General features: G+C 41.4%; 2 protein-coding genes, 1 non-coding gene and 1 pseudogene across 3 annotated transcripts; 2 read left to right on the top strand and 2 right to left on the bottom strand.

Annotated features, from left to right (window-relative positions):
* Positions 1-2886: 2886 nt before the first annotated feature.
* Positions 2887-4383, bottom strand: LOC142836535 (sentrin-specific protease 2 pseudogene; annotated as a pseudogene).
* Positions 4384-29092: 24709 nt separating this feature from the next.
* Ttc14 (tetratricopeptide repeat domain 14) lies at positions 29093-38640 on the top strand. Its single transcript, XM_075950847.1, has 12 exons — positions 29093-29509; positions 29993-30117; positions 30221-30420; positions 31559-31643; positions 31758-31887; positions 32087-32242; positions 32560-32631; positions 33037-33156; positions 33257-33379; positions 35265-35382; positions 36305-36414; positions 37184-38640. The coding sequence occupies exons 1-12, from the start codon at positions 29352-29354 to the stop codon at positions 38097-38099; spliced, it is 2313 nt and encodes a 770-aa protein (XP_075806962.1). The 5' UTR covers positions 29093-29351; the 3' UTR covers positions 38100-38640.
* On the top strand, positions 30951-31057 carry LOC142836675 (U6 spliceosomal RNA). Its single transcript, XR_012908142.1, has one exon. It is a non-coding gene; the product is annotated as a U6 spliceosomal RNA (small nuclear RNA).
* A 2886-nt stretch (positions 38641-41526) lies between the features above and the next one.
* Positions 41527-71312, bottom strand: Ccdc39 (coiled-coil domain 39 molecular ruler complex subunit). The gene is made up of 20 exons (XM_075950846.1): positions 71099-71312; positions 68196-68315; positions 67640-67786; positions 67095-67253; positions 65640-65732; positions 65423-65551; positions 60634-60825; positions 58050-58153; positions 56957-57089; positions 54578-54772; positions 53671-53835; positions 51925-52062; positions 50342-50550; positions 47606-47729; positions 45000-45159; positions 44537-44643; positions 43758-43898; positions 43466-43642; positions 43300-43373; positions 41527-42397 (listed from the first exon to the last, which is right to left on the bottom strand). The coding sequence occupies exons 1-20, from the start codon at positions 71186-71188 to the stop codon at positions 42244-42246; spliced, it is 2811 nt and encodes a 936-aa protein (XP_075806961.1). The 5' UTR covers positions 71189-71312; the 3' UTR covers positions 41527-42243.
* Between the last annotated feature and the right edge of the window lie 777 nt (positions 71313-72089).

Raw genomic sequence — 72089 nt, 5'->3', positions numbered from 1 at the left:
CAGCCATGAGGCTGGAAAGCTAAGGAATGGGCTGGATCCAGCCGTCAAAGCCACGGCTTTAGTCCTACTGAGATTGCTTGGTAAATTAAAGACTCAGGTGGTCAGAAAAACAGAGAGAGATACAGTAAAGAGAGATTCAAAGACAAAGAAAATTTCTAAATGGTTTACTGTGTGTTAAAAATTGGAGTTCTTAAAAAAAAAGGAAGAGAGTTGTTGTGTGTGGTAGTACACACCTTTAATCCCTTTAATCCTAACACTTGGAAGGCAGAGGGAGATTGACCTCTGTGACTTCAAGGCGTGGTAGCACACGCCTTTAATCCCAGTGCCTAAAAGGCAGAGACAAACAGATCTCTGTGAGTTCAAGGTGTAGTAGCTAACACCTTTAATCCCAATGCCTGGGAGGCAGAGACAGGCAGATCTCTGAGAGTTCAAGGACAGCCTGGTCTACAGAGTTATTCTAGGTCAAAGATACAGAGAACCTGTCTCAAAAAGAAAAAAGTTAAAAGTAAAAATAAACGAAATAGAGGTTAAAACAAAGCTGTACAAAGATGGAAAATAGACAGAGAATTTTGATACTGTATGCTATTATGCTCTCTTTGAATTGTTTGAATGCTGAGGAAGGAGCAACAGCTGCTAAAAGATATTTGTTTATAAATGCTGCTGAACTAATCCAACATAGATATTTTGATGCCTTGACTTTGAAATTTGGATCTAAGGACATTATGCTTTGGAAAGGAGTTTCTTATTTTGTTTTCACAGAGGATGAGACCCTGTTCATTTCTTCTATTTTGATTTGGTATGATAGACCACGACCTCCCGAAAGGTTCCTGTGAATGCCCTCAAAAAATTACTTCACTCAACTGCCAACTGAGATAAACCTGGCACAAAGGTTACATCATAAATGATCTGATTAACAGTGCCCCCATTCAGCGGGAAGCAGTTTGGAGAGAAAACACTGCGACCATGTTCCCAAATATAGTTTATAAATGTTCTTTTACATTTAAAGGGGGATATGATATAGATATGAATAATTTGCATTAGTATAGATTTTGCTTTATTTGTATTGATTTAAGGTCAATTTTGTTATATGTAGAAGTGTTTCTAATTTTGATTAGGGTATTGTGATTGTGTAGTTCATTTAAATATGTGCTGTATAATTAAGAAATATAGGTTGTTAATGGATAATCATCGATAATAGTAAAGCTTGTAGTCATGTTAGTTAGATTTTCTAGATATATAGAGATATATTTTAGACAGGGCAAATGAACACTTACTAGAAGAGTAAGGAGTTACTTGTTCTTCCTGTGCTAGCATGCCATTATAAAAACAACTTAAAGAAAGCCTATTTTGGTTTATGGTTCTAGAAAGACAGCTCCCATCATGACAGGGACGTCATGGCAACAGACAGGGGAAGGCTGAGAGCAGGAGCAAGAAAACAGTTGACCACATTCTCATTCATACCCTGGGATCAGAGAGAGATAACTGGAAAGTGGGGAGACAATACCCACTCAAAACCCTCACCCACAAGTGACATATATTTTCCAACAAGGTTCTACCTTATATATTCTGTGAAGTAGACAGAACTCTTAAAATCTGCTGACATATATACCCATATTTATGAGTTTACATTTGAGGGAAATTCTTTAGGATGAAAGAAAAACATTCAGAATGGCAATTTATAGTATACTTCTTATTTTATTTTATTTTTAACAACTTTAAACTTTATTACATAAAATTGCATAAACACAACTGTAACATAACAAACAGAAAAGTTAAACACAAGTTTATCACACATAAAATGGATGATTGTATCATTGGCAATATCGAAGCTAACCATGAAATCCTCACTTCCACAGTGGGAATGGGATATAGCAATATTAATCTAACAAATTACATAAAAAGCATAACTTTAAATCAAATAAACTTTTTAAATAATTCAATATAGACCTAGCAAAGCTAAGGTTTGGATTTAATGAGCCTGAGATAAAAAATGGATATTTACCATTACAGTCATTTCCAATCAACTTCTAAAACTAAGGTGGGTCTCCCTCATTCTGTGAAAGACTGTGTCTTTAAATTCTTGTCTTTACAGTCCTGGACAGGAGGCAGCAGATTTGCCACATCCTATGCCCCACATGGGTCAACATGAGTTCTGGAATGGCAGCAAGTAGATAGGCCACATCCTATGGTCACACAGGTCTACATGATTCCAGACAGGCAGCCAGTAGCTTGGCTATATCCATGGTCACATGTGTCTACAATCCAGGGACATCCAGTGGAGTATGGTGGGTCAGAAAAGAATCAGTCTGTTCAATTCATTTTCCTTTCTTGTGCTATTTTCAAACTTTAAAAATACATAAAAACACACACCAGCTTCATTATAACAGATCCAACTCCAGCATTAGAAATGCTCGTCAGCACTGCCTGCCTCCTCTTGATGTCTCTCCTGGTCTTCAGCGGGAATAACACTGTAATGGGCATTCCTTTCAGAGATAAACAGTTCACACAAGGAATAGAGTTGATAGTTATAGCATATTGGAAAATGACAACTTTCAAAGATTGCAAATGAGTTAATGAAAACAAACAATTATGGGGGAGGCAAGAAAACAAAAAAAACAATTCATAAACTAAATCCAGCATTCAAACAGTATTTTTGGACACGTGTTCTTAATGAGGGTTGAACAGCAGTTCCTAAGCTTGCAGTGGTTACATGCATCCTACAGGTGGCACTGGGCAGGACTCCCCAAGCTAGGACTTCATTGAAGAGAGTGGGCTTTATCGTGTTGGACAGCTCAGTATCTGTTTTCAATATTTTCCATCTTGAATGAGTTATAGAGAAGCATCGATGGAAAAGTGCAGGGTTCCATAGCAACTGGGAGGATGTTGTTACAGTAAGTGACGGTGCAGGATCTCCCATACCATTCTCTTCCTAAAGAGGGGCATGTGATGCTGAGAAAAGGTGACAGGTTGGTCTCTAGAAATGTAATCTGCATATTTACAGGTAAACACGCCACAGTCACTCCCATTCAGCTGTTGAGGAATTTCTGCTGATGTCATGTTGTATTGCTTCCACTCCAAAGGGTTTAGCTCCATGTTCCTTCGAGTCTTGCTCTCATTTTGTAAATACTGGAAGATTGTTTCACAGATACTCTGCCCTGTGTGTCCCATTGAGTCATAATATATAATACTGTGTTTCCTTAGGTCGATTTCTATTAGACTCCAATGTACCTTCTGGTGAATAGGCACTAAAATGATTTCCTTTTCAAATAGATTCATTCCTCTAGTCCATCTTTTAACAGCACTGTAGCCGCCATATTTTAGCTTAGGGTAGAAAAAAGTGCTAAACACATGAAGAGCAGGGTAGCCTTCACTGTCATTTCGTTGAACCAGAAGATTCATGTAAAAATTAATTACCTCATCATTAAGCCACTCACCAGTCTCTAGTGTCTGGATATCTCCTCTAGTAATTTTCAATTTGAATGCACTACTTAAGATTTCCTCTTGGGGCCCTGGACCTAGTGCCTTCTTGATTTCTCTTTCCATATCCTCGGTAACATCAAGGACTTCGTCTGTTCCTTTGCCCTTTCCTTGGCCTGCAACAGGCTTTTTCTCTGTACTAAATATGGGCATCTTGTTGGGGAGTAACCTGCCACTATGCGGGATTTGAACCTGTGTTCCTTGCAAGTCAGACTTCAAGTGGTGTCTCCTTCTTTCTTCAAGGGTTGCTCCCTCTTTCTTCTGTGAATCAGAAGATTCCTTGGTAGACATCTTTACTCTTGTGTCTAGTGACAGACATTCTCTTGTGGCAACAGATTGTTTAGGATCACACTGAGTTGGACTGGATCCATGACTCTGCTCTTCCCCACAACCTTTGATGTTCACAGTATTCACGAGGGTTGTGTGAGCCCTGTGTGGGTCAGAGTTCATGTCACTATTGTGTTGAAGGCACTGCCGTAACTTTCGGTACTTTTCCCTTTGATGGTCTTGGGCAAATTCTTCCATGACACAATAGGGCCGCTTATGACCCTTACCACCATCAGCAGACTTTCTCTCAGTTACACCCTGCTCCCGTGGACCTTTGGCCCACTCTAGGGGCTTTAGCTGTTTTGGACTCTCTTCCCGGGGTTTCTGTGGCTGCTCTTTTACTGGCTTTTGGCTTTGAAGCCATAGATCTCGCTGTTCCTGAGCTATCCTCTCCCGAGCCTTGCTGGGCTCTTCAAACTCCCAATCTGTTCTACCCTCATCCTGGCGTTTCAGTTTTCCACCATGTCTCAAGGCTTCAGACTCCGTCTCCGTGCCTCCTTCATCCTGCTGTTTCCTTTTTCGACATTGCGTAGAAGCTTCAGGCTTCGTCTCCATCCCACACGGTCTTGGTTGCCACATAGAATCTCTGCCTGGATTGCCTGTGTTGGGTGCCGGACCCCGATGTCCAGAGAACCACTTACTCCAGTAAATGTAAAATCCACAAGTTGGTTCAAAATCAGAAACCTATCCGGTCACAGGATGAAGAGCTCAGAATAGCTTTTCTTGATGAAGAGAGTTGAATGGGGCATCGGGGTCAGTCAAAGTATGAAGCCAATTGAGTGGGCAGAGTCAGGAATTGATCGGTGAATAATCAAGTGTAGTGGCGTAACCAACCGGCAAATAGGATTAATCAGGCTAGCTTTAATATCAGCTTTATTAAGGGGAAGAAGGGGAGAGCTTACAAAACCAGGGTTCCAGCGACGACGACCAGGAAATAAAAAAAAGGACCGGCGAGGCTCAAGTGGGCCAGATTTATACTTAAGCATTAGCCTGAGGCGAACACGCCCCCTTGGGCTGGGCTTCCCCTACCACTGTGGGAAACACCCACCCCACCACCCCACCCCACCCCCCACCCCCCGTGGAGTTCTATGACTATTTTCTTTGAAAAGTCCCTCTAGGGCACAGTAAGTGGCTAAAGACCCAGGATACCTGTCACAGCCACCCTCGTCCCGCAAGGATGATGCGACCACCGGAGCTCTTCTCACTGCAGTTTATTCCAGGACTTTTTACACTTCTCTCTCTCTTACCCTCTCTCCTTGACCTCTCTCTTTTCTCTCTCCTTGACCTCTCTCCCTCCTCTCTCTCTTCTCTCCCTCCTTTTTTCCTCTCTCCTTGACCTCTCTTTTCTCTCCTTCCTCTATCTCTCTCCCTCTCTCCTCCAGGCAAACCTCTCCCAGCCCTTAAGTAGGCATGGACTGCCAACCCCGAACTGCCAGGTGGGCACTGCCCATAGGTTCATGCATATGCAGGCAGCTGATAATCATTGTGTGATCATAGCATAGGTCAGGCCTTAGCCATCTCAGGAGTTGATTATACATCTCCATCAGGTGCGATACCACGCAGCTCGCTACAGATACCAAAATCAGACACACTGTTCTAGTCACTGTAAGACACCAGGTCTTAACCACACAGCTAACACGTGGGAGGCAAGCCTCACAAGTGATACCTGAGTCGGAGGTTGCCCTAGCCACAGCATTCAAGGTTCTGTATCTGCTTGTGATGTGACCAGTAAGAATGTAACTCAACGTTCTTTGAGGAGGGGGTGGCCCTGCTCACCCCCATCTGGGTTCAGGAGCTGGAAGACAGGATTGTAGGGTTGTGAACTAATCACACACATCTCAGTTTCCCTCAGCAAAGCACAAGGTTACGCAGATCCTCTCAGCATAACCAAGTTCATCTTGATTAGTACATTTATCTTCTGGAAAATTGTCCATCAGAGTCAATAACAGAAAAAATATTTAATTGCCCTTGAAAATGGCTCCTCACATTACAAAGGATAAATAGAATTTTACATTTTACATTTATAAAACCCAAGAGGTGGTGTGGAACAATGGTCTGTATTCTGTCAATTACATTTTAAATAAACGCTGATTGGCTAGTAGCCAGGCATGGAGTATAGGAAGGACAACCAGACAGGAAGTAGAGGTGGGTCAATGACAACAGGAGAATTATCGGAAGAAGAAATCCCATTCCTTTGCAATCCTGGCCCAGCCACAAAAGAAGCAAGATGTGACTGCCTTGCTGAACAAGGTACCAAACCACGTGGCTGACACAGACAAGAATAATGTGATGGAGGAGAGTCATCTGTTTTGTGTTGATTTCATTGGTTAATAAAGAAACTGCCTTGATCCTTTTGATAGGATAGCAGCTTAGATATCCGTTCTGGTTCCATTTGGCAGTCCATATAATGAAATGTCTGTCTGTACTTAGCTCCTTTACAGTCAAAAATTTTAAAGAAAACACAATGTACATAGTCCAGACTCTGTGAATTTTTCATTTTTACGTGGCTTATTTTTCTTTATTTCTTTTAATCTCTTAACAATCTGTACTCTGTCTCTTTAAAGACTTTACTTTTTTTAAGCCATTAACTTTATTCTCTATATTCTTTTTCTTCTCTCTCCCAAGCCTACGTACAGTGTGACTCATTTAGTGGTCTGAATCTGTCCTATTGTGAATCTGCAATTTTTTACTATCCAGGAGCACTTTTGATTTGCGCCTTTAAATCACTAGGCACTTAAGAATCTAAGCTGTGACATTCCTAGGTTAACTTTTTGCTTTTTGAGCGTATATCTTTGACCTGTAGACCAGGCTGTCTTTGAACTCTCAGAGATCTGCCTGTCTCTGCCTCGCAGGCATTGGGATTAAAGGTGTTTGCTACTACAGCTTGAACTCACAGAGATCTGTTTGTCTCTGCCTTTTAGGCACTGGGATTAAAGGCGTGTGCTACCACACCTTGAAGTCACAGAGGTCAATCTCCCTCTGCCTTCCAAGTGTTGGGATTAAAGGGATTAAAGGTGTGTACTACCACACACAACTCTCATTTTTTACTTTTAAGAACTTAACTTTTAGTTTGCATATATTTTTAACACGCTGTAAATCATTTAAAAATTTTCTTTGTCTTTGAATCTCTCTTTTTACTGTATATCTCTCTTTTTCTGACCACATGAGTCTTTAATTTACCAAGCAATCTCAGTAGGACTAAAGGCGTGGCTTTGCTGGCTAGATGTAGGCCATTCCTTAGCTTTCTGCCATTCCAACCTTCTGGCTGAGGTACCGACCAGAGCCGCATTCAGTGCCACAAGTCTACAGTGTTTCAAGGTCCCTGCCAGCAAGCGAGCTACAACAGACAACACTCAAGTCCTCTCTCGGTAGCCAGCCCTCCTGCCTCAAACAGTCAGAGTTTGCCCTGGCAGGATGGCCCAGAAAGCTGGCATTTTTAAATGGTGCAGCTTTTTTCCTGCTACGGCTGAAAACCGAAAAGCATGTGTTCAGCTTTTCATCAACACTGTTTAAGTGTTTTGTGGCAGGACCTCTTAATGAGCTGCAGGGTTTTGCAGCTGAAGCTGAGTCAGGAAGCCTCTCTTATATGAGAGCGCTTGCTTGCCTCTAGCAAGCAGAGCAGACCCAAGAAATTTCCATAAGAAACATGCTTTACTCTATTCTTTTCCAAGCTTTCTCAGGCTTTCTGTGGACTCAGTTAGCCACACGTCTGGGTGCCATTTGTAGTAATATGGGCGGCGGGGCTGCGTCCCCAACACCCCAGCCGCCTGCTCGGCTAGCTTATGCCCCGAAATAATTACACGGACACTGTATTCTTTTAATCACTGCTCGGCCCTTTAGCTCTAGCCCTTACTGGCTAATTCTGATATCCTGATCAACCCGTCTCTAATAATCTGTGAGCACCGGTCTTACCGGGAAGATTCTAGCCTAAGTCCATCCTGGGTCGGAGCTGGGACATGGCGTCTCTCTGAGGCATCTGCTCCGGAGAGGAGAGCTGTGGAGTCTGAGCTCACTTCCTCTTCCTCCCAGCGTTCTGTTCTGTTTACTCCACCTACCTATGTCCTAACCAATAAAATGGGCCAAGGCAGTTCCTTTATTAGCCAATGACCTTCCTCCATCACTCCTGAGTTGTTTGCTTTCCAGCTCGAGGAGCTTCCCTTCAGAGTGGAATGTTTCAAACTTGGAGGAAACTGTTGCATGCACAATGGGTACCAACTCACCAGGGACCAGTACATTACCATGAGAGAGTAAATAAAATGTCAGCATTGTCAGTGGGATTCATTGAGGAAAAGATACTTTCTGCCTTGGTCACAGTCCTAGCAAAGGAGTCAAGACACATTTTGTTTGTTGCTCACACTGCAATGTAATCACTGAACAAACCATTCCAGTATATTTACACCACTGTTCTACTGGAAGGGGAAAAAGTACTTTTTTCTGTAAAAGGTTTGAATTTCTTATGATATTACCCCAGGTGTAATTTTATTCTTATCAAGCTTCTTTCTCTTCTTTCTAATTACACCTCGGAGGAATTCGCTTACAATAAAAGAGAAAAGTAGTTCAAATCCCCACATTGATCTTTACATCCCTGAATAACCAGATGACGGGATTGCCTTTGTGAAGGTGAACATTATTTGTAGAGGATAAATTCACTGTGCTAGGCTTGTACAAACAGGTATTTTTAGCTTGTGTAAGCTACGAGGAAGTTGCTCCTAACTTGATTGTACAATGTCGGTTTGCCCAATATGAACCAATTCCTGGTGCAATTGGGTATAGCAAGCTTTCTCATTGAGACCATCAGTCTTCAAATAATAGCACAGAATTATTAATTATAAAAGCTTGAGCTTAGCCTAGTCTATTTTCTAACTAGCTCTTAAAACTTAATTAATCTGTTTCTATTAATCTACATTCTATTGTATGGCTTGGTTATCTTTCCTCCATCCCCCACGTCTGACCTGTTCTGCTTCCCATTGGCATCTCCCGAGTGCCCAGATCCATCCCTCTCACTTCCTCACTCTCTGTGCCTGGAATCCTGCCTGTCCTCTCCTGCCTAGACATTGGTCATTCAGACCTTTATTACACCAATCACAGCAATGCATTTCACACAGTGTACAAATATCCAACAACATTTCCCCCTCCCTTTATCTAAATAAAAAGGAAAAGTTTTAACTCTAACGTAGTAAAACTATATACAAGAACAATTATCAGATAAAAATTAGATTCACAATGTTCAGTCATCTAATATTTGCCAAATTTGGAAAAAGTACTATATTATCTATCTCATCCTGGTGAGTCCAAAGGTTTATACCTAAACAAAGTTGTATTACCATCCCAAACTCATCTTTGTAGACCTTAAGAATTCTTTTAAATGAACATTTTAAGCTTTTATGTTTGTCAGACTTATAAACTTTACATCTCTTAGGTAGCTTCTTTTCTGAATTTGGTAACAAGGAGAACTGTAACTATAATTATCTAGTTTTCAACCCCATCAAAAACCAGAGAAGGATATAATATTACCTTAGTAAACGGGAACTGCAGAGCACACAGCTTCCAAAACAATAGAAATGACAAAGACAATTGCTGCCTGGACAGTCACCTAAGGTTCATCCACAATGGTGGAGCATCCATCTTCAGTCTTCAGGCCTTCTTAGACTCTTATGTAAAAGCAGGAATTTTGAAGAATTTCCTACCCTTGTTTTGGCAAAGTTCGGCAGTTACTTTCATTTTCTGCCTGTCCACTTTGGACAGCATACTGTCAGCAGATGAGGTAAGGGAACATTCTTGCCCAGTGGCTAGCTTTGCCACATGGAAAGCAAACTCCATGTGGAGGTTCAATGATACTCATCATCCTTTTTTGAAGTAAATAGGTGCTGCCAGGAGCAGACTTGTCTCACTGTCATGGAAAGTCTTCTGCAAGTAAACATCTTAAATGCTGTATTCTGTAGATCTCTGAAGTGTTTGGAGACCATTTATCTATCTAAACTATATGTTTGACCTTGAAAACATACCTAACATGACTATAAGTTTGTTTTAGAAGACTACTAACCTGCATTTCTTAATTATTTTTAAATAGTTTATAATAATAGCTTTTAAGGACTAGAAATCTAAATTACATGTGGGGGAAGCCCAGCCCAAGGGGGCGTGTTCGCCTAGGGCTAATGTTTACATATAAATCTATCAGGAGTGAGCCCCACCGGTCCCTTCTTGTATTTCCTGCCCATCACTGGATCTCTGGTGTTGTAAGCTATCCCTTCATTAAATTTTGCTGTTTCATATTAAGCTAGCCTGGTTATTACGCCGCATCAATTTGGCGCTCTAACGTGTGGCTTTTTGCCTCCACCCCTGCGCAGCCCGGGGCACAGGCTTGAATTTAGATTGAGAGAGCTGCCCTATCTCGAGGCTCACTGCCTGGGTCCTAACTTCCAGGCACTTACAAGCAAGTTTCACAGCATGCTCCTGGCCCAGTAGCCAGGCACCCCGCTGTTTAATACACAGCTGCAGCTCGGAGGCTCAAGCGCTGTGCCTGATTTTCACAGCACTTGCAACAGAGTGCAGGATACACATAACTCAGGCCCGAGCGTGCTAACCCCTGCCCACCTATCTCGGCTGAGTTTGCAGTACAGCCACGGCTCAGGATCCAGTACAGTCTGATTTTACCCAGTGCACTTGCGAACAAGTTAGCAAAAGGAATTCAGGAAGGGCGACTCAGCCCCGCAGGCCACACTCAGCCCCTGCCTAGCCTGTGTGGCCCTACCCCGCCCGCCAGACTTGCTCACGCCTACCAACGTGGTGCAAGCGCCTTTGTATTCAGGGGCCCTCCCTGAGCACCTAGCAGCAAAAATAGTGTGGCCAGTGCACAACGCCACTCCGCGCACGTGACTACTCTGCGTCCCCCCCCCCTCCGTGGGTGGCTGAGTCCAGCCTTGGCTCTGCCTGGTTTCCTGGCCCTCCCCCCTGCTGTTTACAGTTAACTTTCAGTTTTGAGTATTTGTTTCAGACCGGCTCTGACTTCCCAGCCATGTGAATTCAGGTGCACCCCGTCACCTACTGGCAGGCCACGGTCATTACAGGTAAAAATTTCTTTTAAGCAATCAATCAATAAATAAATAAGGAAAATGTCTGATAATGTCACCGTTGAAGGCCTCTATAGCCTATTTAATTACACCATGGCTGAGATATTTTAGGATACAAATGAGGTTTCCCTTGGTTGGATATCTTTAGGGCTTGGATTTATTCTCATTTTTGCTTTTTGCTTTATAATATGGTTAGACAATAGACAAATGATAAAGTCCTTACAGGATGAATTCAGGATTCTTAAGGCAAAGGTTGAACGCTTAAAAACAATTGAGACTGACAACAATCTCCTCAAGAATCAGTTTGAAGTTCTCCAGGAAGAGAATAGATCTTTGTCTAACATGACTTGGTCAACTGAGCAAAATTTAGAAAAGGTACAGTCTGATATTAAGGAAAAATTCGTTACTATGGAAGAGGGAACAGCTGATTTGGATCGTAAACTTCAGTTCCTTTCTGTAGGAACTGAAACATTAACTGAGAGAATCAAAACTGCTGAATGTGACAATCAGATTTTATCTAAAGGATATGACAGATTGGCTGACAGATTATCAATACAAGAAGGCACAATTCATGCCATGAAAATTTTATCCAAAGATGAGATATTATCTATTATGGACAAACTTCATACTTTAGAATCCTCAATGAAGGCTTTGGAACATATTTCTGGACAGGAGATTCAGGCCTTGCAGAAGGCAATGGTGAATAGATTTGAAAAGATTGAAGAAATTATAATTTCTGATGAAGAGGAGCAAATGGTAGAAAGACAAATTTTAACTCCATCAGTGAGTAAAACTCTCCGGAATAATTCCCACAAAGCTCTACCTAAAACTCTACCTGCCTTTCCAGTAATAACAACAGAGAAAGTGATTGGTTCCAGAAACCGTAGGGTCATCAAGGAAGATACATGGGAGCCCGTCCGTATAAATGATCTGAAAAAAAAATAAACAGGCTGTTATGAATTTTGGGATGCATGCCTCCTTTGTTAAAGAGATGCTAAAATCATGGTCTGTAAACAACAAGGCCATGCCCTACGACTGGATTCAAATGGTTTCTGCGGTCCTAGAGAGTGGACCGCAATTGAATTAGAAATGCTTATTCAGGCAAGAGGCTAGACTTTTAGAACAGCAGGAAAGAGCGAAGGGAATTGAGATTTCCCTAGATCAAATTCTAGGTGAAGGGCTCTTTTCTGACCCTCAGGAACAAGCTAATTATGATGAATACACCCTATCCATATGTACTACAGCAGTCTTAAGGGCTTGGGACAGGGTTCAAGATCCAGGACAGAGAATGGAATCCAGCACATCAATTTCAGGAAGGACAAGGTCCTCCCCACTATATAAAGACTGTGCTGGGTATCCCTTTAAAGAGAATGGACTCCAAAAAGCCAGTTCAAGCAGTAAGGATAAATCCTGATCCCACTGGCAGTGGCTACACAAATTGTCCCAGCCATTTAACTGTCACCCACATTCAGAGGGCTTAGTTTAGTCCTATGTTGGTTTCCCCACTGTTTGAAGTCAGTGAGTTCCCATTAGCTCAGGTAAGCTGTATAAGTGGATATACCCATTATATTCTTGACCTCTTTGCTCATATTATCACTCCTCCCACTCTTCGACCGGACTTTGGGAGCTCAGCACAGTGCTTCACTGTGGATCTGTACATCTGCTTCCATCAGTTGCTGGATGAAGGTTCTATGATGACAAATAAGATTGTGAAGAGATCATGGATGTTTTGTGTTAAGAATTTGTTGGATTTAACATTTTTTTTGAGTGATGAATCTATTTCCTCTGTCATGTCTTCAACACCTGAAATTCTCTCTTCCATCTCTTGTATTCTGTTGATTATGCTTGTATCTGTAGTTCCTGTTCACTTACCCAGATTTTCCATTTCCAGAATTTCCTCAGTTTGTTTTCTTTATTGCCTCTATTTCAGTTTTGAAGTCTTGAATTGTTTGAACTCTTTGCTTTACTTGTTTGATTGGTTTTTATTTGTTTTCCTGGATTTCTTTATGAGATTTATTGATTTCTTCCAATGTTTTGTCTTTTCCTCCATTTTTTAGGGAATTTTTCATTTCCTCTTTAAGGGTCTCTATCATCTTCATAAGGTTATACTTAAGGTTGTTTTCTTCTGCTTCTTCTGGGTTAGGCTGCTCAGGTTTTCCCGTTGTATGATTACTGGGTTCTGGTGATGCCATGTTGCTTTTTAGATTGTTGAATGTTTTCTTGCATTGGCGCCTGCCCTTCTGTTCCTCCAAGTGGTGCAGGCAATGTCTTCACCTCTTGATGCAATCCTTGCAGTTGTCTATGTCTTAGGGATCCTCTCTTGGACCTACCATTGCAGTTGCTGTCTGTGTCTTAGGGAGCCATTCTTGGACCATTCTGTGGAGCCACTGTCTCTGTCTCAGGAAGCCACTGAGGTCATGGGGAATGGGGTGGAGTGGGACTAGTAGATTAGTGGGTCTTGATTGACAGGGGTGGGAAGTTGGGATGGTGGATCATCTTACCTGTAAGAGGCTTGCGTGCTGGCCAGCTAATGAAGCTGAGGCAGGTAGGGGAGGGGCCTAGAGTTTTAATCCAGGGCCTAGAACAGATGGAGAGCTGTTCAATCCCCTCTTAGACCACTATGTGCAGTCAATCTGTGCTTCAGAGATCTTCTGAAGTCACGGGGGATGGGTGGGTTTGGAGGCAGAGTGGGACTTGTAGGCTGCAGGGCCTGATTGATGAGGGGAAAGGAGTGGCGCAGCCTACCTGACTAGCTAGTGAAGCTGAGGCAGGGGAGGGAGGGCACCAAGGTTTTGCCCAATGGTCTAGGGCCTAGAGCTGGGCTGTCCAGCTGTGAAGTCATCTACTCTCCACTTGGTCCATTCTGTGCAGTCACAGTCTGTGTGCCAGAGATCCTCTGAGGTTGTGGCAGATAGTTGGGTATGGGTGAAGAGTGGGACTTGTAGGTTCCAGGGTCTGACCAATGTAGGTTGGAGCAGCCTACCTGCAGGAAGCTTGCCTGCTGGTTCCCTTTCCTAAATTTCCTTTTACATTGCAACCACAGTTCTCTCCCATCCTTCCTCCTACTCCCTTGCCTCCCGCCAGACCATCCCCCAACCACTCCTCCCAATGGGTAAGGGCTCCCATGGGGAATCAACAAAGCCTGGTACATTAAGTTGGGGCAGAATCAAGCCCCTCCCCCTGCATTAAAGCTGAGAATGATATCCCACCATAAGGAATGTATTCCAAATAGCTAGCTGATGCACCAGGGATAGGTCCTGGTCTTACTGCCAGAGGCCTTTCAGCCAAGCTTGACCATTGTCTCCCACATATGGAGGGCCTAGTTCGTTCCCATGGAGGATCCACAGCAATCAGTCTAGAGTTCATAAGCTTCCACGGGCTTGGTTCAGCTGTTTCTGTAGATTTTTCCATCATGATCTTGACCTCCCTTGCTCATATAGTCTCTCCTCCCTCTCTTTGATTTGATTCCTGGAGCTCAGTCTGGTGCTTGGCTGTGGATCTCTGCATCTGGTTCTGTCAGTTGCTAGATGAAGGCTCCATGATGACAGTTGGGGTACTCACCAATCTGAGTGCAGGGGAAGCCCAGTTCAGGCACTCTTTCCACTATTGCTAGTAGTCTTAGCTGGGTCATTATTGTGGATTCTTGGGGATTTCCCTCGCACCAGGTTTCTCCCTGACTCCATAGTGGCTCTCTCTATCAAGATCTCCCTTTCATTGCTCTCCCACTCTGTCCCTCTCCCCCTTGACCATCCCCCATTCCCTCATATTCTCATTCCCACCCCCTCTGCTTTCCTACCTCCCTCACCACCAGTTTACCCAGGAGATCTCATCTAATTCCCCTTCCCAGGATGATCCATATGTTGCTCTTAGGGTCTTCCTTGTTACCTAGCCTCTCTGGAGCAGCTTGGCATTGGCATAAAAACAGACATGTGGACCAATGGAACTGAATCGAAGACCCTGATATTAATCCACACACCTAGGACCACCTGATATTTGACAAAGAACCCAAATTGGTACAATGTAAAAAGAAAAGCATCTTTAACAAATGGTGCTGCCATAACTGGATGTCAACACGTAAAAGATTGCAAATAGAGCCATATCTTTTGCCATGCACAAACTCAAGTTCAAATGGATCAAGGCTGTCAGCATAAAACTAGTTACATTGAACCTGATAGAAGAGAAAGTGGAAAGTAGCCTTGAACATATGACCTAAATATGTTTAGGACACCACTTCCTAAATATAACACCAGTCACACAGACACTAAGAGCAACAATCAATAAATGGGACCTCCTGAAACTGAGAAGCTTCTGTAAAGCAAAGGACACGGTCAACAAGACAAAACGGTAGCCTACAGAATGGGAAAAGATCTTCACCAATGCCGCCAGACAGAGGAACGATCTCCAAAAGATATAAAGAACTCAAGAAACTAAACATCAAAAAACAAAATAATCCAATTTAAAAATGGGGTACAGACCTAAACAAAATTTTCAACAGAAGAATCTCAGATGGCTGAAAGACATTTAAGGAAATGATCAACATCCTTGCCATCAGGGAAATATAAATTAAAACACTCTGAGATATCATCTTAACACCTGTCAGAATGACTAAGGTCAAAAATACTGAGGACAGCTTATGTTGGAGAGGATGTGGAGTCAGGGGAACTCTCCTTCATTGCTGGTGGGATTGCAAACTTGTACAGCCACTTTGGATATCAATAAGGCGATTTCTCAGAAAATGGAGAATCAATCTACTCAAGACCCAGTGATACCCAAAGGAAGCACTCTCATACCACAAGGACACTTGCTCAACAATGTTCATAGCAGCATTATTTGTAATAGCCATAACCTGGAAACAACCTAAATGCCTCTCAACTGAAGAACAGATAAAAAGTAATGTGGTACATTTACACAATGGAGTACTACTCAGCTGTAAAGAACAATGACATCAGGAAATTTGCAGACATATAGATAGAACTAGAAAAAAACATCCTGAGTGAGGTAACCTGGACCCAAAAAGACAAACCCAGTATATACTCACTCATAAGTGGATATTAGACGTAAAGCTAAGAATATACTGTTTTAAATAGGAACAGTTCTATGATTTATTCACCACTGAATTCTGAGTCTAGACTTATAATTTGGCTGTGATAAGTATTAGAATAGACTAATTACAACCCTTGTATTCATGAAGGTTTCCATGGTAGTGATGAAGCTGAAGAAAATCTGGATCATCTAGCAAGTAAAAAAAAAAACACAGAAAAAAGATAACAGGGAAGTATAAGCAAAAAGCTTCCTTCACATGGTGGATTTTTATTTTCTTAGTGTCTGAGAAAGCAGTTGAAATGTGGCCACAGATGGGAAATCAACAGTTAACAGTAAAACTCCAGACAGCTCTAAATAGGAATGATTCTGGCAAGTTCACCAAATGAAGTTTGGAGTCAACATGCTATACAAAATGGGATTTGTTGAACATGGGTGTTATTTTTCAGAAACAACCCTAAGAAAATAAGGGATAATCTTAAATTCTATATCTAGAAAGTAGCAAAATAAAAACAATACAAGCTTAGAAATTTTGCTGGTAAGACTTTCAAATGCTCTTAATGCACTTTGAGAACAAAAGACTAAAACCTACAGAATATTACAATTCTGTTATGAGTAAGAAGTGATGATCCAACTCAGTATGATATTGAACATGGACAAGGGTGGCCCACAGGAAACCAAACATAGGAGAATGTCTAGATGTTTCCTGTCTTCTCAGACATTCCTCATATAGCATTGTCTTCAGACATTTCAACATCATTAGGGTGCACGGCTCCACGCCAGCTCTGAAATAGAACACACGTGAGATGACTGCCACAGGACCCACACAGGTGATATACATTACTCTGGACCCTTCAGGGCAGGGGTATTTGCAGATAAGATGGACATTAAACAGTGTGGGCTTTTTTTAAATATTTATTTATTATGTACACAATATTCTGTCTGTGTGTATGTCTGCAGGCCAGAAGAGGGCACCAGATCTCATTATAGATGGTTGTGAGCCACCATGAGGTTGCCGGGAATTGAACTCGGGACCTTTGGAAGAGCAGGCAATGCTCCTAACCACTGAGCCATCTCTCCAGCCCTAAACAGTGTGTTTTGAGAAAAGCAGATTGCCCTTCACATGTGTGCTGGCCTCATCTAGTCAGCTTAGGGCCTGATGAGAACACAAGGCACCTTCCCAGATTTGATGGGAATACTTCTCTGGAGCACAACATACATTGTTGTTGGTCTTTAGCCTGCCACCTAGCTAAACTATTTTGTCTTTGAAGTCTTTATAATCACACTGGCTTATTCCTTTAGATAGCCTTTTAAATGTGCCACATAAAGGAAGGTAGATGTCCCTACTTTATTATAAATAATATAATATATACTTGTGGATATTGTATATTTCCATCCATTCATTCAAACATTTACTATACATGTGATATGTACTATATATGTACTAAGCTTATTGTTGAGCACAAAATCATGAACAGAAGAGGGAATGGCATTCACAGTTCTTAATCTTTGGCGGGCGTTCGAGACAGGGTTTTTCTGTGTAGCTTTGGTGCCTATCCTGAAACTAGTTCTTGTAGACCTGGCTGTCCTGGAACTCACAGAGATCTTCCTGCCTCTGCCTCCCAAGTTCTGGGGTTAAAGGCATGCACCACCACTGCCCAGCTACATAGTTCTTAAATTTTTGGCAAGGAGAACAAATAATCAAGAAAATAATAATCATGGGTATTAGGGTGGAAATAAATGGAGTGTTAAGAGAAAGAAGAAGTATATCCCTTATGCTAAGATAGAGACAAAAAGAAAATAAGGTTAAATGAAGGAAGAACATTTCTGAAAATTTATCAATGAAAGCTATGGGTATAAAAAACACAGGAGCATCTACAATCAATAGAAAAGCCATGTGACTACATTTCAATGATGACTGATAGGAAGGACCAAAAGTTAAGGCATATAGACAGAGGCCAGGACATGACGGGCTTTATAATGAATTCATTTGGGAAATCAGTAGAGTCCTCTTGAACTTGGAAACAAGATTAACTTCTAAGGAAGCGAAGCTAGGAAAGATCAAAGAATAATAAGCAATAATCACTATTTGTGGCTAGAGTGTTTGGGAAATATACAGTTCCAGAATGGATAAAGAGTAGACAAAGAGAATGGTCAGCATCTGATCATAACTCACACTGAAGCATCATCAATAACACAGAAGCCTGCCTGAAGCAGTCATCTGTTAACAAGACTAAGGCATTCCCTAAAGCTTATAAACCTCTCCAGCTACCACTGGAGGTGAACAGAAGGCCAGAAAAGAAACATGATAAAGAAGGGGCATTACTGAGTTGAATTCTCAATTATATTCCCCTCAGTGATTCAGCTAGGGCAGTTATGTTTACATTTGTTTTGTATTCTGCGCCTCCATTCTTGAGAAATTCAAAATATTGAAAACTAAGTTGGAAGGCAATTCTTAAATGTGCACATCAGCAGTTATGTGTATATGCTTTGCACAGTATGTGGATCATACATGAATACCGAGGGAGCAGAATACAAGAAGCCGCGAAGCATTAGAAGCTGTTATCAAAAACCTCCCTACCAAAAAAATAGCCCAGGACCAGATGGTTTCAATGCAGAATTCTACCAGAACTTCCAAGAAGAGCTATTACCTATACTCCTTAATGAATTTCACAAAATAGAAACAGAAGAGTCATTGCCAAACTCCTTTTATGAAGCTACAGTTACCCTGATACCAAAAGGGTATCACACAAAGACTCAACCAAGAAAGAGAATTATAGGCCAATCTCACTCATGAACATCGACGCAAAAATCCTCAACAAAATACTGGCAAACCGAATCCAAGAACACGTTAAAAAAATATCCATTATAATCAAGTAGGCTTCATCCCAGAGAGGCAGGACTGGTTCAACATAAGCAAATCTATCAATGTAATTCATTATATAAATAAACTGAAAGAAAAAAACATATGATCGTTCATTAGACACTGAAAAAGCCTTTGACAAAATTCAACACCCCTTTATGATAAAGGTCTTGGAGAGATTAGGGATACAAGGTTAATACCTAAATATAATAAAAGCAATATACAGCAAGCCGACAGCTAACATCAAATTAAATGGAGAGAAACTCAAAGCCATTCCACTAAAATCAGGAACAAGACAAGGCTATCCACTCTCTCCATACCTCTTCAATATAGTGCTTGAAGTTCTAGCAATAGCAATAAGACAACATAAGGACATCAAGGGGATTCGAATTGGAAAGGAAGAAGTTAAACTTTCGTTATTTGCAGATGATATGATAGTGTACATAAGCAACCCCAAAAACTCTACCAAAGAACTCCTCCAGCTGATAAACACCTTTAGTAATGTGGCAGGATACAAGATCAACTCCAAAAAACCAGTTGCCCTCCTATACACAAAGGATAAAGAAGCAGAGAGGGAAATCAGAGAAGCATCACCTTTCACGATAGCCACAAATAGCATAAAATATCTTGGGGTAACTCTAACCAAGGAAGTAAAAGATCTATTTGACAAGAACTTTAAGGTTTTGAAGAAAGAAATTGAGGAGGATACCAGAAAATGGAAGGATTTCCCTTGCTCTTGGATTGGGAGGCTCAACATAGTAAAAATGGCAATTCTACCAAAAGCAATCTATAGATTCAATGCAATCCCCATCAAAATCCCAACAAAATTCTTCACAGACCTTAAGAGAACAATAATCAACATTATATGGAAAAACAAAAAAAAACCAAAACAATCCTATACAATAAAAGTACTTCCAGAGGCATTACCATCCCTGACCTCAAACTCTATTACAGAGCTACAGTAATGAAAACAGCTTGGTATTGGCACAAAAACAGAGATTTTGGCCAATGGAATCAAATCAAAGACCCGGATTTTAACCCACATACCTATGAACACCTGATTTTCGACAAAGGAGCTAAAAGGATACAATGGAAGAAAGAAAGCATCTTTAACAAATGGTGCTGGCATAACTGGATTTCAACATGTAGAAGCATGAAAATAGATCCATATCTATCACCATGCACAAAACTCAAGTCCAAATGGATTAAAGACCTCAATATAAATCTGACCACACTGAACCTGATAGAAGAGAAAGTGGGAAGTAGTCTGCAATACATGGGCACAGGAAACCAATTCCTACGTATAACCCCAGTAGCACAGACAATAAGAGCAACAATGAATAAATGGGACCTCCTGAAACTGAGACGCTTCTGTAATGCAAAGGACATTGTCATTAAGACAAAAGGGCACCCTACTGAATGGGAGAAGATCTTCACCAACCCCGCATCAGACAAAGGTGTGATCTCCAAAATATATAAAGAACTCAAGAAACTAGACATTAAAACTCTAATTAACCCAATTTTTAAAAATGGGGTACTGAACTGAACAGAGAATTCTCAACAGAAAAAGTTCAAATGGCCAAGAGACACTTAAGGTCATGCTCAACCTCCTTAGCGATCAGGGAAATGCAAATCGAAACAACTCTGAGATACCATCTTACACCTGTCAGAATGGCTAAAATCAAAAACACCAATGATAGCCTATGCTGGAGAGGTTGTGGAATAAGGGGAACACTCATGGTGGGAATGCAAACTTGTGCAACCACTTTGGAAATCAGTGTTGCGGTTTCTCAGGAAACTGGGAGTCAACCTACCTCAGGATCCAGCAATTCCACTCTTGGAAATATACCCAAGAGATGCCCAGTCATACTACAAAAGCATTTGTTCAGCTATGTTCATAGCAGCACTATTTGTAATAGCCAGAACCTGGAAACAACCTAAATGCCCCTCAATAGAAAAATGGATAAAGAAGGTGTGGTACATATATAACTTTAGAGTTCTACTCAGTGGTAAAAAACAATGGCATCTTGAATTTTGCATGCAAATGGATGGAAATAAAAAACACTTTACTGAGTGAGATAACCCAGACCCAAAAAGATGAATATGGTATGTACTCACTTATAAGTGGATTCTAGCCATAAACAAAGGACATTGAGCCTATAGTTTGTGATCCTAGAGAAGCTAAATAAGAAGGTGAACCCAAACAAAAACATATAGTTATCCTCCTGGATATTGGAAGTTGACAAGATCACCAGGCAAAAGTTGGGAACAGGAGGGTGGGGATGGATTAGGGAGAAGGGGAGATGGGGAGAGAGAAGGGAGAATGGAAAGATTGGGGAGAGCTTGGGGGAAAGGGATAATTGAGATGGAGGATGTGTGGATAAGGGAGCAGGGAAGAAGTTATCCTAACCAAGGGAGCCATTTTAGGGTTAGCTAGAGTCTTGGCTCTAGAGGGGTTCCCAGGTGTCCAAGGGGATTTCCCCAACTAGGTCTGTGGGCAGCAGAGGAGAGGGTGCCTGAACTGGCTTTCTCCCATAGACACACTGATGAAATTCTTGCATATCACCATAGATCCTTCATCTGGTGAGGGATGGAGATAAAGACAGAGACCCACGTTGGAGCACTGGACTGAGCTCCCAAAGCCCAGATGAAGAGCAGAAGGAGGGAGAACATGAGCAAGGAAGTCAGGTCTGTGAGGGGTGCGTCCACCCACAGAGACGGTGGGGCTGATCTAATGGGAGCTCACCACAGCTGGACTGGGTCTGAACAAGCATGTGATCAAACCGGACTCTCTGAATGTGGCTGACAATGAGGGTGGACTGAGAAGCCAATGATAATGGCACTGGATTTTGATTCTACTGCATGTACTGGCTTTTTGGGAGCCTAGTCTGTTTGGATGCACACCTTCCTAGACCTGGATGGAGGGGGGGGGGGCTTGGACTTCCCACAAGGCAGGGTACCCTGACTTCTCTTAGGACTGGAGAGTGAGGGGGAGGGGAAGTGGGAGGAGTGGGAGGGAAAAGGGAGGATGAGAGGAGGTGGAAATGTTAAATAAATAAATTTTAAAAATAAAAAATAAAAATGTAATGATTAATTAAGAAATATAGGTTAATAGATAGTCATCTATAATAGTCAAGTTTGTAGTCATGTTAGCTAGGTTTTCTAAACATACAGAGATGTATTTCAGATGATTAGATGTTCTTCAGATCTTTCAAAGACTACAGAATATGACATTTAAAATGTTTTAAGAACTTAGGACTTTCCATGACAGTGAGACACATTTGCTCCTGGAAGCATTGTAACTATAATTCTTGCTTGATACCTGTTTTGTTATATGTAACTTGCTGTGTTAAAGTTAAAACAGAAAAGGGAGGTGATGTAAGATGTGAATATGTTTTACTGCCACTGGTTAATAAAGAAGCTGTTTTCGGCCAATGGTTTAACAAAGTAAAGCCAGACTGAAAGATATATATATATATATATGAAGAGAGTAGACAGAGTCAAGGGGAAGCCATGTAGCTGCCCACAGTAGACAGACGCCTCCGTTGGAGCCCACTAGAACCTTGCCTGTAAGCCACAGCCAAGTGCTGATACACAGATTAATAGATATGGGTTAATTTAATATATGAGTTAGCCAGAAATATGCTTAAGCTATTGGCCAAACAGTATTGCAATTAATACAGATTTCTGTGTGATTATTTCGGAAGTCTGGGTGGCTGGGAAACAAATAAGCAGCCTCCCTCAACATATGAACAAGTAGGCAATTTCAGCCCACATGGTAACTTTTTATAACAAAAGTCATTATGCCCATCTTTTGCTAACAATGAAAGAGGACTTCATGTGGTGACTACAAAGCTTTCCCCGAAAGACCCCCCAGTGTGGGGAGACTCTCACTCAAGTCTCAGGATAACACGACCCCCCCCCCCAGTAACTCACAAGAGACCATCCTTGCTGAATCACACGAGGTTTATTGACAGGTACCAGTGCACTGGGGTCGAAACTCATAACCCACGCAGGGGAGGAGTTCGACCCCCAGTAGCTGGGAGAAGGGGTATTTAAGGGAAGAAACCACAACCCAGTAACCCAAGTCATTGAAAAATCTGAAAATACCAGTGATAATCACAAAGGGGTAATTCCCGGTTTCTCAAGATTATTCTCAAGATTACAATCTAACTTTACCTTCAGCTAGTTCCCAAAACAGAGTCACTGAACCGGCTAATCCTAGATTTTGGCTCTTCTCTTCCTGCTAGAGGGGTCTGGATTTATCCGGGTCTTTCATCCCCTGAATGGCCACACTGTTCCTACCATACTTTTTCCCTTCCATTTCTCACATGCACCAACTGCTTCCTTCCTTCCTCTGGCTATTTCTTTTGCTTTTTCTCTCAGATAAGTTAAATGCCCAATGCCTCATTTTTTATGATTCTTGGCTTAAACATCTTTTCAGCGAGACCTTGCATAACTTTCCTATTGAAAATGACTAGACCAGTCCCTCTACCTACACTGTTGCCCTTGATTTAGTTACTTTTCTATAGGATGAATCACCAATATACTGCATAATTCACTTTCGTTTATTGGTTACTATGTCTTCCTCTAGACTATAAACTTCAAGAAGGCAGGAATATTGGTGTGTCTTTTTCATTAGTATGACCTTAACATTTAAAATAGTATCTAATGCCAAACAAATACTCGTTGGATAAATAGACTGATGTAGTTCCCAGTTTGGAATTCTGTGTCTATAAACAATCAAAGGTCATATCTAAATGAGTTCTGAATCTTCTCCCTGATAGAATGGATCTTCCAGGAAGTTCCTCTAACAAAGTGTTGGGGACCTGCCTCGACAAAAATACCTCTCACCAGAGTAGAGGTGTGGGGATTTAGAAATATAGTAAAGAGTACTGAGAAGTGAATGAAAATAATAAAACAGAGAAACATATAGGATAGTAACAGGAGGGAGTTCTAGTGAGTACCGAAAATTTGCCCACGTTTAATTTCGAACTGCTTAAAATACCCTTGACCCCAAAAGGTAGGAGTAAGACAAAAGGCTGCATTAACATGATTCAAGGAAATGAACACACCAATTGAAAGCCCAGGCTACATTCACAGTTAAACATTCTGTTGCTAGGACAAAACAAATCCCACTTATACCCTAGACCAAAGCATTCTGTAGGCAAACCACTCCCTGGGTGGAATCCAAAGTTATCTCCATAAAGGGAACTAGAACTTAGTTGGATCCTTAGAGTTTTGTTTGAGGTAAAAACAGATCTACTTCTCTGGTCTTGGAGCGCAAGGTCTGGCAATTAGCCACAGCTGTCACCTGTTGACAATAACCTTGAGAGAGCAGAATTGCTCAACAACTAGGTGGGACCTTTGTTTTGAGGAAGACGCACCTTGAAGAAACTAGAGTTCTAACTCTCTGACCTTTGGTCAACGTGGAAATAGGTTCACATTTTTGGGCCTCCACACAAAGATGAAATTTTAAACAGTTAATGTATTTCTAATTACTGGCATTTTCTTTTGATGCTGTCAACAATAAGATAAAAATTATTATTTAATAACTAAAAAATATTCAATTATTCTGATTTTAAAACAATGTGTAATTTGACTTTAAGATGATCACCAGAGCAATCTAGAATGTCTTGACAACAAATTCTATTTATTATTTACTTTCCATTTCTCCTAGTTAAACACATCACATGTTCTTTGGTATAGTATTCTAAAACAAAATATGAACTTAAGAATCTAATATATGTGTATTTTTGTGTGGGTTTATGCACAGTAACAAATAAGTATTTTAAAACAGCATACTAACCTAACCCATATCAGTAATGAGCATATCTTTTAATTTTTCCCAACAATTATGATGGGGTTATTCAGTTGTACTTTTATTTTCTAGTCTCCTGTGTGAACAAATAAAAACATGGAGAAAATACTGAAGAAGGACTTCAGGTGGTCACTCCATATGGTCGAGAACTGTACACCCCCAAGAGTATCACATATGTCATACAAGGACTGTGTTACAAAGGGCAATGGATGGTCACGTCATGCGGTCAAGCACTGTACACACTCCCAAGAGTATCACATATATCATACAAGGATTGTGTTACAAAGGGTTACCAACAGTCACATCATATGGCCAAGTACTGTCCATCTCTGGAGTGCCTACACTATGCCTCCCCAGAAGTGAAATACACATCACCTATAAGTCATAATAATATAAATATGCCAATATTCTGCTCCCTTGCCTTGAAGCTATGCATATTCTGGATCTGTTCATAATTACTCAGCCTAGATGAAAACAAAAACCAGTGAATATTACTCTAGGAAGGAAAAATCAACAAGTAAATCTTCAAAATATACCAAGACAAGTAATGATGTACAATAGATTATTGATTTATTTGCATTAAAGTAATATCCTCAAAACCTTCACCAGTCCCTACAAGATGGAGGCAGTTTTAAAGACAGCTGTCCTAAAAAGTCATAGGTCTCCATCCCCGAGTCCATGTTTAGTAGCTGTGTGTGTTTTTCTTGAACATGGACACGCAGTTGGATACTATAGTGATCTTGTAGCACCCTCAAGTGGATTAAACTGACTAAATGTCCTTTCTAGAAGAGAAGTGTTGTTCTGACATAGGAAAAGGAGGTTAGAATCCATTACAAACAGGGACTATTGGAATCAATGAAGACGTACCAATCTTTATCATGTGGCTTACAGTTGGAACTACTTGCTAATAACAGAAACAAGTGTTTGGAGATTGAAGATGATAGATAGATAGATAGATAGATAGATAGATAGATAGATAGATAGATAGATAGATAGATAGATAGATACTATATAAAATGAAGAACTGCCTCACGTGATACACAACTATGGCAGATTAAAGGAACTGAGAAATCTGCAATATAGCATATGTAAGCTTTAGACCCAGTGAAGTTAGTCTGTGTCCACAGGACTGAAATTGAGCAGTCAATGATTCAAATTCTTTTTTTCTTTTTTATGGTTTTTATTGAGCTATATATTTTTTCTACAACCCCCTCCCTTCCTCCTCTCTTCCCCTCTACCTTCTCCTTTGACCCCCATGCTCCCAATTTACTCAGGAGATCTTGTCTTTTTCTACTTCCCATGTAGATTAGATACATGTATGTCTCTTTTAAGGTCCTCTTTGCTGTCTAGTTTCTCCGGGGTTGTGGCCTATAGGCTGGTTTTTCTTTTCTTTATGTCTAAAAGTCATTTATGAGTGAGTACATATTGTATTTGTCTTTCTGGATCTGTGTTACCTCACTCAATATGGTTTTTGCTAGATTCATCCATTTGTCTGCAATCTACCTCAAGACCCAGCAATACCACTGTTGGGTATATACCCAAAGGATGCTCAATCATACCACAAGGACATGAGCTCAACTATGTTCATAGCAGCATTACTTGTAATAGCCAGAACCTAGAAACAACCTAGATGTCCCTCCACCAAAGAATGGATAAAGAAAATGTAGCACATTTACACAATGGAGTACTACACAGCGGTACAAAATTATGCCATCTTGAAATTTGTAGGCAAATGAACGATTCAGATTCTACTCAGACATCTATTCCTCTGAAGGGAGGAGAAGATGAAATTAGATGCCCCAGTTCAAACACTGAAGCAAGGAAAAGACTCCTTCCTCCTTTGTCTAATTTTGTTTTCAAGCCCCCAGTGGATAGCACAACACCATCACACCAGCCTACAGAGCAGTTTCACTGCCCTAAACAAATGCTCCATGGGCTGTCTATTCTCCCCGCCCCCCGCCCCCTTCCCCAAAGTCCTGATAACCAAAGAATTCTTTGCTGTCTCCATGGTTTTTCCTTTCAGAGGTTATCATTAGTTGGGATAATTTAGTAAATAACCTTTCCTAATTTGCTTCTTTTACTCATTAATATGTATTTAACTTTACTCAATTTCTTCTCATGGCTTGGTGACGAATTTCTCCTTAATGCTGAATAATAAGTATCCTATTGCCTAATGATACCATAGTTTATCTGCTCACCTGTGGAAAGACATCTTAGTTTCTAATTTTTGATAAATATGATTAAAACTGTGTAAGTTTTCAGCTACCAATAAGCTCAATGTAATCACTGGGTTTTGTGGCAATAATGTTTTGATTTGTGCAAAAGCACTAGAACTTTCCTCAGGTGGCTGTACCATTTAGGATTCACACCCACAAGCGGAGAATTCTATTGCTTCTTATTATCATGTTAGTATTGCTAATGTTCTGGAATCTGGTCTAATAAGCTCGTAGCGGTACCTCATTGTGATTTTAATTTGCATTTCCCTGATACCATATGATGTAGTACATGTTTCCATAGGTGCATTTGTCTTCTGTATATCTTCCTGGTCGCAGACACACTGTTAATGTCTCGCTCATTTTTAAATTTTTATTGGCTTTTTCATCATTATTTTAAGAATTCTTTGCATATGCCTTTTGTTAGCATTTCCTGCAGGTTTATGAATTAGCTTTTCATTCTTTGAATGGAATCTTTTGTAAGTTAGAACATTTTAATTTTTTAGATTTTTATATGTAATATCTGTCTTTATAGACTTGCACTGAATGTGAATGTGAATCTGAATGTGAATGGTGGTGACCCTGAAAGTCAGGAAGGGACATTATGTTCCCCTGGAAGTGATACAGGTGATTGTGAGCCACCATGTCGGTGAGAGAACAGAATCTGGTGTTCTCTGCGAAAGCAACAAGAGCTCTCAACTGCTTGAGACATCCGTCCAGGTCCAAAGAAACTCATTCCCGTGAGGTCCATCTTGTCACTGCTTCTCCATGGATCATGCCTTTGGTGCGGTGTCTAAAGCCAATATGAGCTGTGTTTTCTCCTGTGTTATTGTCTTGGGCTTCCACCATGTTGTGATCCACGATCCATTTGAATTTATTTGTAAAGTGTAAGTCTATAATGTAGAATCCTTTCTTTAAAATTGTACGTGAATGTTCTGTTATTGAAGCACAATTTGTTGAAAAGATCATCTTTATCAACTGATTTATCTTCATTGTCATGTATCAGTTGATGTTGTTTATAGAATTGTATTTCTGGGCTCATTAGTCAGAGGCGTTGAACTGCCGATCCTGTACCTATAAAAACTGTCTTGATTATTATACTTTTATAGTAAACCTGAAGTTCTCCAACTGTCCTCATTTTTTTTCTTGAAAAAAAAATCCTTTTTATTACTTTATCCAAAATAAGTGAATTGATGGCTTGTAACTAAAGAGTTATTTTTGTTTTGTCTTGAGATAAGGTCTCTCTGTGTGATACAGGTTAGTCTTGAACCGGTATTCTAGGGTGTTTGTTAGAGGATAAGCATATGTGTAAGAAATGAAAATTTGAAATCACAATAAAAGTATTCCTAGGAACCAGACACTGAAAATCTGTTTGTGATACTCAGCAATTTCCTTCACCACTTGTGTCCCCTCTCCCGCTCCCCTACCCCATAGTTCATTAAATTAGTCATATTTCTTAAAAGTTTCCTGGAGTTTTTTTTAAGTTTTAAAAAATTGTAAGCTGGATTCAGTGATAGAGCCCTTGGCTGCCGTCCTGAAAACCCTGGCGCTAATCCTCTCGCTCCATCTTTACCCCTTGTGAATCGGTCAAATATTCAGTGTTCTGTCCCTTTCAAAATAAGGTATTTATTGCAGAAGAAATGAATTCAAAACGCCTGTAGCTATAAAAAGCCTGGCCCTCCACGGTGGGTGCGGGTCTTAAGTGAAGAACGAATTAGTCTTTGCTGCCTGTTGTTGCAGTGTGAGGCCAGCATAAGTAGAGGCGGCAAGCCTCGGCCCTGCGCGTGGAACTTTAACGATAACCGGGCTTGAGTTAGACAGTGAGGTACGTGGTGGACACACCTCCGGCTCCTACTCATGGTAGGTCCCGGTCTTTCTTCGGCCCTTCGGTCCACCAGGCACCTTTCCTGGGAGCGCCGAGTTGGCCCAGTTATGACACTGGGAGGGCAGCGGAACACGGTCCTCTGTGGAACACGCAGCGCCCTGTCCCGCCCTGTCCCCGCCCCCGTTCTCCGCTCCGCCTTGTCCCCGTTCTTGTCCCGCCCTGGTCCCGCCCCCGTACTCAGCTCCGCCCTTTCCCCGCCCCCGGTCCCTACTTCGCCCCGCCTCGTCCCGCCCACCCTGTCCCTGCCCTAGCCACGCCCCACCCCCGCTCCGGCCCCGCCCCCAGCTGACCGCGCTGAGGGCACCTGCCCCCGCGGCTCCTTAGCCACTCGTTGCGCCCACTGCGCTCGGAGGCGCGGGGTGACTGACTATGCCGCACACCCGAGCTCGAGCCGTGCGGACCGAGGGACGTGACGTGTCGCGACGTGTCGCACAAGCTTAAGGCAAGCGTTCCCACTAGGCACAGCTCAAACCCTACCCCCGCCTTCTGCGCCAGACACGCTTCGCGTTTCCTACGGCTTTCCGTAGTCCCGCTGAGTCTCGCGAGACCGTGGCAGCCCGCCGCAAAGAACGCTTCCGGGAGGTTACCGTGGCGCGGCCGAGTCTTTCGGCTTGCAGGAGCGCGGGCTCGGGAGCCGGATTCCGGCGGGCTGGCCATGGACCGCGACTTGCTGCGACAGTCGCTGGGCTGTCACGGCCCGGCACTGCTGTCGCTGCTGCGGAGCGAGCAGCAAGACAACCCGCACTTCCGGAGCCTCCTAGGCACGGCGGCCGAGCCCGCCCGCGGCGCGGCACCTCCTCAGGGAGCTGGCAGGTACGGGGACCGTGACCTGCACCGGGCCGTGCGCAGGGCCGGTGCAGAGCAGGAGTCCAGGGTGTGTGGCCCAGCACTGGCCCCTGGCAGAAAAGCCGGCTTGCTCCCTCTGAATCGCTGGCAAAGCTTTCAAAGCCTCCCCGCCCCCATTTCCCAGTGGCGACCGTGGGAGAATGGGCTTCAAACTTCTAGAGCTCAGTGGGTAAAGTCACTTTCCATCAGACCTCCTGACTTGAGCTCGATTCCCAGGACTCACGTGGCAAGAGAGGAGTCCCCAGAGTTGTCCTATGACCCCAGTTGCACAGTGGCATATAGATGCCACACATCTGTACTAAACAAATACTTATTGAAAAGCCAAAAGAATAAAAATAAATAAAACTCCCTCCAGAGATACAGCCTGAATGGAACTCTGGGGAGGGTTGGGTGATGAAAGCACGAGCTTGGATTGTAAAACAATTTTAATCCTTCGTCTTCCCCTTTAAGGAAAGAGAAGAGAGTTGACAACATAGAAATACAAAAATTCATCTCCAAAAAAGCAGACCTGCTTTTTGCACTGTCTTGGAAATCAAATGCGCCTACATCCTCTGAAGTGCATGACGACAATGACAGTAAGTTACTCTGGAGTGCTTTCAAGATAGTTTGGTTCTCGGCAGTCTAGCGAAGGAGAGGGAAGGCGACATTATTGTGGTGATTTTGAATTTCTTTTCCCAGATCATTATGCGGTCATGCCACCATTAGAGCAGTTCATGGAGATCCCAGGCTTGGACCGGAGGGAGCTGTTTTTCCGAGATATTGAACGTGGTGATATAGTGATTGGAAGAATCAGCTCTATTCGAGAGTTCGGTTTTTTCATGGTGTTGATCTGTTTGGGAAGTGGCATCATGCGGGACATATCTCACTTAGAGATCACAGTAAGTTCCTTGGTGCTCATCCCGTTCAGAAATGAATGTACTTAGGCAGAGGCTGGCTGGTCTCTGTTGAAACTCTGTCTCTAAAAAACAAGTACTAGTGTTATATTTCCTCCGTTTTGGGGTTTGTTTTGTTTTGTTTTTGTTTTTTAGGGTTTGGGGGACTCTGGTTGCAGGTCAGTTCCTTTCTTAAAATCATAGGGGTCTATTAGTTGATAAGATGATGTCCATTGGAATCCTGGACATTTATCTTCTGGTTAAACGGATGCTTAATAGTTGGACATTAGATGTGTACATGTGAGTAATTTGGAAAAAGCTTCCTATGATATATTCACCATCAACGTACAGCTTTATTCCACTGTGACAAAATAGTTTGCCTCCATTTAGAATACTTCCTTTAAAACCATTGCTAGTGCTGTGTCGCACCGTCTGAAAAGGAAGAACTACAAAACTTAAGGAGAATTCACATTTCATTTAGCAAATGGAAATAGCTTTGTATTGTTGTCTTTTTTGACTCTTAAAACTAGAAAACAGTGCTCGCTTTGGCAGCACGTGTACTAAAATTGAAACGATACAGAGAAGATCAGCATGGCCCCTGCGCAAGGATGACATGCAAACTCATGAAGCATTCCATATTTAAAAAAAAAAACTTTATTGTGTTTGGACACAAATTGTAACTACAGATGTTAAGTTTAAGTAACTGACATGTCTGTTAGTAAATGCATAAAAGCCATCAAAATGAATGAAACTATGCCATCTGTGGCAAAATGAATGGAACTGAAAGACCCTATTTTTAGTGAAATTAGATAGGGGAAAAGTATTCTAGAGCACAGTACTGTGACTGAAGTTTATAATGAGAAAGTTCGAAGATAAACACAGCAAATGTTGTATTTTTATTACACTAAAATAATAGGATAATTGTACATTGCATATGTGTATTGAATTGCCACCCTGTAAATATTATATAATTTTACCCTGTAAACATGTATAATTATGCATTCATTAAAAAGAAAATAGTGTTAGACTTTAGTGTTATTTTCATGTGAAGATTTACCCAGTCATAATGAAAAGCTGAGGTAAAAGGAGCTACTGTTGTAGTCTGAGTGAAATGTATGGTGTTTTCAAATACTTCTCTTTGCAGGCTCTTTGTCCCTTAAGAGATGTGCCTTCTCACAGTAACCATGGAGATCCTTTATCGTATTACCAAACCGGTGACATAATTCGAGGTGATCAGTTTCAACATACTAATTAAAATTATCAAATTAATGTTGAAAATATAAGAAGGTAACGTTTGAAAAGCTTAGTTTTGTTTTCACTTTTTTTATTATTTTTTTTAAAAGCTGGAATCAAGGATATTGACAGATACCATGAAAAGCTTGCAGTATCTCTGTACAGCTCATCTCTTCCACCACACCTATCTGACATTAAACTAGGTGTGATTACTTCTGAAGAGCTACCTTTGTACTACAGGTATTTATCTTTTATGTACCCCTAACAAAGTATAACTATAATTTTTTTATTGTTAAGTGGGGTTTTGTTTTTATAAACCCCATTATTGTAGGCTTGGTGTATTAGTATTTAAACCTCATATAGTAATGTCTTTAGTAGAAGCAGGGTTTGCTAATTGTTATGCTCATGTGTTTGTGTTTCTCGTTTTTTTCCCCTTAAGGAGGAGTGTTGAACTAAATAGTAATTCTTTGGAGTCCTATGAAAATATCATGCAGAGTTCTCTGGGATTTGTTAATCCAGGAGTAGTTGAATTCCTTCTAGAGAAACTAGGAATAGATGAATCTCATCCACCATCATTAATGAGAGGCCTACAAAGGTAAAAGTAGAATTGCATTCTCTTAAGTGGTAAGGGGAATGGAGTAGCTCAGAAGCGGAATAGCTGCAGAACATATTTGACCATAGCAACAAGACAGTGCCGAAGATTGGCTAAAGTAAGCAATTGTGTCTGCTCCTGGTCTGGCTTAAGCAATGATAGGATGTGCCATAGACAAGTAAAGAAGGTCCGGAAGCTTGTGGATGTGCTTAAGAGCAGAACTACGACCAGTATAGTCACCATGTCACTGTTGAGTCTGTATCAGAGGTAGAATGAACTGTACTTTTAAAGTGTTTATTGACTCGCTTTTTCATTCACAGCAAAAATTTCTCTGAAGATGATTTTGCTTTGGCTTTAAGAAAGAAGCAGTCAGCATCTTGGGCTTTAAAATGGTATGGAGGTTGTTTTGTCTAAAAGTGGCAGTTACCCAGTGTGAAAGTTCTGGTCGGGCATGCATTCTTTCATCACCATTAAAACTAGACTGTATTTACAAATGCATGAAAACTTTGAGCATAATTTGTATAGGTATTATATTGGTCTTAATATTGACATCCTATCAGAGTTAAGTTTTACTCAGATTGTTTTCCAGGAAGAATTAGTGTCTTGATATCTAAGTTTCATAAATGTTTGCTATGAGAATCTATAAAAGCAGGGTGCTTTTTAAGTATACAAGAATAATTTGAAAACTAATTATTTGTCCAATTTAAAGGCATTTTCTTTTAATAATCATCTATACTAACATTTTATTTATTAGATACCTTGTGAAATATTTGCAATTTTTATAAATGTGTTTTCAGTGTGAAGATTGGGGTCGATTATTTTAAGGTTGGACGACATGTGGATGCTATGAATGAATACAATAAAGCTCTGGAAATAGACAAACAAAATGTGGAAGCTCTGGTAGCTCGTGGAGCATTGTAAGTTAACTTTGGATTTTAAGGAATATTTTTAAGAATGTGAAAAATGTTTAAGTAGGTCACAAGATTAAATTTTTCTAATTTTGTTTAATGTCTCTAGATATGCAACAAAAGGAAGTTTGAACAAAGCAATAGAAGATTTTGAGCTAGCATTAGAAAACTGCCCAACTCACAGGAATGCAAGAAAATACCTCTGCCAGACTCTTGTAGAAAGGGGAGGGCAGTAAGTATGGGATTTCATTTAGTAATAGTAAAAGTCCAACTTGCAACCAACTCCTATAGTGCCATGTAATTTAAAGTACTCTTTTTCAGTTTTGGGTGGGGCAGGTGGCCTTTTGGTCCCTTTTTCCTGCCTTTTTGAGGGTGAGTGGGAGTGTGTGTGTGTCTGTGTCTGTCTGTCTCTCTGGAGATACTCGTGGTTAATCGCTCTGAATGTATGTTTTTGTTACATAGAAATATAAATTAAAAATTATAAGAGAATAAGTGCTCTAGTCCAGAGTATATACCAAGATTTTGTTCTAATGAAGGGTTTAATTTTTAAATCTTTTTATTGTAATAGTTTGTAATATTGTAGATATGAATTGAGCGGTTCTAGTAAATTGTGATTAAGACTCTGCTGTTACATTCAGCTTGGAGCTCTCCTCTGTCTGGTAAACCCCGCAAATTGAGATTAAATTGGAGTTAGAAGTGTTTGGCACTGTTACCACTCCAGTTGGTGGCCTGAGCCTGGGAGAGTGCAGCCTGGAATTGAGGCAGGCTAACGTCTCGTGCAAGAGTCAGCTTTATTCAGAGGATCAGACAGTTTATAATCTGAGGGTATTTTGAGAGATAGGCAGGGTTGGATGGGTTTAGGTTGTGTACAGTCACTAGGGCAACCCATGTGTGAAAACATTTTCAGTAACAAAAGAGGCAACAGGAAGTATGAAGTAAACCCACTCCTATGAACTACTCCTGGGAGGGGCATGGAAGCACATGTACAATCCCTGGTACAGAGGAACAAGGTTACAGAAGTCCTGTCTTGTTGACTTGGAGTTTTCTCATAAGTTCTCAGAAATCTTGCACAACTTCATTCATGGCCATGTTCAAATAGACAGCATTCACCTTAATAACTAAAAGCCATGAAATGTTTTGATAAGACCATGTGCTGCTTTTCTTTTTGTAATACTGGGAATGGAATCCAGAGTATCTCAAACATGCCAGGCAAACACTGTGACAGTGAGCTGCATCCCTAGCCCTCTGCTATTATTGAAGAACGTTTGATCTCGTCTATATCATATATCTTCTGCCTGGCCATTCTTGCTTGGATGAGCATTCCTTCCAAGTATTTGTAGGATGAGAATGCCCACAAATTCCAAATTAATGAGATTTCGGTTAGTGACTGGAAAAGATTTTTCATTGTCGCCAAGTAAATAAGTAGTACCACTGAAATGAGGTCGTCTTATTCTTGGAGTGTTGGGATCTTGTAGCTGAGCGGATGGCTGATGGCTACAGTAACTAGTTATCCAAACCACAAGTCTTGTAGCTGAGCGGATGGCTACAGTAACTAGTTATCCAAACCACAAGTCTTGTCCCTCGGCTCTTTACATCCAGTCCACGACAGAAAAGTAATCCCATTTTTCCCTTCCTACAGAAGTACTTTGTAAAGTCCTTTCAATGCCCTATATCCAAACTTCCTTTCTCTTTGTTGCCCTGGCTGACCTGGAACTTGCTATTTAGGTCATATTAGCCAGGGTAACTTTCTCCCACTTCGCCTCCCAAGCACTGGGATAACAGATGTATGTCACCACACCCACCCAAACATTCTAATTTGGGTTTTTCACAGCATAGACTTGTAGATTATATGATAATGATTGTAAATGATATCTACAACTGTGTGTGTGAATTCCCAAATTTAATGGATTTCCAGTGAAAACTTTTCCACAGAAAGGAAAACTTCATAGCTACTTTTAAAAAAACCATCTTATGTAAGTTGTCTTTTTACTAAGTAAGCACATGAGTAGGTAATTAGAAAATTATTTGCTAAACACAATTTTCCTCTGAGTTCTGTCATAAGCCTCTTCTGTATGTACGTGGATAAATTTTTACAAAATGTTGTATCTTCCTAATAGGTTAGAAGAAGAAGAAAAGTTTTTAAATGCTGAAAGTTACTATAAGAAAGCTCTGGCTTTGGATGAGACTTTTAAAGACGCAGAGGATGCTTTGCAGAAACTTCATAAGTATATGCAGGTGATTCTTTATTTCCTCTTTGAAGTTTAATGATGCTTAAAATTAATGCAAAATGTCATATTCTTTTAGGAAAAACTAGGTTATCTAGATGAACTATTAGGAAAATGAATAGCTTTTCCTAACTAGGTTTGACATTGCATTGTAATACGTCTGCTTTTTTGTTTGTACTCAAGAGTAGAAATACCCTGTAAGAGAATGCTTATGCTTAAATTCAGTGTATGATTTTGATTGCTCCCCTTTGTAGAGAGCTTACTGGGTGGTTATAAGATTATGAGTATTGCTGGTATAATTGAGCTAATTATGCAAACCTTTGTAGACATTTTTCACTTGTCCTTTCCTGTAATACTGATGATGATGTTTTCTCATGCATTTTCTTCTGAATTGGACCATTGCTGCTGTGTCTGTGACATCTGGTGCTGCTCATCCCCATCCACAAACTGGAAAATGATTTCTTATGTAATCATGCATCCAACTGGCCTGTGCTATTTTTAAAATGGTTTGTATTTGAACATGGTGATTTTCCCCTCAATTCACCTCTGTGGAATGTCCTTATTTGAATTTTATTTGTAAAATTTGTGTCCTGTTTACATTTTTCAATTTTCAAAAATAATTTTTCATCTTTTTTTATCTTCCCTGCATTCTGGGTCATTGGTGCTACTGCAATGGTTTCCCTGTTTTTCTTGGGATACCATCTGCAATATGGTCCTCAATACTGTTCTGGCCATTCAAATGATTAATGCCCAATGTTTGTCATTAATTTTTTATTTGGAAAAAATAACTTGTTTAATGCTGGCTGTATGGTGATTTGTCTATACTAAATTGGGCTTTTGGTTGGGGGGTGGTCTTTTAAATACTGTTTTTTGTATATCCTGCTACTTTTATTTTTAACGTGTGGTTTTTTCCGATATCTGGGTTCTAAAAGAAATCTTTGGAATTAAGAGAAAAACAAGCTGAAAAGGAAGAAAAGCAGAAAACAAAGAAAATAGAAACAAGTGCAGAAAAGTTGCGTAAGCTCTTAAAAGAGGAGAAAAGGTAAACTATAATATTCAGTATTTTAAACTTAAAGAAACTACTGAGTTGAAACCAAAGTGCCATATGGAGGTAAAGTAAGTAAAAAAAAAAAAGTATCTCAAGTGATAATTCTTAGCAAGCATATGCTCCACATGTCTGTCTGTGAAAGAAATTAAGCAGAGTCTAAGCTTAGAATTCTTTTTAAAAATAAGGATTAAAATGTAGAATAAATTACTGTTCCTGGGATATAGGCTTTTAGAAGAGGAGCTGTGGTTCCTAGACTGGTGGTTTGGTCTGTAGTTATTGTAAGTTGTGGAAAAATACTAGCATCTAGTGTGTGGAGGACAGTTGTGGAAAAATACTAGCATCTAGTGTGTGGAGGACAGTTAAATGTCCTGCAGCGCACAAGACAGTGTCTGCTCCTACCTTCAGTAAAGAATCGTTTGACACTAAAATGTCAATAGTGCTGAGGGAAACATGGTGAAACTACTGGGAGCTAGATAGGAAACTCGGGTTGCTTCCTACATGTGCAGGAAGGCATAAGCAATGGAGAAAAGTCACTGCATCTTTCAGAAGCAGTGGATTTGCCTGTAGTGACACCTGTCTCCGTAGACAGTCTCAGATGTCATGCTTCATGGTGAAACTTAATGCAGTAATTGAGATTATTGTGTCTGAGTGACAGCTTGTAGAACATCTTCAAGGGATACAGAATAAAGTCAGATCTTGAGAATATTTGGATAGCATTTTTGTACTTAACATGTCTCATGAGCTAACTGCTTTTTTTTTTAAGGCTAAAGAAGAAAAGAAGAAAATCATCATCTTCCTCTTCAAGTGTTTCTTCTGCTGATGAATCCGTTTCTTCTTCCTCATCTTCTTCCTCTTCTAGTCACAAACGGCATAAGAAAAGTAAGAGGAATCGCTCAGAGTCTTCTCGCAGTTCAAAGAGGCACTGGTCTAAGACATCTTTGAGTCACATAGATCAGAATAGGAAAGATGACTGCTACCCAGTTCCAACTAATACTTCAGCATCTTTCCTTAATCAAAAACAAGAAGTGGAGAAACTGCTGGAAAAACAGGATAGGTTACAGTGTCCAAGCACACAGGTAAAAGAGAAAGAGCGATGCCTTCTCACAACTTCAGCTGAAGTGCCAGATGACTTGGGAGGTAGGTCTGAAGACACAAGAGATTTCTACAATAGCTATAAAACCCACGCAGGTAGTAGCAAAACTGAAAAGCCATATAAATCAGAAAAATATTTCTCCAATAGGAGAAATTCCTTGGATTCCTTCTGTAGGAATTCAGAGGACAAGATGAAAGCATCTAGTTACAGGAGATGTGAAAAGGACTCAGAGGGAAGAAAAGACCACTCTAGAAGGTGGGAGCCGGGGTCTGTGAAGTACTCTGCTTCACCAGCAAGTTCAGACTACTCTTGGAAGTCACTTGAAAAACACAAAAAACACACTTACTCTGGATCACGTGACAGTAGACATGAGCCAAGATATCAGTTAAATACAAATCAGGGAGAACGTGCGTATGAAAAGGACAGCTATGGGGAGGGTGACAAAGCTGAGGCTCCAGAAGAGACACTGAATAGCAGAGAGCAGCCAGAAAACAGAGTTAAGAAAAATTTACCTCAGAATTTACTCAATATATTTAATCAGATAGCAGAATTTGAGAAAGAAAAAGGAAATAAGCCAAAAAAATAATTTGCTTAGAAAATTTTCACTAAGTTTTTAGAAGTTTGGGGATGCTTTAATCTAACAAACAGTCCTGGATCTAAAATTACAAGAAGTTTCTCAGTTTCAGTTATCAGCCCCTCGTCATAGTCGGTGATGCAGGAGTGTGGGTCTGTGCAGATGTAACTCATTCTGGCAGTTTAATCTTTTCTCCTAAAGCTATTTCTGAGCACTTTGTTTCTTCATGTTTGGGGTTTGTGAGAACCCTGTGCCTATCATATTTCGCTGTTGGAGAGAAATATGTTTACGTTGAAGAGTTGGATTGTTTTATCAAAAAGTACTTTATTCTCTTTTATTAAAAAGCCCTTAGCTTCTGAGGGGAAATATTTTATGGCTAAATGTTTCAACGGTACTACTTTAAGTCATTTGTTTTAAGCATTAAAATTTTTGCACCATTTCATTTTCAAGTGATAAATTATGACTTGATTTACCTCTAACACCTGATATAAATGGTTTGTGAAAATTGTTTTTTTCCCAGCTTTAACAAAATATCTTAAGAATAAGACCATGAGCCGGGCGTTGGTGGCGCACGCCTTTAATCCCAGCACTCGGGAGGCAGAGGCAGGTGGATCTCTGTGAGTTCGAGACCAGCCTGGTCTACAAGAGCTAGTTCCAGGACAGGCTCCAAAACCATAGAGAAACCCTGTCTCGAAAAACAAGAAAAACAAAAAAACAAAACAAAAAAAAAACAAAGAATAAGACCATGAAAGTTGGTTAATCAGAGCCTGCTTTTCTTATTTCTCCATTATTATTTTTACTTAATGGTTATGTTCATAAGAAAAATTTTAACTTTAAGTATTTACAGAATTCTTAGGGAATTATAGACAAGACAGATGAGAATAGGAAATAACTGCTAGTAAAAATAGCAGCAGAGAAGTACCCTGTGAATCTGGTCGCCTTCTGTCTTAACCTCGCAAATGCTTGGGAAGTCAGTAGGCATGTTTCTAATTAGTCGAGGGCTGGCTTGAAGTTCCCTCTTCTTCTACTCTATTACCTTCTCTGTTGATGTCTTTTCTCTGAATCATAGCGAAGGACAGAATCAGTTCTAGGCCTCTGCGATGGCTCAGGAGATAAAAGACTATCCAAACTGATGACCTGAGTGCAATCCTAAGACTCAAGGCCTAGGGCGAGAACTGACTCCCAACGCGTGTCCTCTGACAGCCATACACAAACACAGTACACACAAACAGCTAACGAAGGAATCTTAGACTGCCAAAGAACATCTCTGAATTACTAAAAATTGAATAGTGGACTCTTGGGAGATATTAGTAGGTATCATAGTTGTTGTACTTATGATGCTCTTCAATTAACCTTCTAGAAAGTGTAAATAAGCGCCAGGTGGCAGTGATTCACGCCTTTAATCCCAGCTCTCAGGGGACAGAGACAGGCGGATCTCAGAGTTCAATCAAGGTCAGCCTGGTCTACAAGAGCAGAGTTACTTCCAGGACAGACACCAAAGCTACACAGGAAAAAAAAAGAATAATGGCAATGAGCTTTTAATCTCTTCTTGGTCATTGGATAGGATCCACAACTGTAGATGGTAGTTTCTGTCCTGCCCAGTCCTGCAGCCATTCAGTCCCAAAGAAACACACAGAGTCTTACATTAATTATAAACTGTGTATCTTATTGCCCAGGCTTATTACTTCTAGCTCTTATAACTTAAAATTATCCCATAATTCTTACACTTGTTTAGCCATGTAGTTTGGTACCTTTTCTCAAGCATTCTCATCGTGCTTCTTCTGCTTCTGGATGTCTCGCCTATACTTCCTGCCTGGCCAATCAGAGTTTTATTAATCCAATATGAGAGACAAATCTTTACAGTGTACAAGAGTATTATCCACAGCACACCACAGACATACATGAGGAAGTGGCAGGAAAAGAGGACTCATTGCATGTTTGTTTATACCAGTAAAATACTAAAACTTTAGTAATGATATATACTATTTGTACCAAATTATAGTGATAGAAAACTACTGTAAAAACACAATAGGAAAAACCTTGATTAATAACAATAAATAATGGCAGCAGAAATTGGAGAATCACTTCAATGTTAGTTTCTGTACCAAGGAACTCATTATCACTATTATTGGGCAGGGAAAACAGTGAGCGTGTGTGCTACATATGTGGAGATGGGAGAACAACTTGAGGGAGTCAGTTCTCTTCTACCTCATGGGTCCCAGAGTCACACTTGGGCTTGACAGGCAATACTCTATCCACAGAGCCATTTTGACAGCCCAGCCCCGAGGAACTCTTAGGCGTGCTCAATGTAGTAATCGTTCCAGTTTTAGTCCTACCTAGTCCTCCATAGTGGGGGTTTGTTGTTAAAAAGTAGAAACACCTCCCTGCACGCTACTTTATCTTTGAGAATTCCTAGTACACCTTATACTCTTACACATAATATCTTACTTAACCCTTAGGAGAGTGCCTTGTGGAGTAGGCTGTCAGAATTTGGAAACTACAGGCTTCCTAATAGGATTACATCTTTCTTAATAGGAATAGACATACTAATTTAAGCAGTCTGCACTAATCTAAGCATCCAGTTCCTTGGGTTATTTAAGGAGTCATCACAGGAAAAAATATTGCGGATTTTAATTGATCCTCAGTGGTGGCTTCAGTAGTTTCTTCCACATTACTATGTCCATAGTATATATTTACCCCGGTTAGCTTTGTCCTGTGACTTCTGGGTGTTCAGATAACTCCAGATCTGTAAACAGGTTGATCCTTTGTCTTGCCATTTAGCATTATTATATGCGGTTTTAGTAATGTAAACGTGGATGCTGGGCATTGCAGACTAGGGGCTAGAAGTAACTCCATAGGTAGAAATTAACTACTTAAAGTACAATTACTATGCTTCAAAGCCAGTATGTTTTGCTTATATCTTATGTTACTTCAATAAGACCTGGTAAGTTAACCATCCTTGTATTACAAGGAAAAAAGCATAGAAAAGTAAGCCTCCTAGTAAGAAACAAAACCCTTGCCTTCATATAACACCAAATTTAATGTTTTAAGTTCCTAGTAACTTACAAAGTAATGTATGACTGAGAGTCCCAATATTGGTAAACAAAATGATGATGGATTAAACGTCATACACTTTTGGCAGCATTCAACTATAAAGTGCCCACAGTTTTCTTTGCCATTTCAGTTATTAGACTTAACTATACCTTCCTGTTCTGAATTAAAAGCGATCATCAGTAGAAACAGATTTACTAACACTACTGCTTTTTCAGTAGTAACTGAGTAGTGGGTCTAAGACAGTCACTCTTGTAATGAGTATTTTTCCCAAGGTTTAAAGATATGCTCCTTTATCTACCCGAATGCTAATGTATTTAAATCTAGCTTTATAGTAGTAGTTCACACTCTCATCCAAAAAATTCAAAGTGCTGGAAAAACTAATTTTAAATAGAATATGCAATGTCTACCTCCATTGTAAATTTAATATGTTCAGTTTTTTCAAGATCAGAATAGAGACAGCAACTCAAGTTGTACTTTATGTATACATATATAGGGATAAGTATATATGGACACACACATATATACATATACAATGCTTTTCCTACCGAGGGAGTATAAATGTTAATGATGTTAATGATGCTGTCTTTCGTTACAAATTAAAACCACCACCCTCCACCCCAACCCCAACCCCCCCGCAATAAAAGGCCTTTAACAGGTAGGTGTGTGTTACCCTCGGGAAAAAGAATGGGGGAATATTGTTGTTGTTTGCTTTTTGTTTTTAATTTTAAAAAGTAATTTTGTGATTTAGAGTAAATGAAAATTTCCTTATTGAGATATGCAGTGACTCTTTAGAAGTGTATTCCTGAAAGAATCTTACTTTATATATGTGTTACTTCATAAAACATCTAACACTATAGACATCAGTGTTCTAGTAAAAAAAAAAAAAACAAAACTGATTTCCCTCTGCCTAATCACGTGTGGCCTGCCTAAGGTTCTGCAGTTTCCTTCTCTATGAGGGGGGAGGGAGGCTCCTTGTCTGGTCTGCAGTACTTCCAATACTATTTTAGTAGGCCTATATCGTTAATAAATGGAACCCCAGAAAAAGGAAGACTAAATGAGATTTTCATTTGTGTTCAAAATTTGTACAAGAGATTAAAAAAAATCATTTGCTGGGCTTTTTTCCTTTTGGAGTACTTGAATTACTGCCATTACTAGCTGACCTAGAACTACTGCTTCCTGTTGGAGATTCTGGGAAGCCGAGCTGTACTACTTTAACTGAAGGTGGAGAAACAGGAGAAATTGTGTCCTCAAGCGACCTAAAACAAGAAAGGATTTACTATAAACTTAATGCAAAATGTACTTTTAAAAGATCTAATTGGCAAAAAAGTATCATAATTTCATAAGTAAAGAACAAGAAAAATCATTAGTGTTAATAAAATTTAAAAGTATGACCATTTTTCAAAAGAAGAAATTAACATAGTTTAATTAAATAGTTCAATAATTGTTTCTGTGAGCAAGTTATTTTCAACCGTAATCAGTTTTCTAAACGTAAAAAGTTTCAGTACAGAAAATTTAATATGTAATAGTAAATAATTTGGTTCTAAAATAATGTTTTATAAAAAGTACAGAAAATTTAATATGTAATAGTAAATATATTGAGTGGCTTAAAATATGTAGAAGCAGGTTATTAAACTTAAAATACTGTCTTTGAGGATGCTTTTTTTATTTTTCATGAAAGTTTCACAGACTAATAAAATCTAGTAAATAGCTGTCAACTGTAGGAGATTAGAAATCCTAAAATTAGCTAAAAGTCAACAAAGACTTAGTGTCCATGATTTATCCCACTAATTTTTGGGTTGCATTAAGCTAAGTAAGACAACCACAAATAAAAGCTGATTACATAGGATTTCACATGAGCAGCTCTGAGTACAAAACTGTGCGTCTAACTTGCCCTTTTACAGTTTCAAAAGATTTAAATTTTCTCAGAATTTGCCCAAAATGTTAGCTATATCACCTCAATTTTCACCCACCCTCGTTCCCCTAAAATAGCTTACTAGTTACAATGAGTGTGCCTGCAATGTTGACAGATGCAGGAGTCTTGCTAGACTGTGCTTGTATAGTGAGGTTGCTGAGGTGAGGAGAGTGAGCAGCATGCTAGTCAGCAGCAGCCCTGAGAGTTGAGCCCCCTCCCCCCCCACTTGAGTAAGCTTGCCCTTACCTGATTGACCGCAGGGAAGACTCTGAAGAGGATCTGGAGCTTGGGCCTTTAACTGTGGGTAGTTCTAACCCATTCTGGAAGAATATCATATTGTAATAATAAACTATCATTAGTCGTGCAACATTGTAGACGAAAACTAATCAGATACACAAACATGCTCTATTACCTGCTCAAAGTATGTTTGAAGGATAATGTGCATCTCAGCATTTTCCATGGCATTGACTAACATTTGGTCAATGTCCTTGTGAAACTGTTTAATCTCACGGAGTTGAATGTCTTGCTCTTCTAGTGTTTCTTCATTCGCGTCTTTCACAATGCGGATTTCTCTTTTGAGTCTTCCACACTGTTAATAATAACAGTCAAATATTAAACCTAAATTCCACCAAGTTCAGGGAATGGGGATGAGTGCATTTGGTACATGACAGAAGTGAGTGCTAGGGACAGCTCTAAGAAACTACCTGCTTAGTCACGCGTTCTAATTTCGGCTGCTGCTCCTCAGTCTCTTTGCGCAGTTGAAGGGAATGAGTTTGTTTCTCTGATAATTTCTCTTTGATATTATTTGTTAAGTGTTCTATGACTTCAAAAGTATTTTCCATACTCTGTAGAAAACAAATATCAACACATTCATGATCAGAATAAAAAAGACTTAATTGCCAATTGCCAGATGGTCCCTCAATTTTAATTATTTTATCTGCTTTTATATATATACTATGTTTAGTGTATTAGTGGATAAGAAGTCTAATGACCGCTGTTAGTTTTGAATATAATTCCACTTGGAACTTTTTATAGAACTGGAAAAAATAGAAACAGTTACTTGAAATTATCCAGAGATGCGTGCTGTGTGTCATCTGTTCCCTTAGTTAGGGCCTACTTACTAAAGCATGTTCTTCAGTCTTTGAGAGGTTTGCTCTAGTATCTACTGTCACTAGATTTTCTGTTTTAAATTTTGTTTTTTAAATCTTATTGTGCTCTTTAAGTGATTCAGTAAGGTCACTTAGTAATGGTTAGTGAATAAGTCATAATTGTCTAGATGTGGTTGGTAACTAATAAAGTTATTGGCACCCAGCAATAGGATTTTAACTGATTTACTTAAATGTTTCCTTCACTTGTTTTTAAGTGAGGTGTATGTTTCTTATGGTCTGCTTCCCTGAAGATGCTTTTCATACAAGATTGAGTAGTAATAATGGTAGTTGCCCTTTATTTAGGGCTAATTACTAAAGAAAACTACAGAATTCACCTGGATGTCTTCTTGAAGTTCTCTCATTTGCCTTTGTTTGTATCTGTATTTCTCATCTGCAGTCCTTTTTTGTTCTTCTAGTTCAATTTTTATTACATACTCATCACCTACAAGAGAATTTTAAATTCCAGTATAATATGTAGAAAGCCACTTTAACAAAATAAACCACTTATGAAAGGTTAAATGTCTTAGATCCATGTGAAAAACAGTATAGATATGTATAGTAGACATTTCTTAGGATATAGCAGCAATATTTTTCAGATTCAAAATGAATTCCTAAAGAAGATATGCCGTATAACAATAAAACTACTGATGTAAATCACACCTAATACTGATTAAAACAATCAGGAAGGTGCATTATTGATTTTTTCTTTAGGCTCAATCATGGCACATTTTCTACTCGTGTTTCTCCTCTCCGTTAACTGCAGCCTCCACCACGTTGCTCGCGGTGGCTGACACCTACTTGATGGAGTCACTTTTTTGAAAGATTGCTTATAGTTGTTGTTGCAGCTGTTGAGTACTTGCAGGGTGTTCTGCAGAGCGTAGATTTCTTTTTCCGCTTTGTTGATCTTAGCATCCAAGCTGTCACCTTCCCTCTGAAGTTCTTCCTTTTCTTGAGCAGCCTATAAAATACAGAACAGTGCTGCCATTATTTATCACTGGGGATATTGCAATCTCTACTTACCTCAGGACCTGCACATGCTTACCAGGCATTTACTTCTTGTACTCAGTTTCAAACACAAGACCAAATCCCACGATACAGCATATATATGGGATACAAAACCATGGTGGAAATGTAGCCAGTGCTTATATAAAACACCAGGAGGAAGGGTGAGAGATGGGGGTTGGGGATAGCTAAGCAGCTACTAGATCTCTAGGAAGATAAATGGGGTGACTCAAAGAAGGTCTTGAAATTAAGTAAATCAAAAGAATATTTTGGTTTGACAGAACTTTGGGAACTGGATTCTTATATGATTCAGATAAGGGTAAAAGGTAACCATATACCCAGGAAAACAATGTGTGTATATTTTCTAATATATTTTGTTACAACTTAAAAGATAACTTTGGAGCTTGAGGGATGGCTCAGCAGTTAAGAGCACTTGCTACTCTCCCAGAGCACCCAGTTCTGGTTCCCAATACCCATATCATGCAGCTCACAACCACCTGTAATTCCAGTTCGAAGAGATCTAACATCTCTGGCCTTGGGTACATGCACTCGATGTGTAAACACACACGCCTACACATAAAGAATTTTTTTTTAATTTTGAAGATAACTGCACAATTGATAGTAGTACTTATAATAAATGTAGCTAGGAAACTACTATAAATTACTGTAAATGCTTTAAAAATCCAAATTTCCTACACAGTGAACTTTTACAAAGGTAACTTCTCTGTGATAGGCTCCATCAAAATTCTCTACAATTCCCAAGAACTCTGAGGTTGACAGAATATCATCGGTATGTATTTAAGGCTTAGTATTAAGTCAGAGTCTTCCTCAGACACTAGATATGCATATTTTAAATCAAGTTGAGAAAGCTGTTCTCATTCTTATCTTTTTCATTATTATTTATGTGTATGTGTGTATGTCTGCATATATGCATGCTCTTGAGATTAGGAGTATCCCTAGAGCTGGAGTTACAAGCAGTTGTGAGCTGCTTGGTGTGGGAATTAAACTCTGGTACTCTGCAAGAACAGTGATCTTAACCACTGAACCATTTCTCCAGCCCCATACTTTATATTTTGACTGGCATTTTTAACATGAGTTCCACATACTTTTGTAACATATACTGCTTGTCAGCTGTGGCAAACACTTGGCATAAAGAAGTAAACCCACATTTTTTGCTCAGTATCAGAGGTGTCATCCTTCATTTGGTTGTTTTTGGCCTGTATTAAAGCAGGACAGTATGTGTGTATGGTTAAACCCTGGCTGCTCACTCTGTGCTAGCCAGGAAGCAAAGGACAATATAAACCTTACCAAGGAATGCCTCCAGTGACCTGCTTCCTCTGCCTAGGCCCTACCACCTCCCACATAGATATTCCACTAAATTAAATATCAATGACTTAATCCACTGATGAGGTTATTATTCTCAGGAACCAGTACTTTCCCAAAAAATCTACCAACTGGCAACTGAACCTTTAACATTTACATAATAAACCCTCAAAGATGATACATGAGATGTGATTACCCCTGAGTTAACCATGTACACCTATGGAAACATCAAACTAACGTAGAAACACACGCAATAGGTATGTGTCACATATAGCCAAAACAAAATGATAAAAATCATCTGCTGTTTCAGTTGAATAAAACAGTGTGGTGGGAGAAAGCAGGGATGAGTGAAACATTGTACGTGACAGTTGAGTAACTTTAGTGAAGGTCCCTTCTCTAAGCTCAGTTCATTCTTTGAATTAGTTTAATTTGTTCTTCCTTTATTTATTCCTGACTTAATTCTAGGTGTACATTTAAATCCTAAAATGATTGTTACCTCTGTAGGTAAATCAGATTTTTTATATTTATAATGTACATTTTATTTGGGGTTGGAAAGTTGGTATTTTGAAACAACCTTAATATCACAGCTTCTTAAAATACCTTTATTGGACAGTAGCACTCAACTTTGGTCAGAACAAGACTACTGACTTATAAAGACTGAGCATCTTAGGAATGAAATATAAAGGATATTTTCCAGTTTTGCTTTTAAGCAGAAAGAGACATTAAAGTTGAAACATGGAAAACAACCTGGTATGCCACACATACAGGCCAAAGGCTGCTGCAGGACCAATACTACGAGCTACTGTGACCATGAGAGATGTGCTAAGGTCCCAACACCTAGTAATTTAGTGTGACCTTCTTCAGGAGTCAGGCCTTTGCAGATGTCAAGATGATTGTCACTATGGTGGGCCTCAATCCAACAGAACTGGCATCCTTGCAAAAACAGTACACTACTTTTCTCCACTTGTGCCATGAATAATTTCTGATAAAACCTAGACGAAGTTTAGTTGTTGCATATTTGAGGTGTGAATGTATGTATGTGTGTATTTCATACAATCAGATGTTCAGGTAAACGTTACCTTTATTACATAATAGGCCTGTGTTTTCTCCTCTTCTCCTTCAGGAGGCAGCATGACAACAGTAAGAATTTCATATCTGTTCTTAAGCTTATCAATTTTACTTAGCCGCTCATGAAACTCAGCACTAATATGGAAAGAAAGAGATTAAAATTAATAAGAGTTTGTACTGAAGGGCTTTGGACTTGTATGATTGCTGTACTCAAGCATGTTAAAGTGCTCCCTGTTTTAAGAGTTCTGTGGGAAGGTCTCCAAGTTTACTTGTCATAGCTCCATGGATGCTAGCAGAAGACGTGAGGCTTGTAACAGAAGGAGATAGGAGCTTCCTGTCTATAGGGCCTGCTCCCACAGCTCAGGAAGACAAGAAGGGGCTCAGCTAGATACTACACAGACAGGTTTTTGTTACAGCTCAAGAGCCTCAAATATTTTCAAGTGGGAAATAAACCTAACTTGCTCTGCAGTGAAATATGACCTTGTAATCTGCTGTTCAAACAGACAGGGTTATAGTACCTCTCTTTCCAAGGCATTAAAATAAAACAATTCATGGTGTCAACATTTGGTGTCAAATTTTTAAATGTTTCTTCTTCTGTTTGTTTCAGTAAACTTTCAGGAGCTATTTTCAAGAGTTATAATAATAATAATAATAATAATAATAGGGTACTATCTGCATGGTAGGGTGGAGATTGACTCGCTTCTTGCTGTGACCTAACATATTCATTGTTTTTGTGATCATAACTTTCTCATCAGCTAAAGATCACAGACTGAGCAGAAGTTCATCTTCCAACTTTCTAAACAAGAAAAGCTGGGTATGGTGGCAAACACCTTCAGTCCTGGTTCTTGGGAAGCTGATGCAGGACTGAGGCCAGCCTAAGTTATGTATCAATGCCCAGTCTCAAAAAAATAAATAAAATATAATTTATTTTTTAAAGAAAGGGAAGAAGCCAGGTGGTGGTAGTGCACGCCTTTAATCCCAGCACTCAGGAGACGGAGGTGGGCGGACCTCTGTGAGTTCGAGGCCAACCTAGTCTACAAGTGCAAGTTCCAGGATAGGCTCCAAAAAAACTAGAGAAACCTTGTCTCAAAAAACCAAAAAGAAAGAAAGGGAAGAAGCATGAAAAACAGAAAACATGACTTGGGGAAGGGGATCGTTTCATGAGTTCATGAAAAAAAAAATGGAAGGTAAAAAAATAGATGTGTTCCTAGAGCATTACTGCAGCAGCAAGCGCTGCTTTTTGAGAAAAAAAAAAATTTATAAGAACTGAAACAAATAAAAATACAAAATAGATTTCTGAAACAAGTAAACTGAATCCATGTTTGAACATTACCTATTAAAAAGTTCAGGCCCCAATAGCTTCACCAATGAAGTCTTGAAAATTGTATAAAGAAAATAACTATTTGCATACTTGACCAGAATAGAGAAAGGTAAACACAAATCATTTTATGAAGGCATATACACACTCCAAAAACCAGGTAGCAGGAGCAAAGAGAACCAAAGGACATTTGCGTGGAGGTTTAAAGTGCATAAAATACTATCAAAATACAGAGTGTACAAAGGATAAATTTATTCTGGGTAACTTTGATAAGCTTATTGTAATTACACTAACAGATCAAAGTAGAAGTGATGTCAATAAATGCAGAAAAAGTTAATATGTATTTCCATTTAAATAAAATCGAGGCAAATTTTGAGCAAAAAGAAGATTGGCTTTTTGAACATGGTGAAGGATATCTCAAAACAGGTCTGAGGTATGTAGGTTAGCTTATCTAGCACACATGAACCCTTTGTTTCAATTATCAGCACCATAAAAAAAATAGATTTAGACTACAGAAGCTCTTAAATTATAAAATAAGGAAACTCTCCCTTTAAGATCAGGCAAAAGACAACAAAGGTATCTGTAATTACCATTATTTAGCATTGAACTAGCAAGTACAGTAAAGAAAAGGGCTTTAAAGCCTGGAAGGAAAACTTACTCAAAAATGATATGAATGGAATGCCCAGAAAATTAATGTGTACTGATAAAATTACTTTAGTGAGATTATTGAATACTTGATACATAGAAATTAAATAAATAATATATATGCCAGTAACCAATCAAAAATGGCATGCTTTAAAGGGAAGTAACAAAAAATAACATGCCAGCAATATCTCATAAATGATAGGAAAATGTTCTACATGAAGATCTCTTCAGTATGCTTAACTATTAGAGCTAGATAAGGGAAACGTTTTACTGGACCATGTTTAGAAATTCTACAAAACTCAATTCCGAGAGCCAGAGTAGTTTAATTGACAAAACGCTTGTCTTGCAAGCATAAGGACCCAAGCTTGACCCCAGAACCCATGTAAAAGTGTCAAGTACAATGGCAGCACCAAAGATGGTGACTGGAGCTTACAGGCCAACCAAACCAGCCTAATTGGTGAACTCTGAGCCAGTGCAAGACCCTGGCTCCTAGGATATTTCTGAAGATGACACCCCAGAGTGTCGTCTGGACTCCACATGCAGGAACATGCACTTTAAAAATCAAGTAGATTACTCAGTAGGGATATGTGCCAAGGGTACAGGATTAGCCTAAAGAAAGTCACCTAGACCTCTGGCTCAGTGCATCCTCTGTCTTACACTGAAGTCAAAACCTTTCAGTTGAGTCAGAGAAAGATGGGCATGAGGGTGGTGTCGGGTGGCTCTCTTGGCACCACCCTGACATGGTTTTACAAAGTTCTTTAGCAGAGAAAACCCTGATAATCACCTCACAGTTTGTCGTTGCTGGTCAGCGTATCTGATCTGGGAGGCGAGCATGGCTTTGTGCACCTTGATTTCCTCAGCTCTTTCCTCCATTGCTGTGTACAGCTGTTGTTTCCTTTTCTCCAGGGAAAGGACTTTCTCTGCTTTGCTGTGCAGCATCTCTCGGGTGCGTTTAACCTCAAACTTTAAAAGATTGTCCTCGATCATCAAATCCTACCAACATAACAAAATATTTATTAATGTGATTGTTTCTATATCAAAATCAAGGTATTTTTCTTTTTTACTGAGGTAAAAGTCAAACTTGAAAACACGTTTCCCAATTAGACCACTGACTAAGATATTAGCAAGGAAAGAAAGCAGAGCTGTGGCTGCTCCAAATCATTGTTATTAATTTAAATTTAAGTCCAAGCTTTACTAGACTATACAGGTATTCCTACAATCGAAATGTAATATTCCAGGAAACATGTAAATCCCACAAATAAACACTTTATACTCCAACATAGCTATCACAAACTAATGTGGAATGCATATGTTGTTTAAAATCATTCTTCCATGTGTAGAGTTTAGCATAGAAGTCGACAAATGGATCGACTCCCACAAACAGAGAGCAAACAGTTGAGGGTGTAAAGCAGGCTGCTTCTCAAGCACAGCCTTCAGGTTGCAAGAGACGAGATCACTGCATCTCACATGTCCAGAAAGATGCTATTGGTGAATGAGACATGCCAATGCAACGGATGGAATCACTGCAACCCAATAGAAAGAGCAAACATTTGTCTGACTTAGCACAAGCTTCTACACATAAACATTAAAGACTCTTGAAACTTAATATTAAATGATTCATGTCAAAAACACTCTAAAAGCAAATGGGGAAAATATTGGCAATATTTAAGAGTTATTTTTACAAAACAAAATAATTTATAAAACAAATATAAATCCCTGAATGGAAGAAAATGAACCAAGAATATAAACTGGCTATTCAAAAAATATGGAATGTGATGCAATGTTTAAAACTTTAAATAAATAGCATTAAAATATTACCAAGTAAAAAGTACAAATTAAAACACGGAGATTTCATATTTGCCCGTCAAGTTGGAAATACGATCTAGCCACAGTTGCACATGGCTGGTGGATGATTATTAAGGGAACCATCTAGAGGACAATTTGAGTTTAAAATAGTTTCAAGTCTCTAACATACTTATTTTTAGTGTAATTTCACAGCTAGAAATTACTCCAACAACTGTACCACACAATGGATACAGCACTTACACATATTATCAGAAACAGCCCCAGATCACAAAAAAATAAAAAACTTAGGTTATACTGAGCTCATAAACTATCCCTGGAGGAAGTGCTGGAGAATTACTGTTTAAAGAAAAGTTGATGTAGGGAGCATGTGTAATAAATTAAACATTTGTAATAAAACATAATGATGGCAATTCTTCTAAAAAGAGGAAATAATACACATTAACGCTTAATCCTAAATACTGTGGATATCACGATTTTCCCCTTAATTACTTCCTTGTGTTGCTATCCCCATGTGGCTATGGCGCCTGTGACTCATCAACTGCGCAGGGAGATTCGGCGCACCTGTTTGGTAGCTCTAGCCTTGTTCAGTTCCTTCTCCGATCTGTCAACGAAAAGGTGCAGTTCATTTATTTTATTCATGAGAGATTGCTTCTCGTCATTATTCTTGATGTTTGACTTCTTAAGGAAGTAGAGATCATTCTGCAAATAGAAGGGAAGTAGAATATAAGTAGACAGAAGTAGATACGCCTCGCACTGAGTCACGTCTCAACAACTGGAGATTTCAACCTCCCCACGTGTATTCACACAAGAACACTGTAAGTTCAATCACTTGGGATGTTTTGGGGTTAGCGTGAGATCAATAATTCTAAGAAGTATCATGTGTGCTTCCAAGTCAGCCTAGTTTTCAAGGTGCTGACCATTCAGGAGGAAATAGGACCCTGCGAATAGCTCATTACAGGGCACCAAGTGCCGGGTGGTAAAACACTACCGGTCTGGAGAGCTCAGGACCCTCGGTTAACAGTACGGCTCCAGTGGCCCATACACACAGTGGCACACAAGCCCACAGACATACATCATAAATAAAACAATAAAATAAAATAGATGAACGTGTTAGCATTTCAACCTGAGGCTGTTTTCTCCCTCCGAAAGGTTCGGAGCTCCAGTAGAGTGGGACTTCACTCTCACACACAATCCCTCAGCCTGCCCACTGCAGGGAAGAGCAAACACTCCGCGCTTTAGCCAGCCTTAACCTGGGATCTCCTTACACTTCTGTGAGTCTGTGGGGAACAGAATGGCGTGTGCACCAACCAGCTTCATAGTGGCGGGAGCAGCTGGGGTGGTTAGGAACTCGAAGACCACTGGGGGCTCCCCATACAGCACAGCTAAAAAAGCCCTCTCGTTTCTTCACACCCGTGTCCTCATGTTCCACTCTAAATGGTCAAAACCTGTGGAGAGTACTCAGCAGGAATTGCTCCTGTTTTTCCCTTGTTGGCTAATGGAAAACCTACGCTCAAGAAAGATCAAATAGCAGGACCCATGTAACCTCGACATTCAAACGTGTGCCTGATCCCAAAGTCAGTGCTGTTTTCCAGAAAGCCTCGGTACCCACCTGAAAACTATGTTATCAAACTATAAACTCCAACCAAATGTTTCGTTCATGTTCAAATTAAATGTCTTGCCTTCAAGAAACTCGAGGCAATTCTACTTATGACCACTAGAGGCCACTCATCACCAGCCTTTCCACCTTTCGCAGTACTCCTAAACAGAAGTTCCATTCTCCCTCCTTGGCCTTTCCCACCATAAAACTCCAACAGAGGTTTACAACAGACATAATCAAGTCCCTAAAGTTGAACTGTCCTCCCGCCTAACTGTAGTTGTTTCAAACGTAACTGCATAGCTGCACGAGAACAAATTAGTCATGGGGGAAAAAGTTCCCTGGTAGCACTTTTTACTGGGGCAAAAAGTGGAGTGTCCCAATATCCTAAACAGTTTAGAACGCTTTTAAGTCAAATGGATCTGAGTTCAAATCCTTCCTCCCCATGCGCTCACTGTGTAGCCCTGAACAAGAGTCTTTGCCTATAAGAACGGTAATCATCTTGACAAGGCATTTACAAGAGTTAAGCGAAACCACATGGCAGGGATGTGGTGCAGCAGCTATACAGAGTGAAAGCTCGGGAGAGCGCCGTGACATTCTGAGAGCCCAGGGATACAAGCATCTGTTCTGTGTGTGGGTCGCCAGACATCACTGCCCCCAACAGGAGCACTCAGCAGGATACGGAAACCACGTTAGAAGGAGGAGTTAGTTACATGCAGCTTCTTGATCTGTGCTTCCAAAAGGGAAAGCGTGGATTTTTTCTCATCCAGTGTCTTCTTAAGTTCAACGATTCTTGCTTCAAGGGCTTGCTTCTCCTCCGAATTAATTTCTCCCTTTAGTCGTGACATCCTGCGTTCAACTTGCTGAATGTAAAAGTCCTGTTGAAAGATTTTTAAAAGAAGTTAGTGGGTGTGTGTATCCAGGCAACAAGACCTCCGTGGAAGCGCAGAAGCAGCCCATGCGCTCCTCGGGAAAGTCAACTTGGTCCTTCAGGAAATGAGGATAAAATCCTTTTTAGGATAAGGGGAGCAACAGTCTGCAACACCTGACTACTCAACAGTCAGAGTGTAGGACACAAACACCACCAGGAACAACACGGTGCAGCTTGGGAATCACAGGACCTGTACGCACAGGCACAGGATGCCTGCAGGACAGTTGTCAAAGGACACAAAAAACAAACGCCTGTCACAGTAACCATGGAAAGCTCAGTGTATAATGAATTCGATTTTTAATCTTATTTTAGCATCTATGATAGCATGACATTGCAAAACTAATAAATTTTTCGATTGAGAAATTAGCATGTGAGTGGGAGGTGTTAGGAAATAAACAGAACCATAAAGTAGGCAAAACTGAGGCGATAAGGCGGGTGGGAGATGCTCTTGTCTGCAGACTTCTTTTGTTCTACTCTGGCTCCCACTGCTCCAGGTTCCTTTAAAGCACAGGCCTTCCTTCCTCACTAGTGTCTGTCCCCTTGCCTGTTCCGATATCCTCGCATGGCAGCCAGCTGTCGTCATCAGCTATCCATCGAGGAACACTCCATTTGCATGGGCACTGGGGTGACTCGACCACCACGGGCATGGCAAGTCCTCACAGCGGACACCCACGGAGAAGAGCGCCTACCTGACTGTACATGATTTCCTGCTGCTTCAGGGTTTCAAAGTCCAGCTTGCGCAAGCGCTGGTTCAGATGTTTTAGGGAGGATCGGGTTCCTTCGATCTCTGAGACCAGGGATTTCTCCTTCATTGTCTCATTCTGTAGCTCCTGAACTTTCTTAAAGAGCACGTCCTTCACCATGTTCAGCTGAACCTCCACTTCCTGATAAGAAGTTGTAAGAAGTATGACCGTTAATGAACTTAGATAGCTTAAGCTTTGTGTTTACATGAACGTGAACATTTAGGAGCTCAGAAACAAACGAGACCCTCCCGTCCACACTTAGCCCTTGAAAACAGAAAGTCTTCCTAAGCTTCCACCCCTCCCCCAAATCTCTTTTCTCCTGGGCTGGCATATGAGATTGTCATTTTCCACTCCTGTGGCATCACCCTACCCTATCACCCTAACTCCATCCCTGGCCTCAGAACAAGATACCCCATGAGTTCAGAGTTCACTGAATAATCTTGAGAATATAAAGGTGGAAACCATACTGTCCAATTGGGGACTTCTTACAGCCACTGTCAGGGTGAAAACAGTCATCCGCTCCCAGTGGATGGGGACTAAGGGCAAACACTCCTCCTGTGGGGTCAGCACACCCACAGCGGGCAATATCAAGCTACTTGTATACTTACACTACCACGGAGGTGGCATACAGAAGCAAACCAGCATACAGGGGACAATGTAAGAGATGTCATTTAACCCTGAGCGCACAGCTAATCATAGAGTATAATTCACAAATGATGAATTTTAGTTATTACTTAGTTGAATATACTGTTTTTAGCTATAAGTCTACTTAGAATTTGGGTTTTAATGGTTGCCGTATTTAGCAGTGAACTTATCAATATTCCTGAAAACTTAACTGCTGGCTCTTGAGAACTGGTAGGAACCAGCCCCCAGGAAACTTCTGGCCCAGCCCTTCGCGGAGGCTGTGCATTCCTTGGTGTCCCTTTGTGCAAATCTCTGATCTGTCGCTTCTCTAAGAGGACCTACCGTGACCTCAAGGCTTCATGGCCAACACGTGCTCAGTTTCCCCCAGACCAACTGCAGCTTACTGCTTCCAAACGCTGAGAGAATTTTCCCTCAGAGCCACATTCTCCCTTTGTAGCTAATGAACCCCAACGTGAAACAACCGCATGACCAGTGTGTACAAATCTTCACAAATCAAGAAATAACCAGTAACGGATGCGGTATTTCTCACGCGGTTGTCACTTCTCCTTGAACTCAAGACTTTCTTAAGGATTGCTCTGCAGAATTTGAAAGTCTGGACTAAACAATGACAAAGTCCATTGAGCTTTCCCCAAACAAATGGGCGAAAAGTTATTCACTGGAGCAAGGGCAACTTATTGACAGCTCCTTTAATAGGCATGAATTGTTAACCATCTTTCTGGGAGGCCGGGCCTCGTGGGTCCTCCATTCCTAATGCTTTGCTGATGGGCCCAATCTTGTGGGAGTCTTGTACAGATAACTGCAGCCACAGTGAGCTCAGCTCACCCGCCTTGTTAAAGGTCACAACTTTTATTACGCTCTGTGATGAAAAGATTTATTTCACACACTTTCAGTCTTGCAGGGATTTTTTTTTTTTTGTCAGAAGCTCTACTTGCTGTCCACATTTGCACCATAGAAAACCGTGTTCTTAAGGCAAGGCAAAACACAAAGGCAAGATTCACACTCAAAACCACTCAGGCCAAATGCTTTGTTACTTGGGAACTCAGAACACATCGGGGAACCAGGAGTCATCAAATATAAGCGAAGTTGTATTTTATGAGCCTCATCGAGTGCTCAGATTGCACTGTCTTCATTATCCCATCTCCTCTGCAAAAAATGGAAAAGTCAGAGGCGGGGCTCTGCCATGTCAGAAGTGCCGATGCCATTTTCAGTATTCCAAAGAGAATACGGCAAGGCAACCTTCTCCAGTTTCTTAAAAGTTAACTTTACTCTTGCTAGCTCGCCGGAGCCTGGTGGAAGAAGAGGCCAATCTAATGAATGAAATGGTACATTTCACAAACCACTTGCCGAAAACGCTGCCAGACTGGAAGAGTTTAAAACAATGGTCAAATACTGGCCATGGACAAATGTATGGAGAGGGGAGAGTTAATCACAAATACATACAAGATGACAATGTGGCAGAGTAAGCTGTAAAACAGGGACACTTGTCAGGATCTGCACACTGGCAGGCATAGGTAGGGGAACATGGGCTAAGATAGAAAAAAATGGCTACAGGGCATAGAGTGGGGCCACCCTCGGAGTCAGGGACCTTTAAGACTCCGCAGCCCTCTGACCCCACAAGTCTAATCACTTCACTCTTTTGGAAACTGCTGTGGTTCTGGGAATGCACAAAGCAAGCCTGACCTTGGCCACCTTCTCCTCTTCCTTCAGCATGTCTTCCATGTTGGTGGCCTTCTCTTCCACAGAAATGGTCTTCTCGGTTATCGTCTTCAGTTTGTTCTTCACAATCTCATTGTGATGTTTCAGTTTCTGTAACCTAAATAGGGTTTACAAGGAAATATAGAAAACATGCTTAAATGGATATTTCACACACACACACACACAAATACTTGTTTCTTTTGCTGCAGACATTTTTATTGCCATCATGAATCTAATAGACTATAAAAGTGTTGCTCTGAGTCTCTGCTGGAAAAAAAAGAGAAAAGCTGGAGCTTAATAATGGAGCAACTGCATTGGGGTGGAGCTCAGTGGGCTGGAGTGGAGCTCAGTGGGCTGGGGTGGAGCCCAGTGGGCTGGGGTGGAGCTCAGTGGGCTGGGGTGAAGCTCAGTGGGCTGGGGTGGAGCTCAGTGGGCTGGGGTAGAGCTCAGTGGGCTGAGGTGGAGCTCAGTGGGCTGGGGTGGAGCCCAGTGGGCTGGGGTGAAGCTCAGTGGGCTGGGGTGGAGCTCAGTGGGCTGAGGTGGAGCTCAGTGGGCTGGGGTGGAGCCCAGTGGGCTGGGGTGAAGCTCAGTGGGTTGGGGTAGAGCTCAGTGAGCTGGGGTAGAGCTCAGTGGGCTGAGGTGGAACTCAGTGGGCTGGGGTGGAGCTCAGTGGGCTGGGGTGGAGCTCAGTGGGCTGGGGTGGAGCTCAGTGGTCTGGGGTGGAGTCCAGTGGATTGGGGTGGAGCTCAGTGGGCTGGGGTGGAGCTTAGTGGACTGGATTGGAGTTTAATGGGCTGGGGTGGAGCCCAGTGGGCTGGGATGGAGCTCAGAGCAATAGGGTGGAGCTCAGTGAGATAAGGTGAAGTTCTGGGGTCAGGGGTACCATTAAGTGGTAAAGTGTTTATCTACCACATTCAAGGCCCTAAGTTTCATTCCTAACGCCAAAAAAAAAAAAGAATGTAGCAGTTACAATCTTGCATGTGTTTATAAAAATAATTGTAACCATTAATAATTTTCTAATATAGACCATAAACATATTTAATATTTACATACAATATATTTATATGGGGTTTCTTACTTTGATGTTTCACCATGGATGTCCTTCTTTACTTTGGAAATGTTTTTCCTCAGAGCTTCTAAGTCGCTGGACGTTCTATTGAGAGTAGTTTTTAAAGTATCCAGCTATGAACCAGTAGACAGAAAAAATTACATATTCATATTCAATAAGTTAATTTTACTTCCGAAAAATGCCATCCTCCCTACTTCTAATTCTAAGTTAATAGCACCCATTAAACCCTGTCTCGAAAAAAACCAAAAAAAAAAAACAAAGAGAAAAATATAGGCTAAAATAACAACTTTTATGATTAACACATATCTGAGGATCTTCTTGCATCCCACATCAAATCTTAAATGACTTTTTCTTTTATAGCATGAGAAAATGGTCAATATCCCCATTTACAAGTTGAAAGTACATGGAGAATCATCTACTCACTAGACTTGCTTAGGGGGAACATGTCACATGACTCTGGACAACTTGGTGTGAACAGATAACCTGTCAGAACACCCAGACAAGCGCAGCTGGAGGCGGAAGACCTCAAGACTCAACCAGAAACATGCAAAATCACCACCTGACACTCCCCTGCCGACTCAGGACAGCAGCACAGTGCACACACGACCTACACAACACTCCCAAACCAGAGCTCATAAAAGGCTCATCTCCAAATACACCAGCAACCCAAGCCACCCAACGGCAGTGGAAGCAGAACAATTGTCCTGAGCAGGCATCTTCCCGAAGAAAGCATCAACAAGCAACAGGTACATAAAGACGGTGAGCACCACTGAGCCCAAGGGAACACAGGCCAGCATCAGCAGGCTGTGATGATGTTCCATTTGCCACACAAAGACAGTGTCATTAGTCAAAAAAAAAAAAAAAAACCAGTGAGAGAATTCCTCAGGATAGTAAAAACAGAACCACCAGACGTTCTGGTAAGCCCACTCCTACGTACAAATAAAAGCTATGTCAAAGAGATCTCTACACTCCACCACATTTCTGACAATATTACTCAGGATCGCCAGGGCAGGCAAACAGCCTAAGCGTTTCTAATCAGATGAATGGCTAAAGAAAATATAGCGGGGGCGTGTGAGGGCAGGGGGTACGGTTGAATATTATCCACGTTTAAAAAGAAGGAAATCCAGCCATGTGCAACAACAGCAACAAACCCGAAATGTATACTAAATAAAATCAGACACAAAAAGACATCTGGCATGCTAACACTGCAAACAGCTGTAGTCACCAACAACTGGTGTGCAAACTATGACGTCTAGCCACATGATGGGACAGTGTTCTACAGAGAAAGGATGACATCCTGAAGATGTGAACGAAATACTGCATGATCCCACTCTATGAGAGACATGGATGAGGCCAATCTAGAGTGACAGGAAGTTGATCGGCAATGCCAGGTGTTGGGCCGAAAGAAGGGAGAAGAAAAAGTGACCAGTGACCTAAAGCTATAGGGGTAACAAAAACATGCTAGAAATGGAAAACAGCTCTGCAGTCAGCCAGCAGGGACTATTCCCACAGCTACGCAAGCATCCCGAAAGCCACTCATTTGTGATATATGGAGGATGGGCGGGTCTCTGGGATTTACACCTCAGGGAGTCAGGAACAGGGATGCTTGCCTCTGTCCACTTGCCTACAATGGCTAAAGCTCTCCAGCTCTCGGTGACATCTGACATAAGGAGAAATTACCTTGTTTAGGAACTTATGTAATTAGCTCTTTGGTAGAAAAAAACTATCCGAGAGGAAAGTGCAATGTACTGTATAATAAAATGGTTTATAAGATTCTGCTTTTTGCCTAAGGAGTGGTAGCTTTAGATAGCAGGGACTCAAAACAGAAGTGTTAGGATGGTCCTTTCGTTGCTGAAGAAGGGGTCATTAACTCTCGCTATGCTAGTCCAGCTGTTGTGGAACCTGCAAAAGAAGCCGAGGACAGGAGTTCTGCTCTCTCTGCGTCAAGGCCATTCATCACTACTCCTATGGTCAGACTGAAACACTGTCCCTTAACAAGATGGAAAACAACGTCAGCCGGTCCCTGGCAGACGCTGACACAAAAGTCACACATGCCCGACACGGGCAAGACATTCCCCAGCAACACTTCTCGTGCACGCCCACTCATGGTGACCCCTGTGCGGATGGGTCATTAGAAACATCAGCCTCACATCTCACAGACACTAGATCTCAAAGGAGCACTGGCAGTGCCCAGCAGGGATCCCTGTGCAGGACCTGAGGTTTAGGGCACACCCCCTGGCCTCACCGTACAAGGGCTCAAACAAAGTACCCTGAAGTCCCATGATAGGGACAAAACGCACTGTGGTGGTACATACATTTATTCCCATTAAATGGGAGGCAGAGGCGGGCAGGTAGAACTGTGATTTCCTGACCAGCTTGGTCTATATAGCAAATTTCAGGGCAGCCAGGTCATAGTGAAGTCTTGTCAAAATAGAAAGAAAAGAAAAGAAGGAAGAAAAGAAAAAAAGAAAAGAAAATACATGCACATGTGCGCACACACACACACACACAAAGATTTAAGGAAAAGAGCCAGCAGGTCACTCCCTAAACAAATAACCCTTTGCCATCAATGACCAGGGTTTGGGTGGCGCACCTCGTCCTTCAGTTGACTCCTGCTGGTTTCATGTCGCTGGTACTCCACCCTGCATTTTAAAACTTTACGATCGGCGACAGAAATTCTTCTTTCATATTCTACATTGTTCCCAACCTCATTTTCCAGAAACTTGATCTTTTCTTTCACCACGCCTTCTTTTTCTCTTGTTTCCTGCTTTATCCTTGCTAATATCTAGAATTGAAATGAATGCGTGCATTTAAATATTTATTGAATAAGTACCAACTGAAATACAAAGGAATTTAGTTTTCATTTTTATATTCAGTACTTATTTTTTACAAAAAAAAATGCCTTTAAAATACTTTTTGCTGTCATGGAGAGTGTACAGTTGTTTGGAGACAGGGTCATGCTGTGGCCCTGGGTGACCGGGAACTCTCTGTAAAGACCAGCCTCACCTCAATCTCACAAAGATCTGCTTCCCTCTGCCTCTCAGAGAACTGGGGTTAAAGATGTGTGCTACCACACCTGGCTAAAAATAAGATGGATTATCAATATGCTACCCCTGAATGTCTATGAATTCACGTCATTGAATGCCATTATATTCATCTTTTCTCTCTGGAACCTTGCTGAAGAGCACAGAAATGCTTAGGCCTTTATACAGAAAGGGAATGCCCCCTCCCCGCAAAGAAACACACAAGGAAATAGGACTGACTATTTTTCACATTAACTCTTAGACCTCAGTGAAATCTAAATACTGTACAGACCCATTTTTCATCTTTTAAAAGTAAGTTTCGGCCAGATGTGGTAGCATATGCTTTTATTCCCAGCTCTCAGGAGGTGGAGTGAAGCCCAGAGCTCAAGGCCCAAGGTGAAGGCAGCCCAGAGTTCATGGCTCAAGGCCAGCCTGGGCTACACAAAGAGACCCTGTATCAAAAAACAACATCAAAGGAAAATACATTTTGTTATTGGTTTTGCCTTAGTTAGGGTTTCTATTGCTGTGAAGAGACACCGTGACCACGGCCACTCCTATAAAGGAAAACAGTTAATTGAAGTGGCGGCTCACAGTTCAGAGGTTCAGTCCATTATCGTCATGGCAGGGAGCATGGCAGCATCTTGATCAGAAGACAACAGGAAGTGTATTGAGACACTGAGTGATATCTTGAGCGTATATGAGACCTCAAAGCCTGCCTCCACAGTGAGACACTTCCTCCAAGACCACACCTCCTAATAACGCATCTCCCTATGAGATGATTGGGGGTCAATTACATTCAAATTACTAGAGGTTTCAATAAAAAAATGCCCTCACAGGCTTTTTGATTGCACTGAAGTCATATTAATAAAAATAATCCTCAGAATTCCATAGCTCGTGTACAGGTCAAGTATTGCAAGGAAAAGGAGCAGAACTCCTCCCAACAGAAGCTGCTGGCCATATTACCCCTGAGAGCGCTGCCTCTACTGTGAGAATTGGCGTCCATGGAATCAAACGGCACCATGCAAGCTCCCAAATGAGGGAAGCAGCCAACAGTTTGTCTACGATTCCTATGAACCATATCAATGGCCAGCATGGCACGGTACCAGTAAAGGTGCAGTAGAGGCATTCGTGCCTTGGCAGTAACCTAGTTGGACTGATAGGAATTAAGGCTCACTTAAGAGGAAAATCATTCCTAGTACTAGAAACTGAGCCAACTACCCAGGGCCAGTAAAGTCATGGATGTTGGAGGAAAGCGTACAATCACTTTACTAAAACAATATAATCTCTAAGTACATTCTAAATATTTTTTCTTCCTTTCTTTTTTATTTTTATTTTTATTTTTCAAGACAGAGTTTCTCCATAGCTTTGGAGCCTGTCCTAGAACTAGCTCTTGTAGACCAGGCTGGCCTCGAACTCACATGGATCTGCCTGCCTCTGCTTTCTGAGTGCTGGGATTAAAGGTGTGTGCCACCACCGCCCAGATAAATATTTTTTTTTCTTATACCCAAAGGTAAGTGTGGTCGTCACCCTTCATCAAGGAAACTTCACTTTGTGACAGACAGAGACCAGTACAGAAAACCACAACCAATCAAAATGCAGAGTTGTGGAGCCTGGTCCATGCCCACACCTAAGGCCAAGGGAACATTGAGAAAGAAAGGGTGGGGCGATTGTAAAGCCAGAGGATCTGTGTGTTTTCTCGGAGACTGTGTCTCCTAGGAACATCAAAAGCTACAACTGGAAAGTTTTGCCAGCCTGACAACCCAAATATGAGCTGACCAAGGATAACAATTAGACATACCGAAGTGGATGAGTAAAAGACCATGGGCTCCCAACCCTACATAAAGAACTACAGGTAACTAAGGAACGCTGGGAGTGGGAGAAATAGTCTTCCCCAAGGAAGAGCACACCAATAGGTTGTCCTATACCAAACTGTCAGCCAGGAAAACATATATACAACTAACATTATACAAATTGATAAATTGATTCGCCTCCAGCTAAGCAAGATGCCCAAGGGAAAGAAGACCAAGGGGGAAAGGTGGCCCCGGCTCCCACCATCATGAAGAAACAGAAGGCCAGAGAGGTAGTGAATCCTTTGTTTGAGAAGAGGCCTAAGCCCTTTGGCACTGGGCAGGACATCCAACCCAAGAGAGATCTCACGCGCTTCGTCAAATGGCCCCGCTACACTCGGCTGCAGCGGCAGGGGGCCATCCTCTATAGCCGCTCAAAGTACCTCCTGCCATTGCAGTTCCCCCAGGCCCTGGACCAGCCAACAGCTACCCAGCTCCTTAAGCTCGCACATGACTACAGGCCGGAGACAAAGCAGGAGAAGAAGCAACGGCTGCTGGCCCGTGCTGAGAAGAAAGCTACCGGCAAAGGGGACATCCCGACTAAGAGACCACCTGTCCTTCGAGCCGGGGTCAATACAGTCACCGCCTTGGTGGAGAACAAGAAGGCTCAGCTGGTGTAGACCCCGCTGAGCTGGTGGTCTTCCTGCCTGCCCCGTGTGGGAAGATGGGGGTCCCCTACTGCATCATCAAGGGAAAGGCCAAGCTGGGGCGGCTGGTCCACAGGAAGACGTGGGCCACTGTTGTCTAACAGAGGTTAGCTCAGAAGACAGGGTGCTCTGCCTAAGCTGGTGAAAGCTATTAGGACCAATTACAACGACAGATATGGTGAGATCCGCCACCACTGGGGAGGCAATGTCCTGGGTCCTAAATCTGGGGCTCAAACTGCCAAGCTGGAAAAGGCAAAGGTTAAAGAACTCACCACTAAACTGGGTTAAAAGTACAGATAAGCTTCCTGTGCATAAATATAATTACAAACTTATCTTCCAAAAAAAATTGAACAGGCTATATTTAGGGATATATATGTGTGTGTACGTATACATATATGCACATAACAATTAAAAAAGAGGCTATGAATTGGATAATGAGCAAGGAGGAACACTATTGTGTTGGGACAACCAGAAGACTGTCAGAATCTATGTTTCAATGTTTCAAGTGCTCACTTGAAAGCCTTCATCACTTTGGCTTTTCTGCCACTTAGGCAGATAATTTAATAACAGCAGCAGCATCCGTGTTTGTTAACAGTGCTGTTTATTAAGTGGTACCCTGGATATGGCATGTGTGTTGTTTGGTAGCAAGATACACACTGGAGAAAGGGAGGAAGAGAAGAGAAGCCTAAACCGACTAGCCTGTGCTCTGCGCCAGCGCTAACCAGACAGCTGTGATCTTAGACCTGTTTGGCTCGCGTAAGGACACGACCAGGACAGCAGATTTGAAAGCAATAGGAACTAAAGAAATGGACACTGGCGTCAGTCTCCAGAATGAAGAGTGGGCATGGTGTGGCATCTACCTGCAGCCTTTTTCTGTCGAAATGACACTCGATTTTAATAGACACTCAGAGGAAACACTGGCTCCAACCTTCAGGGGCTGCAGCTATCAAACCAAAATGGTTCTCTGTAATTCTTGCTAGAGAGGCATGGCCCTTTAGTCAATAAAACAGGCATTAAAATAAACCACATCCAGCTCCCAGAAGCCCAAACTCCCGGTCACCTCTGCTTTCCTCTCCCCTCCCTAATTGTTTTCCTAGATTTCTTCTGCCCCCCCCCCCAGCTTCCTGCCGTTTCCACCAAGGTTCCTTAATGATTTGCCGCACACTGTCTCCTCGATCCACCTGGAAGTGATGGGCCTGGGCCTGAATTGCTACCACACCGGTGGTCCCTGCCCTCTTTGGGCTTTGATTCACCATTGGTTCCACAGCTTCAAAACTGGACTCCCCTGGCAGCCAAGCTCTCTCTGTACCCACTTCCTTGCCTGCATTATCTACACAGCCATTTCTACACACCTAGAACTTAGTGCCAAACAGCAACATGTGAACCCCAAGTTACTACAATCATGGGTCAGGATTACTGGCAGGAAGTTTCAAACCTCAGGGATAATAATACTATAAGCAAAAAAAAAAAAAAAAAAAAAAAAAAAAAAAAAAAAACCTCCATAGAGCCACATTGGCCAGAGCCATTGAATCTTACTGAAAAGTGACTTTCACATAGCACCATAATATACATTTTCTTTTGTTGTTGATGGTGGCGGTTGTTTGTGTTCTTTTTGTGTTCGTTTTTTGTTTTGTTGTTTTTGTTATCTAGGAAGTCCTGACAGTCCTGGAACTCACTCGGTAGACCAGGCCGGCCTCGAACTCACAGAGGTCCGCCTGCCTCTGCCTCCCTAGTGCTGAGATTAAAAGCTTGCACCTCCACACTTGACTATGACGTATATTTAAATTCATGTGTGCAGCAGGAGCGGGAGAAGTCCAGCTCAGCGCTGCAGGGTCTGCAGGGCCTCAGAGTTGCCGACCACTCACCAGGGCGCAGCTGTCAATCTCTTGATCCCGCCTCTGCATCTGATCGATGGTGCCCTCCCACTGCTGGATGAGCTCTTGTCGTTCTAGGTGAATCTTCCGGAAGTCCTGCGCAGCTTTATCTAATTCTAACTGTCAGACAGAGAGCAGATTACACTTCCGTTAATACAATGCCTTTGCCAACACCACCTTGAAAATTAGGAAGGCTCTGTAAACCAACCTGTGCACTCAATGTCTCCGTCAGTTCATTGTCTAGAAGCTTCCTTTTCTCATTGCACTCCAGAGTCAGCCTTTCTAAGTGCAGGGTCAGGGCCTGTGGTGTGGGACACGGAAAATATTTTTAACGGTCAGTTATTTCAGTTTTAAAGCCGGCATATAGCATAACTAACATTCTGTATCATTATACCTTATTATAAACACTAGATAAACAGTATAAGATAGTATGTATTTTCCTTATTGTCTAGCCCCAAGGTTTAATCTGCCGTTTGAACATCCCCCCATGAAAATGCACTTATTTCTAAGATGGATTTTGGCACAAATTAGGGGGAAAAAGAGAAATACAACCTGCCATTTGAAAATACTTAAAATAATGCATTTGTATTTAGTCTGCTGGAGAATAGCATGTTTGTGATATTAACTTCATTACCACCGGTAAAGAGAGTCTAAGTAGATTTTATATAATATTACAATAACTTATCAATTGCAGTATTAACTCAGATCAATGTAATCAAGTGGGATAGTCAGCAATCAACTGTATATCTCATAACAGAGCTGGATGTTGAATGGAGGTGTACAGCCTCTCTGGTGCTCCCTGCTTCTTAATGTCCCCACGAGTGATCTGTTTGGCACGACATCTCCAGGTAGTGCCTTCAAAGGGAGTTATCCAGAGAGGCCAGATAATGAAACAGCAATGAGATTTACTCTTTATAAAAACAATTCTGGTGTGTGTGTGCTTGCATGTGTGCGCGTGTGCATGTGCGTGTGTGTGCGTGTGTGTGTGTGTGTGTGTGTGATACGATTGTGGTTTTTAGACCATGACAGATATGGGGAGGCTGGAAGACAACTTGGGGGGGGGTCTACTTTTTTCCATCTTCATATGATGATCAAGATGAAGTTACCAGCCCTGCACATCCCAAACATTTCCCACCGAGCCATCTCACCGATGCTCAAGTAAGATTACCGATGCTCAAGTAAGATTAGTTGAAACATTACAGCAGTAAAATATTGTCTCCTTTTCAGATTGTAAACATATTTTCATCCAAAGAGATAGGAAAATGGGACACTCTGAATAATAAATCCTATTTTCAAATGAAAAAAATATTAAATAGGTAGAACTTACATACAATATTCAAATTAAATGTAAAACAAAGTATCCAAATTAATTAATAGTTCAGTATGACTAGAATTTTCTTCCCTAAGATGATTTGGACGGTCCTTTGAAGTCCTAACCAGTTCCCCAGTGGGTCATCGGACTTCAGAGGACGAGCAGCCCAGAGTCAGCAACACGCTGGAGGATTTGACTGCAGCCATAGCTCTAGGGCCGTGACACGTGATTTCAATTGGAGACCCTGGCGCAAACCTTCAAGGACAGTTGCCTTTAAAACCGGTCACCGACACTTCTTGTTTTAAAAGCTGACTCAGAGCAAAGCAGTTCTGGCGGTTTCTAACGGCTCACCCTGATTTTGTTATCGTCTTGCTGCGCATACTTCTGAAGGGTGAAAGAGTCGCTGTCTTTGTGAGCCGACTCCTCCAGCCAGGCCTCCAGAGCTTGCTGGTCCCAGTTCATCTGACATTTCAAGCCATCCAGCTTTTGGGTCGCTTTAAATATGCCATTCTAATTTCCAAGGAATGGGAGAGAAAAGGTGGTGATAAAACATCATTTATTGTGCAAACTAAAATAAAACATAAATTAAACTACTAAACAGTTAAAGAACCCATGTCTCTGCCTTCCATATGGCATAGCATGTTCAAGTCTATCACTACGGTGCTTGTATTTGAATTCTCCAGTTGCAAAACAGAGATGATCATAAATGGTCAAGAACCGTGGTTAAACCAACGTTCTTGTGAAAAGGCTTGAGGGTATTTATCTCACAGAGAACTCATTAGACCCCCCACCAAAGTCACCCCGCGTGCTACATGTCTTTTCACGGTCAAAAAAAAATGTAAGTAAATCACAGAAAAGGTTGCGCTCCCTGGAGAGCAGAAGCAAGTCACACCCACTTCCTTATCGCTCTTGCGCTCGTGGATGGTCACCAACTCCTTCTCCAGTAGTTGGATCTCGTCCTTTACCCGGCCCAGCTCTCTTTCAGCAATGGCCTTAAAATGCTCTTCACTTTCAATCTCACGTTCCCTTGCTTTGTAAAGAGCCTGAAGAATAAGGCATAAACAGAAGCAAGTTACAGTTCTACAGCGTAACATACAAGGCTCGAGACGAAACACCCCAACCCAGCGCTCACTCCGCCAGGGTAGACTCGCCCCCACAGTGACTAGCCGGCGCTCACCACCGATGAGGAGATTAGCCATATCCTTCCCAGAGTTCCACTGTCAGGAGTTCAGATATCACATGGGATAAACTAAAGAAAGGAAATCTATAAGGTGAGAACTGGAAACTAAAACTCGTCCCTTCCCAAAAAGTAAGAAATATTGGTTATAAATAATTGAGATAGGGGTATTTATATTGAATTAATCATATGTTCTACTTAACAGAGATAATTATTTCCATACTGGGGGTGAATCTCTCACATGGCGCTGTCAACATGTGTCAATGTTTCTGTACCTGTGTGAATGAAAATTCCTGATTCACATTTTTAAGGTGAGAAGTCATGGAACTAATCCGATCTTCGTAGTCGCGAAGCTGATCTTGCAAGTTTGATTTCTCCTTCTGCAGCTTTAATAGCTGTAAGTAATAAAAGCCATGATTAAAAGGCAAAGTAAATCTTTGTAGCATAGTCACTTTGAGACGCTGTAACAGAAATAGTATAGACTTGATGCCTTAAACAGCCGAAATGTATGTGTTACAGTTCTGAAGGCTAAGAATTATAAGATTCCTAGCGAGGCCCTTCTTACGTTGCAAACAAATGTCTTCTTGCTATGTCCAGACATGGCAGAGAGATGAGCTCTCTCTTTTTACTTCTCATAAGGACACTGATATAAAGCCAGGTGGTGGTGGTGCATGCCTTTAATCCCAGCACTCAGGAGGCAGTGACAGGTGGATCTCTCTGAGTTCGAGGCTTGCCTGATCTACAGAGCAAGTTCCAGGACAGGCAGCAAAGCTACAGAGAAACCCGGTCTCTAAAAACGAAAAAAAAAAAATAAAAATAAAAATAAAAAGAGTACTAATAGAATTTGTGAGAGCTTGAGCTTTGTAGTGTCTGTAGTGGCGTGAACGAGAACGGCCTCCGTAGACGTCTGTTTGAATACTCAGCCTCCCATTGGTGGAACTGTTTGGGAAGGGTTAGGAGGTGTGACCTTGGAGGAGGTGTGTCACTGGGGGTGGGCTTGAGGCTTTAAAAGACTCTTGCCATTTCTAATGTGTTCTCCGCCTGCTGCCTACAGTTCCGAAGTATGAGCTCTTAGCTGGTCCTGCTGCCATGGCCTAACTCTCATGAAACCGCTAACTCTAATTAAATGCTGTCGTTAGTAAGTCACCTTGATTGTGGCATCTTATCACAGCGACAGAAAAGTCACTTGTGCAAACATCCCCGCAGAGACCCTCGCTCCCAAACACCATGACACTGGGAATTGGGACATCCAAAGAAAAGGTTTGGAAGGAAAAAACATCCAGTACATGTCACCATTTGGCTCCTTTAAATGTCCACAGGAACTTCTTAAAAATCTACTGACCTTTTAGATATAAAAAAAAAATCTAGAGACAATTTTGAAACAATTATACTATAGTTCACATGACAGAATCTCCCTGAGTGTGCAGTGTTGGCAGGGCCATTGCTGGTTGCACTTCTCACACAACAGGGCTATTTCCCTCTGGGCAAAAGTGGAGCTCTGTCGCGTGGCTATACCATGGTTTGTCTTCTTATGTTAGGTTTCTATCACTCTGGTAAGCACCACAACCAAAAGCAACTGAAGACGAAATGGTTTGTTTTGTCTTACACTTCAGACAATACTCCATTAGTAATGAAGCTGGGGCAGGGACCCAAGCAGGGAAGCTGACCTGGAGGCAGGAACTACAGCACAGGCCATGGAGGGTCGCTGCTTACCAGCTTGTTCCACATAAGTCTGTTTTCTTATACAGCTCAGGACCACCTACCCACGGGTGACACTTTCCACTGTGGGCATGGCCCTCCTGCATTAACCATTAATCAAGAAAACGCCGCACAGCCTTGCCTACAAATTAATCTGAGGGAAATATTTTCTCAGTTGAGGGTTCCTTCTTCTGACAGATGATTCGAGCTTGTGTTGAATGACAAGGAAAAAAAAGCTAGATACTTGGGAAATGTGATCAGGAAAAAAAAAAAGGAGCCTGTAAATGTTTGCTCTGCGAGCATACATACACATAAAAAGCCAGGCATGGTGGCATGCTCTCGTAATCCCAACAGAATGGAGGATTACTCAGACTCACTGGTCTAACATTTTAGCCTAATCTGGGAGCCCCAAATCCCAATAAGAGACCTTGCCCCAAAAAGTAAAGTGGAGGGAGCCTGGGGAATGGCGCCTAAGGTTGACCTCTGACCCCTGCACACATGGACACTAATCACTCACATTTACCACCTCACATTCCAAACACATTCTGCAGTTCCCATTCCTCTCAGCAGACCTACTCAAGGGGTTTTTCGTTCTCATTATTCATAAAGCAGAAAAAGGTTCTCTTCTACTTGCCAGTTTGTACCCACTGTCCGTTCTTGGGCCCTCTTCCCCACACCCTAAGGCCAGTTTGTGGGGCTTACGCTGGCTGCTAAAGACGGGCCAACTTTGTGGAGTCGTTTGCAGTTCGTGTTTTTGTTTTGTTTCTTGTTTCTAACAGGAGGCTGAAACTGTATGTATTGTAGTGGGCGCAAGTTCTTCCCACAGTGTGAATACTCTGTCCTCCTGTGACACCTTGATCCTCTCTTTGAAACTTCCTACACTGCATATTTCACCGAAATGCTCCCCCTTGAAAGGCACCCAAGTCCCTTTAAGCATCACAGGCAAGCTAATGCCCACGAGAATGGGTCTTGTGTGCACACATGCGTAAACAGCGGTTACTAGGCAAACACCAACAACACACTTGCAGCCCTTAGTTGGATAGGGGAAGGCTACTAGCTGGCATCTGAAAGAGCTGGAGGAGTGAGAGAGAGTTCAGGTTTCACGACCCTGAATAGAAATCATTGCTTTGATAAAACTTTCAAATGTGTAGCAACTGATAGGAGCAGTAGGGAAAGTGGGGAGGGTAGACATCAGACTAACGGGATGAGGCCAGGGCACAGGAGGCACAGAAGAGTTGGGCAGCATGCACCCAGACCCCGGGGGTCGTTTCTGGCGCTCTCCTAATTCCCATTGGGTACCCACCGGACCTGCAACCTAGTCGGTCCTCACCTAGTCCTCCATCCTCCCGCTGGTCCTCATCTGGCTATCCTGGCGGTTCTCAACCAGTCCCCACCCTCATCCCTCCACCTCACACCCCCTCCCCGTTGCTCAGCTGGTCCTCTCCTGTCTATCCCCTAACTTCCACCCGGTCCTCCTCACCTGATCCTCCAGCATCTTGTTCTCCTGGTTGGCCACGGGGATGGCGAACCCATCTTCCCAGGGCAGCTCTGATAGGAACTCGCTACTCATGATGCACAATCTCAAAGACAGCTCAGACAGACTCCCAAAAAAACCCTCCCTGGAGCGCGCAGCCTGAGTCTGCAAAGCCTGCCGGTTTGTACTCCGCGGCCCTAGCAACAGCCAGGCGCCCTTGGTTACCAAACAGGAAGCAGTCAGACCGGAAGGCGGAACTTCCTTTGAAAATTCCCTTGTTCTTTCTGAAGCCTGAGAGAAGTTGCTTGCCCGGGACTGTGAGGCGCAGCTTTCCTTTCAAGGATAGGGACACTTTCAGGACTTCCAGCACGACTAAATCTGCGACCTCGGGTGCCTCAGAGGATCACAGAGTTCAGGGGATGGAAGGCACAGGGTTTCTGGCATGCCAGGGTGGTGGGGTACAGGGTACGAGATGCAGGACCACAAGACTGAGAGCCTATATAGGACCCAAAAAAAAAACTTGGGATTTATTTTTGAGCCATAGGTGAGGGCCCATGGTCCAGGAACACAGATCCAGGTTACCCCAAATAGTGTGTTCTAACATGGAAATTGATTCATGACATTTTTGTGGTTGCAGAAGAAAAGGGAAGTATAAATCAAGGCATTTTCCAATGCATTGATGAAAACGTCACCAGGGACTGTCTGTATAACAGTTGGGAAGTCTGTGCTGTAAGTTTCAGATACTAGCTGATGGCATTCTTAGCTTTGGGGTTGGTGGAAGCTAGGGTTCTAAGTTAACACACTCCAGAAAGTATTGCCTGGTCAAATGAGCAATGGATGGCTCAAGATAGTTCGGCTCTGGCTCTGCACCATCCAGCTCCCACACTGTCGAGGTTCTGATCAAGTCAGTCAGCTTTAACATAGACACGGCCCTGTGTCCACAACAGGACGCCTGCGTGGGCGTGCACAGCACAGGAGTCCTACTGCCTACCCTGAA

Source organism: Microtus pennsylvanicus, chromosome 16 (genome assembly GCF_037038515.1).
Source record: "Microtus pennsylvanicus isolate mMicPen1 chromosome 16, mMicPen1.hap1, whole genome shotgun sequence".
Classification (NCBI taxonomy): Eukaryota; Metazoa; Chordata; class Mammalia; order Rodentia; family Cricetidae; genus Microtus; species Microtus pennsylvanicus.
The sequence above is the reverse complement of the archived record's forward strand: the minus strand, read 5'-3'. Positions and strand labels throughout refer to the sequence as shown.

Bases quoted from the DNA above. Each gene is read 5' to 3' on its own strand.
- Ttc14 (XM_075950847.1), top strand. From the start codon at position 29,352: ATGGACCGCGACTTGCTGCGACAGTCGCTGGGCTGTCACGGCCCGGCA. The intron at 33,157-33,256 runs GTAAGTTAACTT...TAATGTCTCTAG, and splicing joins CTGGTAGCTCGTGGAGCATT to ATATGCAACAAAAGGAAGTT. The intron at 35,383-36,304 runs GTGATTCTTTAT...GGGTTCTAAAAG, and splicing joins AACTTCATAAGTATATGCAG to AAATCTTTGGAATTAAGAGA.
- Ccdc39 (XM_075950846.1), bottom strand. From the start codon at position 71,188: ATGAGTAGCGAGTTCCTATCAGAGCTGCCCTGGGAAGATGGGTTCGCC. The intron at 44,644-44,999 runs GTAGGTGTCAGC...ATTCTCTTGTAG, and splicing joins CAAAAAAGTGACTCCATCAA to GTGATGAGTATGTAATAAAA. The intron at 43,374-43,465 runs GTAATAGAGCAT...ATATTCTTCCAG, and splicing joins TTCAAACATACTTTGAGCAG to AATGGGTTAGAACTACCCAC.